A 72,089-nucleotide genomic window follows, 5' to 3' on the forward strand; every position below is an offset into this window, starting at 1 on the left:
GCATAATTGTAAATGGGAATGGGGTGTTTGCTCATGAAAGTAAACGCAGAAATTAAAGAGAATAGGTGAGATCAGAATTGGGGAGTTCATTGGGCGCAGGAGATGTTGCAATTCTCCGGATCAAGTTCATTTTCATCTATTCCTCAATCAATGCACTCATTGATCTCCTTGGCAATCTTAATTGATTGAATTACAATTTCTTGCAATTCAATCTCTCAAATCTTGATTAATAGCCAATTCCTTGGTCAATTGCTCATGAGAAGAGAGGAAGTGTGGTCACTGATTATACCACATGCATTTCCCAAATCAAGTATTGAGAGGATTATAGTCACATATCCATCCAAACCCAATTTGGTCCAGCATGAGAAAGCATTTCTAGCTTGATCTCTTCATTCCTCTTTCAAGGCTCAGAAGAGATCCAAGTTTGAATAGCTTCTTTACCAAGATAACTACCCAATGGGATGAAGATCGAAAGCTTTCAAGTAAAATCAAGAGAAAAGATAGAAGAAGAATAATGAAAACTAGTATTGATCCATCAACTTACAACAGAGCTCCCTAACCCAATGAAAGGGTTTTAGTTGTTCATAGATCTAGAAAATGAAAACAAAGATGGAGAATACATCATGGAACTAGAAGAGCAGAGTAAAATTCACTAACGTGGCCATTCTTAGCCATCCCTAACGTTAGTGACAATGTTGAGTGTCACTAACGTTGGCTTATCTTTCACTCATCAACATTAGCTTTCCATGTTAACTAAGTTAACGTGGAAGTTAACGTGGCTCATTGGGGTTTTGTGGTTGCTTCCAATGTTAGTGACAATGTTGGGTGTCACTAACGTTGTTGATCACCCTTGCCTCTTACATTACCTCCCACGTTAACCAAGTTAACGTGGGAGTTAACGTGGTACATTGCACCTTAGGCCAACGTTAGTGACAATGTTGAGTGTCACTAATGTTGGTTTCCTTCCCCCTTTTAACGTTAGAGGCCATGTTAACTAAGTTAACGTGGACTCTAACATAGCCACTTATGATCATTGGCCCACGTTAGTGATAATGTTAAGTGTCACTAACGTTGGCTCAAAGTCCCTTCTTCACGTTAGAGTTCACGTTAACTTAGTTAACGTGACTCTTAACGTGGGCAATGATGGCTTCGAGAGCGTTATTGACAATCACTTTTCTCATTAACTTTGCAAGTTACCTCCCATTCCACGTTAGTGGTAACGTTAATTAGATTAACGTGACTGCTAAGTGGTTCTTCCTTGCTTCCTTTGGTCCTGAAATCAAGCAATAGAGTGCATCAAAGTTCTAGTCCAAGTCATGGGTAATGCAACATACAATTTGTTATTAAACTCATGCAAAATCCTCATGAAATCATGTAAAATTCACAATGTTTGCTTGAATCAAGGTGTAAGTGAATATATACCCAAAACTAGCATATTTCCTAAGGAAATGCATGAAACTACCTTAAAAATAGTAAAGAAAAGGTCAGTGAAACTGGCCAAGATGCCCTGGCATCAGCAACCCAACAGACTTATTGAGTGTTCATGTATGCAATTATTGGTGACACCAAACTTAGTTTGTGAGCATGTAGTGTAGAAAGAGTTGATTAAGGCTCTAAGATTGATATGATATGAATTGTGTTCATGCCCTCTTAGTGTGCCTTGAACACCAAACTTGTTGTTCACTATATGTTGCGCACAGAGACTATTCTAAGTATTTGTCAAAGTTGATTTGGAATTCATGAACCTTGCTTTATTAACTACTATTAAGGGTCTAATGGAAAGGATACAAAACATGGGTTGCCTCCCATGAAGTGCTTCTTTAGCGTCATTAGCTTGACGTTTGGCCTTTGTCAGGGTGGTTGGTAATGCCTCAAATCTTCCCCTCTCGTAGTGAATCTATCTCCACTGGCTTTATTAATAATCTCCACATGTTCCAAGGAGAGAATTCTGCTGATGGTGTAAACATGAGGTAGATGAGATGGAATGGTGGGGAGATGAGGTGAGATAGATGGGAAATGAGCAGAGATTACTTCATCCCCTGGAGAGAAATCCTCTGTAGGGATCTTCTTGTTCCTCTATCCCTTTGGTGCCTTCTGATGAGCGGATATTTTATACGCCTTTTGGGGTTAATTTCATGTAGTTTTTAGTATGTTTTAGTTAGTTTTTAGTATAGTTTTATTAGTTTTTAGGCGAAATTCATATTTCTGGACTTTACTATGAGTTTGTGTATTTTTCTGTGATTTCAGGCATTTTCTGGCGAAAATTGAGGGAGCTGAGCAAAAATCTGATCCAAGCTGAAAAAGGACTACTGATGTTGTTGGATTCTGACCTCCCTGCACTCGGAATGGAATTTTTTGAGCTACAGAAGTCCAATTGGCGCGCTCTGAATTGGGTTGGAGAGTAGACATCCAGGGCTTTCCAGCAATATATAATAGTCCATACTTTGTTCGAAGATAAATGACATAAACTGGCGTTTAATGCCAGTTCCATGTTCTATTCTGGCGTTAAACGCCAGAAACAGGTTGCAAATTTGAGTTAAACGCCCAAAACAGGTTACAACCTGACGTTTAACTCTAGAAATAGCCCAGGCACGTGAAAAGCTCAAATCTCAGCCCCATCACACACCAAGTGGGCCCCAGAAGTGGATTTCTGCACTATCTATCTTAGTTTACTCATTTTCTATAAACCTAGGTTACTAGTTTAGTATTTAAACAATTTTTAGAGATTTATTCTGTACCGCATGACATTTTAGATCTGAACTTTGTACTCTTTGACGGCATGATTCTCTAAACTCCATTGTTGGGGTGAGGAGCTCTGCAGCGTCTCGATGAATTAATGCAATTATTTCTGTTTTCTATTCAAACACGCTTGTTTCTATCTAAGATGTTCATTCGCACTTCAATATGATGAATGTGATGATCCGTGACACTCATCACTATTCTCAATCTATGAACGCGTGCCTGACAACCACCTCCATTCTACCTTCGATTGAATGAGTATCTCTAAGATTCCTTAATCAGAATCTTCGTGGTATAAGCTAGAATCCATTGGCAGCATTCTTGAGAGTCCAGAAACTCTAAACCTTGTCTGTAGTATTCTGAGTAGGATTCAGGGATTGAATGATTGTGACGAGCTTCAAACTCACAAGGGTTGGGCGTAGTGACAGACGCAAAAGGATCAATAGATCCTATTCTAGCATGAGTGAGAATCGACAGATGATTAGCCATACGATGACAGTGCACCTGGACCATTTTCACTGAGAGGACCGATGGTAGCCATTGACAACAGTGATCCACCAACACACAGCTTGCCATAGAAGGAACCTTGCGTGCGTGAAGAAGAAGACAGGGGGAAAGCAGAGATTCAAAAGAAAAAGCATCTCCAAAACTCCAACATATTCTCCATTACTGCATAATAAGTATTATTTAATCCATGCTCTCTTGTTCATTTGCAAGTCAACTGATAATTATAATTGATATCCTGACTAAGAGTTACAAGATAACCATAGCTTGCTTCAAGCCAACAATCTCTGTGGGATCAACCCTTACTCACGTAAGGTATTACTTGGACGACCCAGTGCACTTGATGGTTAGTGGTATGAATTGTGAAAAGTGTGATTTATAATTTCGTGCACCACCTTCTTCCTTGTTTCTTTTAATGCTACCCTGCTCATTGTGGCCTCTTTATCCAGGGAAATTTTTTTACTGGTCTCATATGACTCCGGTGGATTTAGCTCCTCTTAGGTTTCCCTTAGCTGTTGTGCCTTCTGAATGTATTGTTTGTCAACCAAAAGGATTCTCAGGTGTATTGTGTGTGCTTCTGTGATTGTTTCTTCCACCAATGACTTATTGTGATCCTCCCTGAATTCCTTGTTTTCTTGATCTACTTCTTGTGAGGGTTTGTAGACATTGAAGGTAAGTTGTTCAACATGTATCCTCAGTATCAGCTCTCCTCGCTCCACATCTATAAGTGCTCTGGCTGTGGCTAGGAATGGTCTTCCCAATATGATCGGATGGAGGTGGCTCTCTTTCATCTCCAAGATAACACAATCTGTGGGAAGGAAGTAGTTCCCAACCTTCACCAACACGTTTTCAACCACTCCTATTGCTTGTTTTTGAGTTTTGTTCGCCAACTTGATGATTACATCCGTGGGCATTAGCTCATTGATTTGAAGCTTCTTGATGAGGGATAAAGGCATTAAGTTGATGCTTGCTCCCAGGTCACAAGGTCCCTTATCAATCCTTGTTTCTCCTATAGCACAAGGGATGTGAAAGCTCCTTGGATCCTTCTTTTTTGTAGGCAACTCTGTTTGAATGAGAGCACTGCACTCCTTATTCATCACTATTGTTTGCCCTCCCTTTAGTGAATTTTTCTTGGTTAGTAGCTCTTTCATACACTTAATGTATGAGGCATTTGTTGGAGAGCCTTGATGAATGGTATGTTTACATGGAAAGATGCAAACATGTCAAGAAACCTTGAATACATTCTCCTTTCTACACCCCCCTTGAGTCTTTGGGGAAAAGGTGCATATGGGTTCAGAATCTCCTTCTCCCTTAGCTCCTTTCTTTGTGTGGGGTTGGTTTCTTGGTCACTACCTTCTTGCTTCTCTGCTGGAATATCTTGAGAGTATTCTAATGGTTTGTTAAGTTCTTCCACACTCCCTTTATCACTTATAGTAACCATCTTGTATTCTTCCCATCTTACCTTCTTTCTTCACCTCTCGGGTTTTTCTCTATGTCACTTAGGAAGCTATCAGTAGGCTTGGGAATCTACTGAGAAAGATATCCCACTTGAGACTCCAGCCTCTTGATGGTGTCTCCCTGGTTTTTGATATTAGCTCGTACTTCATCCTTGAACACTCTGTTGTCTTGGACTTCCTTACATATACCTTCAAGTAGAGTCTCAATTATGGAGAGTCTATCTTCGGGTGGTGATGGTGAATTGAGGTAGGAGGGGTGAGAATGGCCATTTTAGTTTTGATGTGGATGTTGAGAGGTACTATTGGGTGGGTGTTGATATGATCTCTGTGTGGAATACTGGTGAGTTGCATTGTTGTTGGGGTTGTGACGTCTTTGATCCTGGCCTTGATTTTATTGATTTCCCCACCCAAAGTTTGGGTGGTTCTTCCAACCAGGATTATAAGTTTTGGAGTATGGGTCATGGGCTTGCCTAGGTGAGTTCCCAATATAGTTGGCTTGTTCCTAGTCACTCTCTTCCTCTGTATTTACTCCTTCTTGAGCTGATGATGAAGTGGTGACTGCTGCAACTTGGTTCCCTTCCATCTTCTTAGTAAGGTCAGCTAACTGCTTCATGTTATTTTGAGCCAGCAGTGAATCCATATGGTTTAGCTCTATCACTCCTCGAGTGTTGCTACTTTCAGAAGCATAGAAGTAGTCATTCTCAGCTACAGTCTCGATGACATCTATGGCTTCTTCAATGGTCTTTTTCTTGTTTAGAGATCCCCTAGATGAGTGGTCTACTTCCTTCTTTGATTCATAAGAAAGACCCTCATAAAAAATGTGTAGTTCCACCCATTCATTGAACATGTCTGGTGGGCACCTTCTTGTTAAGTCCTTAAACATCTCCAATGCCTCATAGAGAGTTTCACCATCTTGTTTCCTGAAGGTTTGTACCTCAGCTCTCAACCTGTTGATTCTTTGAGGAGGGTAGAATCTCACCAAGAATTTTTCACGACATCTTCCCACGTTGTTAAACTCTCCTTCGGGAAAGATTCCAGCCATTTAGATGCTTTATCCCTAAGTGAAAAGGGGAACAAAAGCAGTCTATAAGTGTCAGGATGAACACCATTAGACTTCACAGTATCACATATCCTTAGGAAGGTGGTTAGATGTTGATTGGGGTCTTCTTAGGCGCTTCCTCTGAATGCACAGTTGTTCTGAATGAGGGTGATGAGATGGGGCTTTAGTTCAAAATTATTGGCATGTATAGTTGGCTTTTGAATGCTACTTCCACAATTTTCTGGGTTTGGGTTGATATAAGAGCCTAGAACTCTTCTCTCTTGCCCAGCATGATTCACTGGGCCTTCTCTGGCATGGTTGTGAGCTTTTTCTTCCTGGTGGTTCTCTATATTCTCCTCCATGTCTGTTTCAAAATACTCATCCTCTTCCTCAGCACCAACGACTCTCTTCCTCTTGCTTCCCTCCTTAATCTAAGGAAGGTCCTCTCAGGTTCAGAATCAAAGGAAGTTGAAGCTCCACTTCTTCTACCTGTCATACAGCCAACAAAGCAAAAAGTAAGAAAGAAAATAAATGTAGAAATTACTCTCGTTAGAATGGCTGTTAGTGTGAGTGGTGCAATGTATCAAACAGTTAGTGGGTTAGTGAACTAAATTATAGATTGCAAGGAAAACAGATGAAGAAGAAAGAAAAAGGAAACGAGATAGCTAAACTGGAAGTAAATGACTAAGATGAAATAATCAAAACAAAGAAAATTCCTCAATCTATTTATCCTCCAACTTAATCATTGTTGATACAAAATCAATCCCCGGCAACGGCGCCATAAACTTGATGCACGAAAACTTGTCTCTCAACAAATTTCCCTTCGGCAAGTATATCGAATTGTCATCAAGTAAAAACTCACAATAGAGTGAGGTCGAATCCCACAGGGATTGATTGGTCAAGCAACTTTAATTGGAGGAATGTTCTAGTTGAGCTAAGTAGAAGTTGAGTTGGTAATTGCAGAAAATTAAGTGGCGGGAAAACAAATGACAGAAAATGTAAATGCTGGAAATAAATGGCAAAAAGTAAATTACAGAAAGTAAATTGCAGAATCTTAAATGGGAATTTGGGGAGATGAACATAAAAGTAAATGGCAGAAGGTAAAGAGAATGGGTAAGATCAGAAATGGGGGATTCATTGAGCTTAGGAGATGTTGTATTCTCCGGATCAAGTTCATTCTCATCTCTTCCTCAATCAATGCATTCATTGATCTCCTTGGCAATCTTAAGTGATTGGATCCCGATTCCTTGGCAACCCAATCTCTCTAAGCTTGAACAATTGCCTAATTCCTTGATTTAATTGCTCATGAGAAGAGATGAAGTATGGTCACTGATTATACCACATGTATTTCCAAATCAATGTGTTGGTAGGATTACATGTCACTATATCCATCCAAACCCCAACTTGGTCCAACATGAGAAAGAAATTCTAGCATGATCTCCTCATCCCTTTTCCAAGGCTTAGAGGAGATCTATTTATGGAGAGTTTCTTTTCCAAGACAACTAACCATTTGATTTAAGATCGAAAGCTTTCTAGTAAATCAAGAGAAAAGAAAGAGGAAGAAGAATGAAAACTATAATTGATCCATCAAATTACAACAGAGCTCCCTAACCCAATGAAAAGGGGTTTAGTTGTTCATAGCTCTAAAAATGGATGATGATAGAGAAGAGTGCACTCTGAAAGTAAACTAGAATTTACAGCAAAAGTAAATATACAGAATGTAGTTCCCAATAATGCCGAGCCTCTTTTCTAGTTTAAAACTACTTCCTATATATACTACTCTTCTGGTCTTCTAGTTAGCTCTTCAAGTCTTGGATATGTCCCCTTGATCTTTAGTTGAAGCAGTTACAATCTTCAGTTGGCTCAACTTTGCTTGCAGAAAGAATGTGAGTCAGGCATGGTAGGATGTTAGTTAGGACGTTAGTGGCATTAACGTTAGGTGTAAACTTGGGTTCAAAAGTATTAGTGATAATAACTTTGTCACTAACGTTCCAAACCAATTGATCCACGTTAACTCCAACGTTAGTGGTACTAACGTGACCACTAACGTAGCCTCTTGGCCCTTCGCAAACATTATTGGCACTCACTTTTACCAATAACGCTGCTCCTTGTCCCTCTTTCCCACGTTAATGATCCACGTTAGTTACACGTGGGCATGCCAAAGTTCGAGAGCGTTAGTGACACTTACCTTTGTCACTAATGCTTCAAAATGCCCCTTCTTCCCACGTTAGTGCTTCACGTTAATGGCATTAACGTGACTACTAAGGTGGGTGTGCTTGCCATCTCCAATGTTAATGATAAAGGTGAGTGTCATTAACGTTGGCCTATCATCCCTTGCTCCACGTTACCATTCACGTTAATGGTCTTCATGTGACCACTAACGTAGGCAATCTTGGCCTGATCCAGCGTTAGTGACAAAGGTGAGTGTCACTAACGTTGGTGATCTCTTCTTTACTCCACGTTAGAGTTCACGTTAATTGGACTTTTGAAACGTTAGTGGTGTTTACTTTTCGAAACGTTAACGTGACTCTTAACGTAGCTATGTATGGACTTTTGAAACGTTAGTGGTGTTTACTTTTACCACTAACGTTGGAGCTTCCCTTTTCTTCCACGTTAGTTCCCACGTTAATATAACTAACATGGCAACTAACGTGGGTTATGATGGCTTTCGAAGGCGTTATTGATGATAACTTTTCCACTAACGCTGCAAGCTTGCTCCCATTCCACGTTAGTGGTTATGTTAGTGAGGCTAACGTGGTGGCTAACGTGGCTCTTCTTTGCTTCCTTTTTCCTGAAATCAAACAAGCAAGGTGCATCAAAGCTCTGTTTCAAGTCATGAGATCATGCATCATCTATTTTATCATTCAATTCCTGCATAATTCTCATAAAATCATGTAAAGTTCATAATGTTTGCTTGAATCAAGATGTAAGTGTATTTTTACCCAAAAATTGCTTATTTATTTTGAAAATGCATGAAACTACCCTAAAATAGTAAAGAAAAGGTCAGTGAAACTGGCCAAGATGCCCTGGCATCAACAAGCATGAAATTCTCACTCAAACACTTACTTATTGCCTAAAAATGCATGAAAACCAAGTAAAAACTAATGAAATAGGCTTGTGAAACAAGCCTAAGATGACTTGTCATCACAACACCAAACTTAAATCTTGCTTGTCCCCAAGTAAGCAGTAAGGCAGAACAAGAATGAGTGAAAACAAAGAAAAGGATAGTCTTTATTTGGAAAACATTCAATACTGGTTAATGGGATTTTCATGCATGGTATCTTAGAAATTTTTATTTTGTGGTTGAGACATCAACACTCCTTTGGATCTTTACTTGAATTACACAAAAAATTAAGACTTGTTATTGCTTGGTCCTTGGTTTTTCTTGCTCTCTTTCTTTTGATTGAGATCTATTGCTTAGCTGAGGCTTAATGCTATGTGACAAGGGAGCTTTTTAGAGTAAGCTTTCAGCCAGCATTTCCGCCCCAGTTGGTTCAAGATGCTAGGTTTTAAAACACCCCTATGGGCTCACTTGCTCAAGCCTCTCCTTAGCACACACACATCACAGGCATTTAGCTTGTTTTGTTATTTGGAAATTGATGCCTAGCACCTCTTTGGGTCACTAAATGCTTTGTCTCAAAGTAGCTCTTGATGGTGGACTTTCAATTGGCAATCCCTGGTTAGTTAACCCAAGTTGCCGGGTGATGAGGTACCCCTTAAAACCTAGTTATCCAAGTTGATCTTTGTACAAGAACATCACAGGAATATATCCAAATCATAAGCCATGGGTGCCCAGCCTTGTTTATTTCTCTTTTGTTTCTTTTTTTCTTTTATTTTATTTCTTTTGTTATGGACCTCTTTCATTTGTCAAGTCTCATGAAATGTAACTCAAGTTCATATCACAAAGTCATGCCAACATTCAGCCTTATTTATAAATCAACTAATGAACCAGCACATACCACCACATAACCTTATTCTGTCTCATATCATACCAGACTTTTACCCTTTCTCTATTTCACAGTTATTTTTCTTTTATTCAAGCATGAGGAACAAAGCATATAATTCAAGTAAGATGAAAGTGAATCAAGCACTTAGACTAGCAAGCCACAACAGCATGGAAACAAATAAACTAACAGACAGTAAATAAATCTAAGAAGACACTAATCAACAGGGGACATTTGCACTTTCAATTAGCATGTTTAGGCTAAAGTCAGTCAGAGAACAATACAACCTCTTGGAGTCCATTTGTTTCCTCTGTGTTATCATCATTGATGGGTTCCATATCCTCCCTTTGTCCATGATGATGTATCTTTTCCTCCAAGAGATTGAATGACTTCCTACAAGAGATATTGAAAGTTGCTTGTTTCCCAAGCACTTGAGAAACAGTTAGCATGCATGTATGCTTATGATTCTCTAAACCTAAGTTGGTGTGGGAATACCAAACTTAGTTCCTTGCCTACTTCTATATGTAGCAGAATAAATACATGCATGAAACATCAAGTGCTTTTATTAAGAAAATAAACTATAAACTAGAAAACAAACTATGAACTAGAAAACAAACTAAAAACTAGAAACATGACAATTGTTAAGTAGTTTCTCTAATTGTTTGGAGCTGATACTAGTCATGTTGAGGGTGCAATGTGTTCTTAATGGAATTTTTGGTGGAACACCAAACTTAGCATCCAACATTCACCCCTTAATTATTTTGGTGTGCAACACCAAACTTAGCTCTTTGCAATACAGAGAAATCTACTTAACTCCTTTATTAAAATAACGAAGAAAGGAAAACTACTGACCGGTAGCTGATGACTTTCTTCCTCTTCTTCCATTTTGTTAAGAGGAATGACCTCAATGGTATAGAGGAGCTAGTCAGTGCCCCCTATCTTGGCCTCTTACCAACAAGCTTCCTTTTGTTAATTGCTTGATTGAGCTTTTTTGCTGGTGGTTGATGAGCGGATAATTTATACGCTTGTTGGCATTGTTTTTAGGTAGTTTTTAGTATGATCTAGCTACTTTTAGGGATGTTTTCATTAATTTTTATGAAAAATTCACATTTCTGGACTTTACTATGAGTTTGTGTATTTTTCTGTGATTTCAGGTATTTTCTGGCTGAAATTGAGGGACCTGAGCAAAAATCTGATTCAGGCTGACAAAGGACTACTGATGCTGTTGGATTCTGACCTCCCTGCACTCATAATGGATTTTTTGGAGCTACAGAACTTCAAATGGCGCGCTCTCAACGGCGTTGGAAATTACATATCTAGAGCTTTCCAGCAATATATAATAGTCCATACTTTGTTCGAGTTTATACGACGCAAACTGGCGTTCAACGCCAGTTCCATGCTGCATTCTGGATTAAAACGCCAGAAACACGTCACAAACCAGAGTTAAACGCCAAAAACACGTTACAACTTGGCATTTAACTCCAAAAGAAGCCTCTAGACGTGTAAAGCTCAAGCTCAGCCCAAGCACACACCAAAGTGGGCCCCGGAAGTGGATTTCTGCATTTAGACTTATTTCTGTAAACCCTAGTAACTAGTCTAGTATAAATAGGATATTTTACTATTGTATTAGGGACCGTGGCATCTATCTTTGGACGTTTAGTTCTTAGACTTTGGGGGCTGGCCATTCGGCCATGCCTGGACCACTATCACTTATGTATTTTCAACGGTGGAGTTTCTACACACCATAGATTAAGGTGTGGAGCTCTGTTGTACCTCGAGTATTAATGAAATTACTACTATTTTCTATTCAATTCAGCTTATTCTTATTCTAAGATATTCGTTGCACTTCACCATGATGAATGTGATGATCCATGAAACTCATCATCATTCTCACCTATGAGCGCGTGACTGACAACCACTTATGTTCTACCTTAGAACGAGCGAATATCTCTTGGATTCCTTAACCAGAATCTTCGTGGTATAAGCTAGAATTATTGGCGGCCATTCTTGAGAATCCGGAAAGTCTAAACCTTGTCTATGGTATTCGAGTATGATTCAAGGATTGAATGATTGTGATGATCTTCAAACTCGCGATTGTTGGGCGTAGTGACAGGCGCAAAAGAATCAATGAATTATATTCCGACATAATCGAGAACCGGCGTGCTGTGACAAGAGCATTTGGACCATTTTCACTGAGAGGATGGGAAGTAGCCATCGACAACGGTGATACCCTACATACAGCTTGCCATGGAAAGGAGTATGAAGGATTGAAGGAAGGTAGTAGGAAAGCAGAGATTCAACAGGGACAAAGCATCTCCATACACTTATCTGAAATTCCCACCAATGATTTACATAAGTATCTCTGTCTGTATTTTATGCTTTATTTATTATTAATTTCGAAAACCTTTATAACCATTATAATCTGCCTAACTGAGATTTACAAGATGACCATAGCTTGCTTCATACCAACAATCTCCGTGGGATCGACCCTTACTCACGTAAGGTTTATTACTTGGACAACCCAGTGCACTTGCTGGTTAGTTGTGCGAAGTTGTGACAAAGTGTGATTCACGTTGGAGAGCGCTACCAAGTTTTTGGCACCATTGTTGTTGATCACAATTTCGTGCACCAAGTTTTTGGGGCTGTTGCCGGGGATTGTTCGAGTTTGGACAACTGACAATTCATCTTGTTGCTCAGATTAGGTAATTTTCTTTTCAAAAAGTCTTCAAAAATATTTCAAAAATTTTTTTCTCTTTTTCGTTTTTCTAAAGATTATTTTTGAAAAAAATACAAAAAATTTTAATAAAATCATAAAAACCAAAAAAAAATTTATGCATTTTTCGAAAATTTCATGCATGGTGTTCTTCATGATCTTCAAGTTGTTCTTGGTAAGTCTTCTTGTTTGATCTTGATATTTTCTTGTTTTGTGTCTTTTGTTGTTTTTCATATGCATTCTTGAATTCTTAGTGTCTAAATATTAAAAATTTCTAAGTTTGGTGTCTTGCATGTTTTCTTTTCTTGAAAATTTTTCAAAAATATGTCTTGATGTTGATCTTGATCTTCAAAGTGTTCTTAGTGTTCATCTTGACATTCATAGTGTTCTTGCATGCATCATATGTTTTGATTTATAATTTTTATGCTGTGAGTCATTTTTGTTGTTTTTCTCTCTCCCCATTAAAAATTCAAAAATAAAAAAATATCTTTTTCTTATTTTGCTCATAATTTTCGAAAATTTGAGTTGACTTAGTCAAAAATTTTTAAAACCTAACTATTTCTTATAAGTCAAGTCAAATTTTCAATTTTAAAAATCTTATCTTTTCAAAATCTTTTTCAAAAATCAAATCTTTTTCTTTTTTTATTTTCGAAAATTTTTAAAATTTATTTTCAAAATCTTTTTCTTATCTTTATTTCAAAATTTTGAAAACTTTACTAACAATTAATGTGATTGATTCAAAAATTTGAAGTTTGTTACTTTCTTGTTAAGAAAGGTTCAATCTTTGAATTCTAAAATCATATCTTTTAGTTTCTTGTTAGTCAAGTAATCAAATTTTAATTTTAAAACATCAAATCTTTTTTAAAATATCTTTTCAATCATATCTTTTCAAAATATCTTTTTCAAATCATATCTTTTTCAAAATTTTGATTTCAAAATATCTTTTCTAACTTCTTATCTTTTCAAAATTGATTTTCAAATCTTTTTCAACTAACTAATTGACTTTTTGTTTGTTTCTTTTCTTTTTCAAGACCACCTAACTACTTTTCTCTCTCTAATTTCCAAAAATCATCTCCCTCTTTTTCAAAATTCTTTTAATTAACTAAGTATTTCAAATTCTAATTTTGATTTTATTCCTTCTCTTAGTTTTCAAATTTTAACTTTAATTTAAAATAAAAACAAAAATATTTTTCTTTTATTTTAAGTTAATTTTCGAAAACCCCTCTCTCTCATCTCTTTCTATTTATTCATTCATTTACTAACACTTCTCTTCATCTCAAGAATTCGAACTCACTCTTCCCCCTTGTGTTTGGATTCTTACTTTTTCCCTCTTCTATTCTTTTCTTCTTCTACTAACATAAAGGAATCTCTCTACTGTGGTAAAGAGGATCCCTATTATTATTATTTTATGTTCCCTTCTTTTTCATATGAGCAGGAGCAGGGACAAGAATATTCTTGTTGAAGCAGATCCTAAACCTGAAAGGACTCTGAAAAGGAAACTAAGAGAAGATAAATTACAATAATCCAGAGACAACCTTACAGAAATTTTTGAAAAGGAAGAGGAGATGACAGCTGAAAATAATAATGCAAGAATGATGCTTGGTGATTATACTACACCTACTTCCAAGTTTGATGGAAGAAGCATCTCAATCCCTACCATTGGAGCAAACAATTTTGAGCTGAAACCTCAACTAGTTGCTCTACTGCAACCGAACTGCAAGTTCCATGGACATCCATCAGAAGACTGTTAAGACTAATGGAGTAGATCCTGAAGTCTACAGGCTCATGCTTTTCCCTTTTATTGTTAAAGGCAGAGCTAGAACATGGTTGGACTCACAACCTAAAGATAGCCTGGACTCTTGGGATAAGCTGGTCACGGCCTTCTTGGCTAAGTTCTTTCCTCCTCAAAAGCTAAGCAAGCTTAGAGTGTATGTTTAGACCTTCAAACAAAAAGATGGTGAATTTCTCTATGAAGCTTGAGAAAGATACAAGCAGATGACCAAAAGATGTCCTTTTGACATGCTTTCAGAGTGGACCATTTTGGATATATTCTATTATAGTCTATCTGAGTTCTCTAAGATGTCACTGGACCATTCTGCAGGTGAATCCATTCACCTAAAGAAAACGCCTGCAGAAGCTCAAGAACTTATTGACATGGTTGCAAATAACCAATTCATGTACACTTCTAAGAGGAATTCTGTGAATAATGGGACGCCTCAGAGGAAGGGAGTTCTTGAGATTGATGCTCTGAATGCCATATTGGCTCAGAACAAAATGTTGACTTAGAAAGTCAACATGATTTCTCAAAGTCTGAATGGATGGCAAAATGCATCCAACAGTACTAAAGAGGCATCTTCTGAAGAAGAAGCTTATGATCCTGAGAACCTTGTAATGGCAGAGATGTATTATATGGGTGAACCCTATGCGAACGCCTATAATTGCTCATGGAGAAACCATCTAAATTTTTCATGGAAGGATCAACAAAGGCCTCAACAAGGCTTTAATAATGGCGGAAGAAACAGGCTTAGCAATAACAAGTCTTTTCTATCATCTTCTCAGCAACAGACAGAGAATTATGAGCAGAGCCCCTCTAGCTTAGCAAACATAGTCTCTGATCTGTCTAAGGCCACTTTAAGTTTCATGAGTGAAAAAGGTCATCGATCAGAAATTTGGAGGCACAAGTGGGCCAGTTGAGTAAGAAAATCACTGAAACTCCTCCTAGTACTCTCTCAAGCAATACTGAAGAGAATCCAAAAAGAGAGTGCAAGGCCATTGATATAATCAAAATGGCCGAACCTAGAGAGGAAGGGGAGGGCGTGAATCCCAATAAGGAATACCTCATGGGATGTCTCCCAGACAAGAAAGAGTTCCCTATTGAGGACCTAAAGGAATCTGAGGCTCATATATAGACCATAGAGATTCCTTTAAACCTCCTTCTGCCATTCATGAGCTTTGAAAACTATTCTTCCTCTGAAGAGGATGAAGACGTAACTGGAGAGCAAGTTGCTCAATATCTAGGAGCTATCATGAAGCTGAATGCCAAGTTGTTTGGTAATGAAACTTGGGAAGATGCACCTCCCTTGCTCATTAGTGAACTAGATACATGGGTTCAACAAACTTTACCTCAAAAGAAACAATATCCTGGTAAATTCCTAATACCCTATACCATAGGCACCATGATCTTTGAGAAGGCTCTGTGTGACCTGAGACCAGGTATAAATCTTATACCACTCTCTGTAATGGAGAAACTAGGGATCTTTGAGGTACAGGCTGCCACATTCTCATTACAGATGGCAGACAAGTCAGTAAGACAAGCTTATAGATTGGTAGAGGACGTGTTAGTAAAGGTTAAAGGCCCTTACATCCCTGCTAATTTTATAATCTTAGACACTAGGAAGGAGGAGGATGAATGCATCATCCTTGGAAGACCCTTCCTAGCCATAGCAGGAGCTGTGATTGATGTTGATAGAGGAGAGCTAGTCCTTCAATTAAATAGGGACTACCTTGTGTTTAAAGCTCAAGGATATTCCTCTTCAACCATGGAGAGGAAGCATGAAAAGCTTCTCTCAATACAGAGTCAAACAAAGTCCCCACAATCAAACTCTAAGTTTGGTATTGAACCCCCACATTCAAACTCTATGTTTGGTGTTGGGAGTCCACAACATTGACCTGATCACCTGTGAAGCTCCATGAGAGCATACTATCAAGATAGTGACATTAAAGAAGCACCTATTAGGAGGCAACCCAATTTTTATTTATCTAATTTTATTTTTATTTTATTTTTTTCTTTTATGTTTTATTAGGTTCATGATCATGTGGAGTCACAAAACAAATACTAAAATTAAAAATAGAATAAAAAATAGCAGAAGAAACAGCACACCTTGGAGGAAGAGCTTACTGGCATTTGAACGCCAGTAAGGAGCATCTGGCTGGCATTCAACGCCAGAACAGAGCATGAATCTGGCGTTGAACACCAGAAACAAGCAACAATCTGGCATTTAAATGCCAAGATTACACCCTGAGGAGAGATGGCGTTAAACGCCAGAAACCAGCATGGAACTGGCGTTCAACGCCAGAAACATGTTGCAGACTGGCGTTGAACGCCCAAAACAAGCATAGAACTAGCATTTAACGCCAGAAACAAGCATCAATCTGAAGTTTAAATGCCAGGATTGCATGCAGAGGGCATTTTACACACCTCATTGGTGCAGGGCTGATAATCCTTGACACCTCAGGATCTGTAGACCCCACAGGATCATCTCAGGATCTGTGGACCCCACAGGATCCCTACCTACCTCAATTTACCTTCACTCTCTTCACACAATCCAATAACACTCTTCCCCAAAAACCCTTTACCAATCACCTCAATCTCTTTTCCCCATCACCTCTTCACCACTCACATCCATCCACTCTTCCCCATAAACCCCACCTACCTTCAAATTCAAAATCCCTTTCCCACCCAAACCTACCCAATATAGCATGAAAATAAATGATAGAAAATAAAGAGAATGGGTAAGATCAAAAATCAAAAATTCATTGGGCTTAGGAGATGTTGTATTCTCCGGATCAAGTTCATTTTTATCTCTTCCTCAATCAATGCATCTATTGATCTCCTTGGCAATCTTAGGTGATTAGATTCCAATTCCTTGGTAATCTAATCTCTCTAAGCTTGAACAATTGCCCAATTCCTTGATTTAATTGCTCATGGGAAGAGATGAAGTATGGTCACGGATTATAATACATGTATTTCCAAATCAAAGTGTTGGGAGGATTACATGTCACTATATCCGCCCAGACCCCAATTTGGTCCAACATGAGAAAGTATTTCTAGCATGATCTCCTCATCCCTTTTCCAAGGCTCAGAGGAGATCCAATTAAGGAGAGTTTCTTTTCCAAGACAACTAACCAATTGAATTAAGATCGAAAGCTTTTTAGTAAATCAAAAGAGAAGAAAGAAGAAGAGAATGAAAACTAAAATTGATCCATCAAATTACAACAGAGCTCCCTAACCCATATTTAAGGGGTTTAGTTGTTCATAGCTCTAGAAATGAAAAATGGCAGAAAATAATACCTCCCAGCTAAAAGTGCAGAAAAGTAAATATACATAGAGTAGTTCTCCAAAGTGCCAAGCTCCTCTATAGTTCAAAACTACTCCTATATATACTACTCCTCTTGATCTTCTAGCGAGTTCTTCAAGTCTTGGATGTGGGCTTTGGATCTGGAGTTGAAGCAGTTCCAATCTTTAGTGGGCCCAGCTTGCAGAGAAGTATGAATTAGGCATGGGCGTTAGTGAAGTTAACGTTAAGTGACATTGTGGGTTCGAGAACGTTAGTGGCGATCACAATTTTCACTAACGTTCCAACCCCATATAGCCTATGTTAACTCCAACGTTAGTGGCACTAACGTAACCACTAACGTTGCCTTGTAAATCTTCGCTAGCGTTATTGGGACTCACATTTCCCAATAACGTTGGCTTATAACCCTTCGCAAGCATTATTGGGACTCACCTTTTCCATTAACGTTGCCTTATGCCCTTTGTCCCTATGATAGAGTTCACGTTAGTGTAACTAACGTGGCTCTTAACGTGGTTATGCCTCACCTTCGAGAGCGTTAGTGACACTTACCTTTGTCACTAATGCTCAAAGTGCCCCTACTCTCCATGTTAGAGCTCACGTTAACTAAGTTAACGTGGCCACTAACGTGGTAGTAATGTCATCTTCCAACGTTAGTGACAAAGGTGAGTGTCACTAACGTTGGCTCATCAATCTCAGCTCTACGTTAACTTTCACGTTAGTTGTCTTAACGTGACCACTAACGTGGACAATGCTAGTTGATCCAACGTTAGTGACAAAGGTGAGTGTCACTAACGTTGGCATTGTTCCTCTCTTTCACGTTAGAGTTCACGTTAACTAAGTTAACGTGACTCTTAACGTGGCTCATTGCCAATTCTTGGAATGTTAGTGGTGTTCACGTTTACCTCTAACGTTGGAGCTTTTTTTTGTCTCCACGTTAACTACCACGTTAACTTAGTTAATGTGGCAATTAACGTGGGCTTATGATGGCTTTGCGGGCGTTATTGGTGATCACTTTTCTCCTTAATATTGTAAGCTATTTACCATTCCACGTTAGTGGTCACGTTAACTAGATTAACGTGAGTACTAACGTGGTTCTTCCTTGCTTTCTTTGTTCTGAAATCAAGCAAATAATGTGCATCAAAGCTCTAACCAAAGTCATGATATTATGCATCATCAATTTATCATTCAATTCTAGCAAAATCCTCATGAAATCATGTGAAATTCACAATAGTTGCTTGAATCAAGGTGTAAGTGTATTTTCATCCAAAACTTGCCTTATTCACTAAGAAAATGCATGAAACTACCTTAAAATAGTAAAGAAAATGTCAGTGAAACCGGCCTAGATGCCCTGGCATCACAACACCAAACTTAAAGCTTGCTTGTCCCTAAGCAAGTACTGAAACATAGGTAGAATGAATGAAAGAGCAAGAAGATAATATAGAAGTAGAATTCCTGGTTTATGGGGTTTCATGCATAGCAACTTAGGTTCTTTCCTTTTCTAGGTTTCAGGCCTTTATCAAGTCCTTGGTCACTCTCTTGATTACATCCTTTGAGACTTCTTAATTGTTGATCCTTCCTTCTTTCCAAGGTTTATTACATTCTTCTTTTGGCTAAGTGCTCTGTAAGAGGGCGACTCTTTATGATAAGCTTTCAGTCAACACTCCCAAACCAGTTGGCTCAAGGTGCTAGGTGTTAAGACACCACTACGGACTTACTCCCCCAAGTCTCTTTCCCTCATACATACACACCACAGGCACATGGTTTGTTATTTTTATTTCTTGAGACCTTGGTGTCCAGCACCTCTTTGGGTTACTAAGTGTTCTGTAGCGAAGGTCACTCTTGATAGTGGACTTTTAGCTGATAATCCCAGATCAATTAATCCAAGTTACCAAGTGATGAGGCACCCCTAAGTGCTTATTCATCCAACATATCCCTTGCACATGAACACCACAGACACATGCCTCAATCTTAAAACCCTTGGTGCCTAGCATTGTTTCTTATTGTGTTTCTTTCCTTTTCACTTTTATTGCTCTTTCTCTTTTCTTATTGGGATCTTATTATTTAGTTAGTCTCATAGGATATGTTTCAAGCATAGGATTCAGGGTAGATAGTTGCCTTCTTTCCTTGTTTGGTGAACCAACTTATCTTACTAATCATCCTACCACAAACATTCAGAACCTACTTCATGAAATAACTCCACTATTGTTCTTTTCGTAGCATTTTCTTTTTTATTAACTTAATGGACAAGCATACAAGTAAGAAAGGTGGAAGTGAACACTAGAGACATTAAGCTCAATAAACATAGACCTACGCAATGAAAAGCTTAAATGCAGAATTGAAAATCCTAAGCTACTCATGGAAGCATGTTCTATTCATACATGATTTTCCTTATTTAAAGCTGTGAATTAGATAGAACTAAGAAGGAACTTCACCACCTTTCACTTATTGGCATGCTCATGTTCTTCTGCTTTCTTTCCCTCTTTAAGTTCACTTTGTCCGCTTGTGCTTCCTCTCATCCGATTCATTCTAGCTATTTTCCAATCTTCTAGTGCCTTTCTTACTGACTCATGACTTTGTTCGGCCCTTTCGCGCTCCACTCGTGCTAATTCATCCTTTACATCCTTATATTTTGTGATCCCAGGATGCAATACAGGTAGTTGTCCGACTAGGTACCCAAGCCTGGCTTGGGTATTCACATGATATCCAGTCTCACTCATGTAGACTCCTTTCGAGAATGCTCTGTATTCATTGAAAAGATCTGCTTGTTCTCTTTATTTCCTATGCATCTCATGAATGTGTGCACCTTGATGTGCTTGGATGTTGATTAGCCTTTGGATGGCTTCTTGTTGTTGATCTTGCTTCTGGTTCAGGTTATGGAAGGATTCACTCTATTGTCTCCCTTGTTCCAATTGCTGGTCCATCAATTATTTTTGCCATTTCCCTTGCTGATTCATCCATCTAGAGACTGATTCTTCTTGGCGGTCCATTAATTGCATTTGAAATTCCTTCTGTGCCCCCTGATTTTCCATGCATTGCATAGATAGAGTATCAATAGTCTCTTGTAATTGGTGCATGCTTAAGGTGGCTGGGGTTTGCTCCTGTGGATGTTGTCCTTCTTTAGCTTGATGGGCTGGCCTCTTTCTTACCCTTCGTTGAGGTAGTGGAGTTGCAGCAGCATGCATCCAATGATAAGTGATGGGAAGGCCAACCTTTATCCACTCGGGGTTTTCATCCTCGAATATCACCCTAGCCTGATGCAAAGACGGAGAATAGTGCTGGGATAACCCAACTTTCCTCCAGAATCGCTCTTCTCAGTAAACTTCCGAATGCCTTGGGCTATGAGTTCATGAACCTTGATTTCTCCTCCCTTCATTAGGCATTGCACCATTGTTTCTCTCTTAAGGTTTACCTCTGAGTTATTTCCGGCTGGGAGGATGGATCTCCTTACGATTTCAAACCAACATTTAGCCCCAGGGAGGAGATCTCCTCTTTTTATAAATCTGGGTTTCCTATTGGGGTCTCTGTCCCAATCTGCTCCTTGCACACAGATATCCTGTATAATCTGGTCGTGGTTGGGTTTGTTGTCCATTCTTGAGTGGTAGCTCTCCTCTGCAAAGGGTATGCTTCGCAACTTCAGCACTCTCATGATGCTCATGGGACTAAAATCCACCATGACCCCTCTCACGAAACTTATATAGGATTCATCCGCCTTATCCTGTCTAACTTCATTTGCATAGAACTCTCTCACCAGAGTTGCGTTCACCCTTGTAATCAGATCGGTAAGGAGTTGCCATCGACATTTTTCCACCTTTTCTGTGATTTCTAGGCACTCAGTTCGTGTGACTTGAAAGCCTAATTCATATATGATTTCTTTATCAGCCATCCACCCAAATTGTAGTGCATGGTAAAAGGTTCTAAATCGCTTTTCATCAAAAGGAGGCTGCTCTATGGGTCCCTTCTCTTTTTGTCTTTTCGAGCTTGATGATGCCACGTAAGATGGTTGATATGTTTGTTACTCACAAGATGGCTAGGGAGGTATGTATGGAACTTTCGGTGGATGATACAGTGTGTGTGTCTGAGAGAAGGAAGGGAGAGGAATGATAGTATGAAGTGTGTACGGAGAGGTTGTTTGAAGGGGTTTATGTAGGAAGATGGAAAATGATTGAAGGGTGTGGATTGATGGTGTTATTTGATAGTGGACGGTTGGGGTTTGGTATTGAATGAGCACAAGGATCACCTCTTTTATGAGGGTCTTGGTTCGGTCTCCAAAGCTATCCAACTCCTAATGTTGCATGGCAACACTTCCAAAGATATTCCCCTTGAAGACAAGTGTGAGATTTTCTTGGTATAGTGGCCGAATCTCCCTTCCTTAATTGTCCTATCAAGTACCATCAATGTCCCTTTTGATTCCCTATACACGAAAAAAAGGAATGCAAATGGTTAATTAAAATTTTTGGTGGGAAAACTTAAGGTGTGAGCTAGCTAAAAAAATTATCTTTTTCTTTTGTTTTTAAATGACTAAATGCTTTCCATGAATGCAAATCAATCAACCACTAAATTTTCCATGCATGCAACGTTGGTACACCAAACCTGTTTGTGATCATATGGTGCAACTTAATTTTACCTCATAAAGTGTGTTCAAGCCCACTTGGTGTGCCTTGAACACCAAACTTATCATGTACTATACGCTCCATGTAAAGGGGTCTTATATTGGTCGTCAAAATTGATTTAAAAATCCATGAAATTTGCCTTATTACTACTATTAGAAATTAAAGGAATAGGGCATAGAACATGGGTTGCCTCCCATGAAGTGCTTCTTTAGCGTCATTAGCTTGACATTTGGTCCTTGTCAAGGTGGCTGATAGTGCTTGAAATCTTCCCCCCTTGCAGTGAACCTACGTCCATTGGCCTTGTTGATAAGCTCCATATGCTCTAGGGACAAGATTTTGTTGATGGTGTACACTGGAGGAAGCTGGGATGGAATAGTGGGGATGTGAGGTGGTATAGATGGGAAGTATGTAGAGACCACTTCATCTCCTGGCGAGAAATCTTCTGTAGGGATTTTCTTCTTTTTCCATCCCCTTGGGACCTTTTTTCTTGTGTCTGTTGATGCCAACTTGTTCCTTGTGGTTTCTTTTTTGAGAATGGTTTATTGTCTATTTCATGTGATTCTGGTGGGTCTGGTTCCTTTTAGATTACACTTGGCTGTTGCTCCTTCTGATCACATTGGTTGTTAACCATAGGAGTCCTTATGTGTGGTGCTTGTGCTTCCTTGTTTGGCTCCTCCATCAGCTCTTTGTTATCATGATCTACTTCTTGTGAGAGGTTGAAAACATTGAATGTGAGCTGATCATCATGTATTCTCAACACTAGCTCTCCTCGTTCCACATCTATGAGTGCTCTGGCTGTGGCTAAGAATGGCCTTCCCAGAATGATGGGGTAAATAGGGTTCTCATCCATTTTCATGACAACAAAGTCTATGGGGAGGAAGTAGTTTCCAACCTTCACTAGCACATTCTCAACCACTCCTTTTGCCTATTTTTTAGTTTTGTCAGCCAACTTAATGATTACATCTGTGGGTGTTAGCTCATTGATTTGAAGCTTTTTCATGAGGGATAGAGGCATTAAGTTGATGCTCGCTCCCAGGTCACAGAGTCCTTTATCAATCATTGTTTCTCCTATGGCACAGGGAATATGGAAACTCCCTGGACCATTCTTCTTTCTGGGTGGTCCTAGTTGAATGAGAGCACTGCAATCCCTATTCATCTTTATTATTTGTCCACCCTTCAATGAACTCTTTCTGGCTAACAGCTCCTTTATGTACTTTATGTAGGAAGGCATTTGCTGGAGGGCTTTAATAAATGGTATATTTACATCAAGAGATGCAAACATGTTGAGGAACCTTGAATACATTCTCCCTGCTACACCACCTTTAAGCCTTTGGGGAAAGGGTGCATTGACGTTGGAATTTTTGCTAGTAAAGAATTTTATAAAAATATTCGCGTTGTAGATATAGTTTCTAAACCAACAAAAATCCTTTTGTGCAAACGTTTTGGTTGTCACAAGTAACAAACCCTTTTGAAATTGATAACCGAGTATTCAAACCTCGGGTCGTCTTCTCAAGGAATTGCAGGGAGGTATGTTCTTATTATTGGCTATGAAAAAGGTAAAATTGGGGTTTTTGGAATTTGGGCAATGGGCACAGGTATATTTTCAAAACAATAAAAAAATAAATAAATAACTGTAAAATAAACTCTTGGCAAGGTATAAGAACTGGAAGTCCTATTCTTATCAATTGCGATGAGAATTGGATTTTTCTCCCACTTTGTTAACCTCTAACTATGAAGGTACGTTAAGTGGATGAATTAATTTTGATTCCTCAGATCCTAGTCTTTTCTTGGGAAAAGTCAGAGTTATTGGAACTTGAATTAATGAAATGAAGAAATCCAATTTTCAATCAACAATGAGTTTGATAACTCAAGAGTCACCAATTACTCAACCAAAGCCAAAAGGGTAACAGGAAAATCCAAATTATTTATATAAATAAAAGACAACAATCATCAATCTGAAATACCTTGATGCAATTGCATATTTGATATATTAGCTAGTTAGTTTAGTTGATTTTAGCTTGATTTCACTCATTTTCTCTAAATAAACAAGTCCTTTTATGAGTTTGTATTCATGCATGAGAATACTAAGGAACATGTTGATTCTAGCCAAATTCATGCAAATGATTTAAGGAATACATACATGAATGAGTATGAATGAATCTCATGAAATTTATTGCATGAATTGGTAAGACTTTGAAGCTATTTCCTTTGTTGATGATAGGTGATGAAACAAGGAAGCATGGAAGCAAGAAGGATGCAAGGAAATCTTGGAGCAAGAAGGAGATGTATGTTGCCAACTTGATCCTCAAGTTGGCAACGCCCAATTGATGCAACCAGGATGAGAGAGCACGTTGGCAACTTGGTTTCCAAGTTGCCAACGCCCAAAGTGGTGCTGCCAGGAGGTGTAGCACGTTGGCAACTTGGAAACCAAGTTGGCAACGTGCTAGTGCACAATCAGCGGAAATTGCAGCCTGACCCTCCCCTCTTCAAGGATGAATATCTTGAACCACAAGGATCCAATTGGCATGATTCCAATTGCGTTGAGAAGCTGACATCAAGATCTTTCCAACGATATACAATAGTCCATAATGTGGCAAGGAATGGAAGCTCAAATCAGAGGGAAACTTAAGCCCCAAATGCAAGGAAATGAAGCATTGCAAGTTGCCAACTTGAAGACCAAGTTGGCAACGCCAGAGCCACCAGGGAGAGGCACCATTCAAGTTACCAACGCCAGGAAAGGCACCATGCACGTTGCCAACGCCAGGGAGAGGCACCATTCAAGTTGCCAACGCCCGGAGTTGCACCAAGCACGTTGCCAACGCCCATTAGCCTTGCTATGCACGTTGCCAACGCTAGGAAGCAAACTTGGAGCCTTGAGAAGGCTCGAGCACGTTGCCAACATGCTAAAGGGAAGGAGTGTTTGGCAACAACGCCAGAATGGTGAAGAAATTGTGGTGCACGTTGCCAACTTGAAAATGAATGGGCGTTATTCACAACAACTCCAACAAGGCAGCCTGACAATGTCCTCTTCAATGGAAGATATCTTGAGCTACAGAGATCCAAATTGAGTGCTTCCAGTTGCATTGGAAAGCTGACATTCAGAGCTTTCCAACCATATATAATAGTCTATAGTGGAGCACAAAATTGAAGCCAAACCAGAGTCATCTTTAGGCCCTAAAAACAAGAACATGAAGTGAAATTCAAGAAGGCTAGAGATTAGCCTTGGAGTGTGGCTCGAGCACGTTGCCAACGTGCTAGATAGGGGGCGTGTTTTGCAACAACGCCAGCCCCAAGCCCTTGCCTTGGGAGAGTAAGGCACGAGCACGTTGCCAACTTGGGGTTTAAGGTGCGTTATTGGCAACAACTTGGCAACAACTTGGCAGCTTGACCTTACCTTCTTTGAGGAACCATAACTTGAGCTAGGAAAGTCCAATTGAGGTGATTCTAGTGGCATTAGAAAATAGACATCAAGAGCTTTCCAATGATGTATAATAGTCCATATTGAGGCTGGAGGTTGACACTCAAATTCTGGGCTACATTTAGCATGAAAGTAGAGCCAAGAAGAGGAAAAGCAAGTTGTTGGCAACAACTTGGGCTAGCAACGCCCAAGTCTCATACTTCACTACCAGGAAATTGGCATGCACGTTGCCAACGTGCATTATGCCTAGAGTTAGTGCCAATAACGCCAAGCCAATGGGCCAGAAACATGATGAATGAACTCTTCCTTTCCAAGTCTAGCAACACTTCCAATTGAGCCAAGAATTCAACAATGAGAAAGCCCACATTGCTAACCCAAATTGGAGATCTCTGAAGAAGTTTTGGGAGTAGTATAAATAGAAGAGATTGATGTACTTGTAGAGGACTTTTACACTTTTGAATACTTTTTAACACTTAGAATTTTTAGACACTTTTAGCACTTTTATTTGGCTTTTGGTTAGAACTTCCGGGTACTCTCCCGGAAAGCTCATCTTTGGTTTTCTATTGGAATTTTTCTTCTTCATCTTCAAGTTTTAAGCACTTCATTCTTCTTCTTCTTCTTCCTTTACACTTAGTTTAATTTTTGTTCATGGCAATTGTTGTTGAACTTGGAGCAATGACTCACTAAACCCCACTTTCATTAGGGGGAAGAGCTCTGCTAGTTGAAATGTATTGGTGAACTCCTCTTTTCTTCCTCAATTCATGTGGTTGATCCAAAGAGGAAGCTCTTGTTCTTCAAAGATTCAACCACCATCGAGAGAGGGGTTAATCTATGAGAATTATGTGGTGAATTTGAGGAATGAGCCACATGATTCAGTTTAGAGTTCATCCTTTCATGATTCCCTCAATCAATATACCTTGGTTAGTATGTGAGATGTAACTTTCCTTGGTTGAGATTTTGGTAATTGTGTGGCTGGATTAGAATTGATCTTCAACTCTTCTCATGAACAATTAGATCACGAGAGTGGCAATTGGTTATGTTGAGAGAAATTGAATCATCAAGAGATTGGGATTCAATTACCCACTTGCCATGGATCTATACCCATGATTGAGAAGGATTTTGACTAACATCAATTCATGAAAACTAGCATCTCTGATCCCTAATGATCCTCTCTATCATTAATTCTTATTTCTTTTGTTCTTAGTGTTTGAAAACCCATTACCCAATTCCCTTTTATATTCTTGTAATTTATTATTCTTATCTTCTACATTCTGTTCATTTACCTCTTGCCATTTACTTTTATGTTCTTTAAATTTATGCAACCTTTAATTCCTTGCAATTTATCTTTGATGTCATTTAAGTTTCTTGCACTTTAAGTTTCCGTCATTTACTTGCACTTTATTTCTGTATTCTTGTTCTTAATTGCCATTTAAATTCCTGTAATTATGCTCAAAAGTCACATTGCTCATAAAATCAAAATCATGTTTGCTTGACTAAACTTACCATTTAACTAAAGTTGCTTAGTCTACCAATCCTCGTGGGATCGACCTCACTCTTAGTGAGTCTTACTACTTGATACGATCCGGTATACTTGCCGGTTGTACGTAGAATTCTCAAATTTTACGTATCAAGTTTTTGGCGCCGTTGCCGGGGATTGGAAAGATTGACAATGATTAAGTGAAAGGTGGTTTAGATTAAACATTTTTCTTTGTGTTTTCATTAAGCCCACTAACTGTTTGATACTTTGTTTCACTAACTCCAATTTCACTCTAATTCTAGCGTGTTGCACTTGTGATTTTGGTTCTGTTTGTGTATGTCAGGAACAAGTAGACGTGATATTGAGGACGAGAGAACCCGCCGAAGGTTAAGGAGAGCAGAAAGAGGAAAGTTCATAGTTGGTGAAGAAGGGTCAGAGGAATCAGAGGGAGAAGATCAAGTCATGGATGATGAGATGCAAAACCCTCCTGGAGGGGTCAACAATAATGGTGGACAAGCTAGAAGGGTGTTATCCTCATTTACTATCCCTGATCCAAGACATTGTGGGAGCAGTATTGCTACACCAAATGTTCAGGCCAATAACTTTGAGCTAAAACCTCAACTCATCACTTTGGTACAGAACAATTGCTCTTATGGAGGGGGACCTCTTGAAGACCCAAATCAACATCTCTCTATTTTTCTGAGGATATGCAATACAGTGAAGACAAATGGAGTGCATCCAGATGTCTACAAGTTGTTGCTATTTCCATTCTCTTTGAGGGATAAAGCCACTCAATGGCTAGAATCATTCCCCAAGGAAAGCCTCAATGATTGGAATGAAGTGATGGGCAAATTTCTAGCAAAGTTCTACCCACCTCAAAAGATCATCAAGTTGAAGACAGAGGTCCAGACCTTTAGGCAAATGGAAGGGGAGTCATTGTATGAAGCCTGGGAAAGGTATAAAGCACTAATGAGAAGATGCCCCCTGACATGTTTAGTGATTGGGTTAAGCTCCAAAACTTCTATGAAGGCTTAAGCTTCGAAGCAAGGAAGGGACTAGATTACTCATCAGGAGGATCACTCAACATGATGAAAACTGCCGAGGAGGCCCAAGACCTCATTGAGATTGTGGCAAACAATCAATATTATTACTCATCAGAGAGGCAGCATAATCCACCCCCAAAGAAAGGTGTAATGGAGCTTGAAGGTGTTGATGCTATCTTGGCACAAAATAAGTTAATGCACCAACAAATCCAACAACAAATGGAGATGATAACAAAGAGAATGGATGGTTTGCAACTTGCAGCAGTGAACACAACAAATCAACCATCACTTGAATGGAGCCAAGGTGAAGGGATCACGGTTGAACAACCACAAGAACAAGTTCAATACATGCAGAACACTTCAAATTCTCAGGATGAATTTCATGGTGATACATACAATTCATCTTGGAGAAATCATCCCAATCTAAAGTGGGGTGAAAACCATTGGCAAAAGAACAACAACCACAACCACAACCGTAACACAAATAACCAAAGCCACCATGCCAACAACACTAACCAATATAGAAAAACACAAAACACATATCAACACCCTCATAATAACTCACAAACTCACCAAAACAACTTCCCTGCACCAACATCCAACACACAGAATTACCACACTAACCCACCCAACAACTTTCAACAACAATCCACCCCCATCATATCCCCAATTGACCATTATGAGACTAGAATTTCAAGTCTTGAAGCAACCTTACAAGCACTTGCTCAAACCACTCAAGCCTTAGCTAAGGGACACAAGGAACATGAGGTCATCATGAAGAACATTGAGAGACAAGTGGGACAATTAGCCAAACAAGCCGAGCGACCAACCAATGTTCTTCCAAGTGATACAATACCCAACCCAAGAGACACAGAAAAAGCCATAAAATGGGAGGAGTGTAAAGCAATCACCCTGAGAAATGGGAAGAAAGTGGAGACAGAAGCCATTACTCAGGAAGAGCACATCAAAGAAGGCTTAAAAGAAGAGGTGAAGGAACAAAAGCAGGAGCAAGAAACCTATACACAAAGTGCTAAATTAGCTAAAAAGGAGGCAGTGAAAGCATACCAACCAATGCTCCCATACCCTCAAAGGTTTAAAGAAGAGAACAAAGAGACGCAATATTCCAAATTCTTGGAAATATTCAAGACACTACACATCAACATCCCCTTCATTGAAGCACTTGAACAGATGCCCCTATATGCTAAGTTCATGAAGGAATTATTGACAAAGAAAAGATCCTTGAAAGAGGGACAAACGGTTATGATGACCAGGGAGTGTAGTGCCATCATCCAGAAAAAGTTGCCAAAGAAGATGAAAGACCCAGGGAGCTTTCACATCCCCTGCACAATAGGAAACATGATGATTGAGAGAGCATTTTGTGATCTTGGTGCAAGCATAAATCTGATGCCTCTATCTCTGATGAGAAAGCTTCAGATTCATGAATTGAAACCTACAAAGATAGCCCTTCAAATGGCGGATAAATCTATTCAACAAGCACTCGGGGTTGTAGAGAATGTATTAGTAAAGGTGGACAAATTTTTCCTCCCAGTTGACTTTGTCATCCTAGACATAAAGGAAGATGACAACACTCCCATTATTCTAGGGAGGCCCTTTTTAGCTACTGCCAGGGCATTGATAGATGTCGAAAAAGGAGAATTAATGCTAAGGGTGCATGATGAGCATATAGTGTTCCATGTCTTCAAGAATTTGCAAGACTCTACCCAAGAGGAAGAGTGTATGAAGATTTATTCCATAAATCCCAACTTGAAAGAGGCACCTGATGAGGCACTTCCAAGCTCATGCAGGAAAGAAAATGAAGAGGTGGAGGTGCTGCAACAAGCTCAAAGAATAGAGGAGAAGCTGCAATCAAAGTCAGCATTTAAGATTCATAGCAAGGACTGTCCAAAAATTGAGATTCCAAAACCTGAACTATCTCCTGGAAAAGAAGAGAGTCCCAAGAAGAAAATGCCAAGAGGATGGAGAAACAAGAAAATCTCCACTGAAGACTTCTCACCAGGGGATAAAGTGATGCTAACTTACCAACCAAAAGAGACATCTCCACACTTTTCTGGATACTACACAGTGAACAAAATCCTCTCACTTGAACATGTGGAAATCATCAAGAATGATACTGGAAGGAAGCTCACGGTGAGAGGGGAAGGATTAAGGCACTATGATCATCATCCGCCCTAAAGAAGGACAAATGTCAAGCTAGTGACAATAAAAGAGCGCTTGTTGGGAGGCAACCCAACCAGAGGTAACCATCTTTTCATATCTAATTCAATAAAACTGTTAATTAGTTTCATCTAGATTGCAAGAAGCTAAGTTTGGTGTTGCACACCAAAACAATCTAAGGGAGAATGAAGGATTCTAAGTTTAGTGTTCCACCAAAAATCCCATCATAAAACACATTCTCACTTTCTGCCATAAGGCTAGCTTCATGCATTTAGACGGACTAGTTAATTATCTTGCTGTTTTCTAGTTTTTAGTCTATTACCTTAGAAAAAGAAGAAAGAGTTTCACACATGGTTAATTTGATGCATTGGCAAGGTACTAAGTTTGGTGTTCCCACACCAAAGTAAGTTCAAAAAGCCCACAAATAAATCATGCAGACTAACCACTGTTTCTAAGTGCTTGGGGAACAAGCAACTTTTAATATCATTGTAGAATGTCATACAAGCCTTTGGAGGGATTAAGCATCATCAATCAAAGAAGCAAAAGATGAACATAAAGGCTAGCAATGATGATGATGAGAAGAAAAGCAAGTGAACTCCAACAGGTTGTATTGTTAAGTGATATTTTACATCAAATGTTGCTGTGATTGAAAGTTGGATTGTATCCTTATTTGCTCTGTTTGTCGGCATCATATAATTTTTCTTTTTATATTCCCGCCTGCCTTCATAGCATAGTCTTTCTTTATAATAAGCAAGATGCTTGATTATTCACAACATTCTTATCTTCAAAACCTGTTTGCACTCAATTTTCAAGAATGCATCACATGAAAGTTCTTTGAAAAGAAGGATTGAGGAATAAAATCAGTTTTTGAGGCAAGCAAAAGATTAGGAGAAGTGGTGGTTCTAGTAGTATGATCATGTATTGAGGTTGCATGCTTGTGAAAACTTGCATGGGAGCTCATAGGCAGGACATAAAGTTCAAAGAAGTATTGTAGAGATTCTCAAAAATCTATTGATCCAAGAAGCAGCAAACAAAGCAAAAGGAAGAAAAGAAAGTGCAAAAACAAAAAGAACATGGCCCAAGGCTCTGAGCATCAATTACTAGGCAGAAAAAGAAAGAAAGAAACAAAAACTCAAAAGAGTTGCTATCCTAGTAAATGCTTGTGGTTGAAGTGTGTCAAGGAAAGAGGCTTGAGCAAGTAAATCCTTGGGGGTGCTTTAACACCTAATACCTTAAAACCAACTGGTTTAGGAGTATTGATTGAAAGCTTATCTAAAGAGCCGCCTTGAGACATGACACTTAGAGTCGAGGTCAAAGCACAAAAATTATAAGCTGCTTCAAGGTGATTACATATAAAGAGATCTCCATGATATCATTTGAATGAAAGTCCTAAGATCTAAGACTTCCAAAATGTAAGGACTGATAAGCACTGGGACCCTTGCATGAACACATAATTCAGAGTTCACCCCACTATCACTTAATCACTTCACTCACCAAGGTATTATAAGCTATTCCTCAACTCATTCCAATTAAAAGAAATCTTTGTGCATAGTTCTTTTGTTGCTTGAGGACAAGCAAGGTTTAAGTTTGGTGTTGTGATGCAATTGCATATTTGATATATTAGCTAGTTAGTTTAGTTGATTTTAGCTTGATTTCACTCATTTTCTCTAAATAAACAAGTCCTTTTATGAGTTTGTATTCATGCATGAGAATACTAAGGAACATGTTGATTCTAGCCAAATTCATGCAAATGATTTAAGGAATACATACATGAATGAGTATGAATGAATCTCATGAAATTTATTGCATGAATTGGTAAGACTTTGAAGCTATTTCCTTTGTTGATGATAGGTGATGAAACAAGGAAGCATGGAAGCAAGAAGGATGCAAGGAAATCTTGGAGCAAGAAGGAGATGTATGTTGCCAACTTGATCCTCAAGTTGGCAACGCCCAATTGATGCAACCAGGATGAGAGAGCACGTTGGCAACTTGGTTTCCAAGTTGCCAACGCCCAAAGTGGTGCTGCCAGGAGGTGTAGCACGTTGGCAACTTGGAAACCAAGTTGGCAACGTGCTAGTGCACAATCAGCGGAAATTGCAGCCTGACCCTCCCCTCTTCAAGGATGAATATCTTGAACCACAAGGATCCAATTGGCATGATTCCAATTGCGTTGAGAAGCTGACATCAAGATCTTTCCAACGATATACAATAGTCCATAATGTGGCAAGGAATGGAAGCTCAAATCAGAGGGAAACTTAAGCCCCAAATGCAAGGAAATGAAGCATTGCAAGTTGCCAACTTGAAGACCAAGTTGGCAACGCCAGAGCCACCAGGGAGAGGCACCATTCAAGTTACCAACTCCAGGAAAGGCACCATGCACGTTGCCAACGCCAGGGAGAGGCACCATTCAAGTTGCCAACGCCCGGAGTTGCACCAAGCACGTTGCCAACGCCCATTAGCCTTGCTATGCACGTTGCCAACGCTAGGAAGCAAACTTGGAGCCTTGAGAAGGCTCGAGCACGTTGCCAACGTGCTAAAGGGAAGGAGTGTTTGGCAACAACGCCAGAATGGTGAAGAAATTGTGGTGCACGTTGCCAACTTGAAAATGAATGGGCGTTATTCACAACAACTCCAACAAGGCAGCCTGACCATGTCCTCTTCAATGGAAGATATCTTGAGCTACAGAGATCCAAATTGAGTGCTTCCAGTTGCATTGGAAAGCTGACATTCAGAGCTTTCCAACCATATATAATAGTCTATAGTGGAGCACAAAATTGAAGCCAAACCAGAGTCATCTTTAGGCCCTAAAAACAAGAACATGAAGTGAAATTCAAGAAGGCTAGAGATTAGCCTTGGAGTGTGGCTCGAGCACGTTGCCAACGTGCTAGATAGGGGGCGTGTTTTGCAACAACGCCAGCCCCAAGCCCTTGCCTTGGGAGAGTAAGGCACGAGCACGTTGCCAACTTGGGGTTTAAGGTGCGTTATTGGCAACAACTTGGCAACAACTTGGCAGCTTGACCTTACCTTCTTTGAGGAACCATAACTTGAGCTAGGAAAGTCCAATTGAGGTGATTCTAGTGGCATTAGAAAATAGACATCAAGAGATTTCCAATGATGTATAATAGTCCATATTGAGGCTGGAGGTTGACACTCAAATTCTGGGCTACATTTAGCATGAAAGTAGAGCCAAGAAGAGGAAACGCAAGTTGTTGGCAACAACTTGGGCTAGCAACGCCCAAGTCTCATACTTCACTACCAGGAAATTGGCATGCACGTTGCCAACGTGCATTATGCCTAGAGTTAGTGCCAATAACGCCAAGCCAATGGGCCAGAAACATGATGAATGAACTCTTCCTTTCCAAGTCTAGCAACACTTCCAATTGAGCCAAGAATTCAACAATGAGAAAGCCCACATTGCTAACCCAAATTGGAGATCTCTGAAGAAGTTTTGGGAGTAGTATAAATAGAAGAGATTGATGTACTTGTAGAGGACTTTTACACTTTTGAATACTTTTTAACACTTAGAATTTTTAGACACTTTTAGCACTTTTATTTGGCTTTTGGTTAGAACTTCCGGGTACTCTCCCGGAAAGCTCATCTTTGGTTTTCTATTGGAATTTTTCTTCTTCATCTTCAAGTTTTAAGCACTTCATTCTTCTTCTTCTTCTTCCTTTACACTTAGTTTAATTTTTGTTCATGGCAATTGTTGTTGAACTTGGAGCAATGACTCACTAAACCCCACTTTCATTAGGGGGAAGAGCTCTGCTAGTTGAAATGTATTGGTGAACTCCTCTTTTCTTCCTCAATTCATGTGGTTGATCCAAAGAGGAAGCTCTTGTTCTTCAAAGATTCAACCACCATCGAGAGAGGGGTTAATCTATGAGAATTATGTGGTGAATTTGAGGAATGAGCCACATGATTCAGTTTAGAGTTCATCCTTTCATGATTCCCTCAATCAATATACCTTGGTTAGTATGTGAGATGTAACTTTCCTTGGTTGAGATTTTGGTAATTGTGTGGCTGGATTAGAATTGATCTTCAACTCTTCTCATGAACAATTAGATCACGAGAGTGGCAATTGGTTATGTTGAGAGAAATTGAATCATCAAGAGATTGGGATTCAATTACCCACTTGCCATGGATCTATACCCATGATTGAGAAGGATTTTGACTAACATCAATTCATGAAAACTAGCATCTCTGATCCCTAATGATCCTCTCTATCATTAATTCTTATTTCTTTTGTTCTTAGTGTTTGAAAACCCATTACCCAATTCCCTTTTACATTCTTGTAATTTATTATTCTTATCTTCTACATTCTGTTCATTTACTTCTTGCCATTTACTTTTATGTTCTTTAAATTTATGCAACCTTTAATTCCTTGCAATTTATCTTTGATGTCATTTAAGTTTCTTGCACTTTAAGTTTCCGTCATTTACTTGCACTTTATTTCTGTATTCTTGTTCTTAATTGCCATTTAAATTCCTGTAATTATGCTCAAAAGTCACATTGCTCATAAAATCAAAATCATGTTTGCTTGACTAAACTTACCATTTAACTAAAGTTGCTTAGTCTACCAATCCTCGTGGGATCGACCTCACTCTTAGTGAGTCTTACTACTTGATACGATCCGGTATACTTGCCGGTTGTACGTAGAATTCTCAAATTTTACGTATCATACCTCAAATAACATTAATTCAAATAATAATCTGTATCATGGAAACATTAAATAGCAAAAGTAAATAATCAATCCAAAGTAAAATAAAATAAAAGGGAGCTTAAAACAAGGAAACATTAAACCTGGGATTGAGAGTCACTCCTAAAACTAAGAGAAGTCCTAAATCCTAATTTCTAAAAACTCTACCTAAATCCTAAGAGAGAGGAGAGAACCTCTCTCTCTAAAAACTACATCTAAAACATGAAAAGTGAATTATGAAAAGCATGATGAGTTTCTGCAAGTTCCCTGACTTTAATCTGTGTTTCTGGGCCAAAAACTGGGTTGAAATGCGGCCCAAAATCTCTGCCAGTGACTTTTGTAATTCTGCAGATCGCGCTCGCCACGCGATCGCGTCATCCATGCGGACGCGTCATTCGCGTTTTTTCCTGCCACGCGTTCGCGTCGTCCACGCTTCCGCGTCACTTGTGCTTTTCCAATCCGCGCGGTCACATGAGCCATGCGGCCGCGTCACTCTGATTTCTTCTATTTCACGCGGTCGCGTGAGCCATGCGACCGCGTGACTTTTCGCTGGTCATCTCCTCAATTCCTTGTATTCCTTCCATCTTTGCACACTTCTTCTTCATTCTCTAAGCCATTCCTGCCCTATGAAGCCTAAAACACTTAACACACAGATCAAGGCATCGACTGGTAATAAGAGAGGATTAAGATTAGCTAAATTAAGACCAAAGAAGCATGTTTTCAATCATGTAATAATTTTAGGAAGGAAATATAAATACATGCTAATTATATGAATAAGTGGGTAAAGATCATGATAAAACCACACAATTAAACACATTGTAAACCATAAAATAGTGGTTTACCATGCATATGGGTCCAGTATCTCCCTTCTCTTCAGTTCTTCCTTGAGTGTAGGTTGGGGTGCATGGTCTCTTTCTTCCTAGTTTCCCTCTTGACTGTCTTGGATGTGTTCTACTTCCTTCATACTCCTCTCATCACTTGTGGTGATCATCTTACATTCTTCCCACCTTACTTTCTTTGTTTTTCCCCTTGGGTTCTTCTCCGTGTCACTCGGAAATCCATCAGTGGGTTTGGGAATTTGTTGGGATAAATACCCTACTTGGGACTCCAATCTCTTGATGTTTTCTCCTTGGTTTTTGATATTAGCTCGCACTTCTTCCTTAAACACCTTGTTGTCTTGGACTTCTCTACATAAATTTTCAAGTAGAGTCTCAATTTTTGAAAGTCTATCATCCGTTAGTGATGGTGGATTGGGGTTAGGTGGTTGAGAATGGTGGTTAGGTGGGTGTTGATAGGATCTCTGTGAGGTATGTTGGTGAGTTGTATTATTGTTGGAGTTGAAGTTATGGCGTCTCTAGTCTTGACCTTGGTCTTGTTTATTTCCCCAACTAAAGTTGGGGTGATTTCTCCATCCAGAGTTGTAAGTTTTGGAGTATGGGTCATGAATTTGTCTAGGTGAGTTTCCAACATAGTTGGCTTGTTCCCAATCACCTTCTTCTCCTATATTCACTCCTTCTTGAGCTGGTGATGAAGTGATGACTGCTGCAACTTGGTTTTCCTCCACCTTCTTGGTGAGATCTGCTAGCTGCTTAGTGATCATCTTATTTTGAGCTAGCAATGCATCCATATGGTTCAGCTCCATTACTCCTTGAGTGTTACTTCTTTCAGAGGCATAGAAGTAGTCATTCTCAGCTACTGTTTCAATGACATCTATGGCTTCTTCAATGGTTTTTTTCTGGTTTAGAGAGCCTCCTGATGAATGATCTACAGCCTTCTTTGACCATAGGAAAGACCTTCATAGAAAATGTGAAGTTGAACCCATTTGTTGAACATATCCGGTGGGCATCTTCTTGTTAAGTCCTTGAACCTCTCCCATGCCTCATAGATAGTCTCACCATCTTGTTGCCTGAAAGTCTGTACCTCAGCTCTCAGCCTATTAATTCTTTGAGGAGGGTAGAATCTTGTCAAAAATTTGTTCACCACATCTTCCCAATTTGTTAAGCTCTCCTTTGGAAAGGATTCGAGCCACTTGGATGCCTTGTCCCTGAGTGAAAAAGGGAACAACAATAGCCTATAGACATCCGGGTGGACTCCATCAGACTTCACAGTGTCACAAATTCTCAAGAAGGTGGTTAGATGTTGATTGGGGTCTTCTTGAGCACTTCCTCCAAATAAGCAGTTGTTCTGAACAAGGGTGATGAGCTGGGGTTTTAGTTCAAAAATGTTGGCATGTATGGTGGGCTTCTGTATGCTACTTCCACAGTTTCCTAGATTTGGATTGATGTAGGAGCCTAGAACTCTCCTTTCTTGCCCAACATGGTTTGCAGGGCCTTCTCTAGCATGGTTGTGAGCTTCTTCTTCATGATTATTTTCCAAGTTCTCTTCCATGTTGGGTTCAAAGTACTCTTCCTCTTCCTCAGCACCAACAACTAAATTCCCTCTTGCTTCCCTCCTTAATCTCTAGAGGGTTCTCTCAGGTTCTGGATCGAAGGAAGTTGAGGTCCCCCCTCTTCTCCCTGTCATACAACTAACAAAACATGCATCAAGAGATAAAATGAAGAGGTTATTCTTGTTAGAGTGATTGTTAGTGTGAGTGATGCAAATTATCAAACAGGCAGTGGGTTAGTGAGCAGAATTATAGATAATAACAAAGAAAGAAAGAAAAATAGAGAGTGTATAGAGGATGAGGAAGAAGTTAAACAAAGTGAAAATAAATGACTGAATAAAGTAAACAAACAAAGAAAAAATGCCCAATCTAGTGAGCTTTCAACTTAATCATTGTTGATACAAAATCAATCCCTGGCAACGGCGCCATAAATTTGATGCGTGAAAACTTGTCTCTCAACAAATTTCCTTCGGCAAGTATACCAAATTTATCGTCAAGTAAACACTCACAATAGAGTGAGGTCGAATCCCATAGGGATTGATTGGTCAAGCAACTTTAGTTGGAAGAGTATGCTAGTTGAGCTAAACAGAGTGTAGTTTGAGAATTGTAGAAAATTAAATGACGGAAAAGTAAATAGCAGAAAATAAAGTGCATAATCTTAAATGGGGATTTGGGATAATGAGCATGAAAATAAATGACAGAAAATAAAGAGAATGGGTAAGATCAGAAATGGGAAATTCATTGGGCTCAGGAGATGTTGTATTCTCCGGATCAAGTTCATTTTCATCTCTTCCTCAATCAATGCATCTATTGATCTCCTTGGCAATCTTAGGTGATTAGATTCCAATTCCTTGGTAATCCAATCTCTCTAAGCTTGAACAATTGCCTAATTCCTTGATTTAATTGCTCATGGGAAGAGATGAAGTATGGTCACTGATTATACCACATGTATTTCCAAATCAAAGTGTTGGGAGGATTACATGTCACTATATCCGCCCAGACCCCAATTTGGTCCAACATGAGAAAGCATTTCTAGCATGATCTCCTCATCCCTTTTCCACGGCTAAAAAGAGATCCAATTATAGAGAGTTTCTTTTTCAAGACAACTAACTAATTGAATTAAGATCGAAAGCTTTCTAGTAAATCAAAAGAGAATAAAGAAAAAGAGAATGAAAACTATAATTGATCCATCAAATTACAACAGAGCTCCCTAACCCAATGAAAGGGGTTTAGTTGTTCATAGCTCTAGAAATGAAAAATGGCAGAAAATAATACATCCCAGCTAAAAGTGCAGAAACGTAAATATACAGACAGTAGTTCTCCAAAGTGCCAAGCTCCTCTATAGTTCAAAACTACTCCTATATATACTAATCCTCTTGATCTTCTAGTGAGTTCTTCAAGTCTTGGATGTGGGCTTTGGATCTGGAGTTGAAGCAGTTCCAATCTTTAGTGGGCCCAGCTTGCAGAGAAGTATGAATTAGGCATGGGCGTTAGTGAAGTTAACGTTACGTGACATTGTGGGTTCGAGAACGTTAGTGGCAATCACAATTTTCACTAACGTTCCAACCTCATATAGCCTACGTTAACTCCAACGTTAGTGGCACTAACGTGACCACTAACGCTGCCTTGTAAATCTTCGCTAGCGTTATTGGGACTCACATTTCCCAATAACATTGGCTTATAACCCTTCGCAAGCATTATTGGGACTCACCTTTTCCATTAACGTTGTGCCCTTTGTCCCTACGATAGAGTTCACGTTAGTGTAACTAACGTGGCTCTTAACGTGGCTATGCCTCACCTTCGAGAGCGTTAGTGACACTTACCTTTGTCACTAATGCTCAAAGTGCCCCTACTCTCCATGTTAGAGCTCACGTTAACTAAGTTAACGTGGCCACTAACGTGGTAGTAATGCCATCTTCCAACGTTAGTGACAAAGGTGAGTGTCACTAACGTTGGCTCATCAATCTCAGCTCTACGTTAACTTTCATGTTAGTTGTCTTAACGTGACCACTAACGTGGGCAATGCTAGTTGATCCAACGTTAGTGACAAAGGTGAGTGTCACTAACGTTGGCATTGTTCCTCTCTTTCACGTTAGAGTTCACGTTAACTAAGTTAACGTGATTCTTAACGTGGCTCATTGCCAATTCTTGGAATGTTAGTGGTGTTCACGTTTACCACTAACGTTGGAGCTTTTTTTTGTCTCCACGTTAACTACCACGTTAACTTAGTTAACGTGGCAATTAACGTGGGCTTATGATGGCTTTGCGGGCGTTATTGGTGATCACTTTTCTCCTTAACGTTGCAAGCTATTTACCATTCCACGTTAGTGGTCACGTTAACTAGATTAACGTGAGTACTAACGTGGTTCTTCCTTGCTTTCTTTGTCCTGAAATCAAGAAAATTAAGTGCATTAAAGCTCTAGCCAAAGTCATGAGATTATGCATCATCAATTTATCATTCAATTCTAGCAAAATCCTCATGAAATCATGTGAAATTCACAATAGTTGCTTGAATCAAGGTGTAAGTGTATTTTCATTCAAAACTTGCCTTATTCACTAAGAAAATGCATGAAACTACCTTAAAACAGTAAAGAAATGGTCAGTGAAACTGGGCTAGATGCCCTGGCATCACTGAGTCACAATCTGAAAAGGTTCACCCAGTCATGTGTCTGTGGCATTTATGTATCCGGTGGTAATACTGGAAAACAAAGTGCTTAGGGCCACGGCCAAGACTCATAAAAGTAGCTGTGTTCAAGAATCAACATACTTAACTAGGAGAATTAATAACACTATCTAAACTCTGAGTTCCTATAGATGCCAATCATTCTAAACTTCAAGGGATAAAGTGAGATGCCAAAACTGTTCAGAAGCAAAAAGCTACAAGTCCTGCTCATCTAGTTAGAGCTAATATTCATTGATATTTTGGGACTTATAGTATATTCTCTTCTTTTTATCCTATTTGATTTTCAGTTGCTTGGGAACAAGCAGCAATTTAAGTTTGGTGTTGTGATGAGCGGATAATTTATACGCTTTTTGCCATTGTTTTTAGGTCGTTTTTAGTAGGATCTAGCTACTTTTAGGGATGTTTTCATTAGTTTTTATGCAAAATTCACATTTCTGGACTTTACAATGAGTTTGTGTGTTTTTCTGTGAATTCAGGTATTTTCTGGCTGAAATTGAGGGACCTGAGCAAAAATCTTATTCAGGCTAACAAAGGACTACTGATGTTGTTGGATTCTGACCTCCCTACACTCGAAATGGATTTTCTGGAGCTACAGAAATCCAAATAGTGCGCTCTCAACGACGTTGGAAATTAGACATCCAGAGATTTCCAGCAATATATAACAGTCCATACTTTGTTCGAGTTTAGATGATGCAAACTGGCGTTCAACGCCAGTTCCATGCTGCATTCTGGAGTAAAACGCCAGAAACACGTCACAAGCCAGAGTTAAACGCCAAAAACACGTTACAACTTGGCGTTTAACTCCAAAAGAAGCCTCTGCACGTCTAAAGCTCAAGCTCAGCCCAAGCACACACCATAGATTAAGGTATAGAGCTCTGCTGTACCTCGAGTATTAATGCAATTACTACTATTTTCTATTCAATTCAGCTTATTCTTATTCTAAGATATTCGTTGCACTTCAACATGATGTATGTGATGATCCGTGACACTCATCATCATTCTCACCTATGAGCGCGTGACTAACAACCACTTCCGTTCTACCTTAGAACGAGCGAATATCTCCTGGATTCCTTAACAAGAATCTTTGTGGTATAAGCTAGAATTATTGGCGGCCATTCTTGAGAATCCGGAAAGTCTAAACCTTGTCTATGGTATTCCGAGTAGGATTCATGAATGACTGTGACGAGCTTCAAACTCGTGATTTTTGGGCGTAGTGACAGACGCAAAAGAATCAATGGATTCTATTCCGACATGATCGAGAACCGATAGATGATTAGCCGTGCTGTGACAAGAGCATTTGGACCATTTTCACTGAGAGGATGGGAAGTAGCCATTGACAATGGTGATGCCCTACATACAGCTTGCCATGGAAAGGAGTATGAAGGATTGAAGGAAGGTAGTAGGAAAGCAGAGATTCAACAGGGACAAAGCATCTCCAAACACTTATCTGAAATTCCTACCAATGATTTACATAAGTATCTCTATCTTTATTTTATGCTTTATTTATTATTAATTTTGAAAACCTTTATAACCATTATAATCTGCCTAACTCAGATTTACAAGTTGACCATAGCTTGCTGATGAGCGGATAATTTATACGCATTTTGGCATTGTATTTAGTATGTTTTTAGTATGTTTTAGTTAGTTTTTGTTATATTTTTATTAGTTTTTATTTAAAATTCACTTTTCTGGACTTTATTATGAGTTTGTGTGTTTTTCTGTGATTTCAGGTATTTTCTGGCTGAAATTGAGGGACCTGAGCAAAAATCTGATTCAGAGGCTGAAAAGGACTGCAGATGCTGTTGGATTCTGACCTCCCTGCACTCGAAGTAGATTTTTTGGAGCTACAGAAGACCACTTGGCGCGCTCTCAATTGCGTTGGAAATTAGACATCCAGGGCTTTCCAGCAATATATAATAGTTCATACTTTGCCCAAGATTTGATGGCCCAAACCGGCGTTCCAAATCAGCTTCAGAATTCCCGGCGTTTAACGCCGGAACTGGCACAAAAGTGGGAGTTAAACGCCCAAACTGGCACAAAAGCTGGCGTTTAACTCCAAGAAAAGTCTCTACACATGAAATCTTCAATGCTCAGCCCAAGAACACACCAAGTGGGCCCGAAAGTGGATTTTTACGTCATTTACTCATTTTTGTAAACCCTAAGCTACTAGTTCTCTATAAATAGGAACTTTTGCTATTGTATTTTCATCTTTGGATCACTTTAGATCTTCGGATCATCTTTGGACGTCTAGTTCTTAGATCATGGGGGCTGGACTCTCGGCCATGCCTAGACCTTGTTCTTATGTATTTTCAACGGTGGAGTTTCTACATACCATAGATTAAGGTGTAGAGCTTTGCTGTACCTCGAGTATCAATGCAATTACTACAATTTTCCATTCAATTCAGCTTATTCTTGTTCTAAGATATTCATTCGCACCCAAGAACTTGATGAATGTGATGATTATGTGACGCTCATCATCATTCTCACTTATGAACGCGTGCCTGACAACCACTTCCGTTCTACATGCAAACAAGGCTTGAGTGGATATCTCTTGGATTCCTTAATCAGAATCTTCGTGGTATAAGCTAGAATCCATTGGCGGCCATTCTTGAGAATCCGGAAGGTCTAAACCTTGTCTGTGGTATTCTGAGTACGATTCAGGGATTGACTAACTGTGACAAGCTTCAAACTCGCGATTGTGGGGCGTTAGTGACAGACGCAAAAGAATCATTGGATTCTATTCCGACATGATCGATAACCGACAGATGAATAGCCGTGCTGTGACAGAGCGTGTTGAACATTTTCACTGAGAGGACGGGACTGTAGCCATTGACAACGGTGATGCCCAACATACAGCTTGCAATGGAAAGGAGTAAGAAGGATTGGATGAAGACAGTAGGAAAGCAGAGAGACGGAAGGGACAAAGCATCTCCACACGCTTATCTGAAATTCTCACCAATGAATTACATAAGTATCTCTATCTTTATTTTATGTTTTATTCATCTTTTAATTATCAATCTTCCATAACCATTTGAATCCGCCTGACTGAGATTTACAAGATGACCATAGCTTGCTTCATACCAACAATCTCCGTGGGATCGACCCTTACTCGCGTAAGGTTTATTACTTGGACGACCCAGTGCACTTGCTGGTTAGTTGTGCGAAGTTGTGATAAAGAGTTGAGATTGCAATTAAGCGTACCATGTTGATGGCGCCATTGATGATCATAATTTCGTGCACCAAGTTTTTGGCGCCGTTGTCGGGGATTGTTCGAGTTTTGACAACTGATGGTTCATCTTGTTGCTTAGATTAGGTTATTTTATTTTATTTTGTTCTTCAGAGTTCTTAAGAATGAATTCTAGAGTTTCAAGGTGATGTTCTTATCATCACAAAAGCTTATTGATTCTCATCAATTTAGCTGTTGAATGTAATGTCCTGCTGAAGCTTGGCTAGCCATGTCTAATCTCTTTAGACTAAAGCTTTAGACTAACATTGCATGATTCCTGGAATTCTTATTAAAAATTTTGAATCTCTTTATTTTATTTTCCATATAATTGTCGAAAAATCACAAAAAAAAATTTATAAAATCATAGAAATCAAAAATATTTTATGTTTCTTGTTTGAGTCTGGTGTCTAATTTTAAGTTTGGTGTCAATTGCATATCTTTATTCTTCTAATTTTCGAAAATTACATGCATTATGTTCTTCATTGATCTTCAAGTTGTTCTTGATAATTTCCTTGCTCTGATCTTTAAATTCTCTTGTCTTGAGTGTTTTGTTGTTTCTCATATGCATTCTCAATTTGTTAGTGTCAATAGTATACAAACTTCTAAGTTTGGTGTCTTGCATGCATTGTTTATTTGATTTTAGTTTCATTTTGATTATTCCTCATCATTAAAAATTAAAAAAAATTTTAATTTGTGTCTTTTCAAGTCAATAATACAGAGAATTGAAGATTCAGAACATGCAACAGAGGAATTACACAGAAAAAGCTAGGTGTTCAAAACGCCCAGTGAAGAAGGAAAACTGGCGTTTAAATGCCAGCCAGGGAACCTGGCTAGGCGTTTAACGCCCAAAAGGGTAGCATTTTGGGCGTTAAACGCCAAAATTGATACCATTCTAGGCATTTCGCCAGGATGATACAAGAGAGAAGATTTTGTTTTTAATTCAAATTTTTTTTCATGTTTTCATAATTTTTCAAAGTCAAATCTTTTTCAAACCATATATTTTCAATCATATATTTTCAAAATCAATTTCTTTCCATTCTCAAAAATACTTGCCTACAATTAATGATTTGATTCAACATTTCAAGTATGTTGCCTTTTCTGTTAAGAAAGGTTTAATGTTTGAATCATATCCTTTAAATTTCTTGTTAGCCAAGTCATTAATTTTAAAAATCAAATCTTTTTAAATTGTTTCTCAATTATATCTTTTCAATCATGTCTTTTTAAAACCATAACTCTTCAATCATATCTTCTTAATCACTTTTTTTTCCAAATAATTTTCAATCTTTTTTATTTCTAATTTCAAAATCTTTTTCAAAAATCACTTTATTTCTTTCCCAACTTTAATTTTCGAAATTCATTCTTCAATTTTTCAAAATTTCTTCAAAATCTTTTAATTTATTTTCGAAAATTCTTCCCCTCTTCTCACATCCTTCTATTTAAGGACTAACACTCCTTCACTATCAACAATTCGAACTCTATCTCTCTTGATAAGTTCGAATTCTTCTTCTTCTACCTCCTCCTTCTATTCTTCTTTTCCTCTGACATTTCAAGGAATCTCTATACTGTGACATAGAGGATTCCATATTTTCTTGTTCTATTCTCTTTCATATGAGCAGGAGGAAGGACAAAAGTATTCTTGTTGAGTCTGACCCTGAACCTGAAAGGACCTTGAAGTGAAAGCTAAGAGAAGCTAAAGCACTACTCTCTGTAGAGGACCTAACAGAAATCTTCAAACAAGAAGAAGACATGGCAGCCGAAAACAACAACAATGCCAACAATGCAAGGAAGGTGTTGGGTGACTTTACTGCACCTACTCCCGACTTCTATGGGAGAAGCATCTCTATCCCTGCCATTGGAGCAAACAACTTTGAGCTTAAGCCTCAATTAGTTTCTCTAATGCAATAGAATTGCAAGTTCCATGGACTTCCATTGGAAGATCTCATCAGTTTTTAGCTGAATTCTTGCAAATCTGTGACACAATCAAGACCAATGGGGTTGACCCTGAGGTCTACAGACTTATGCTATTCTCTTTTGCTGTAAGAGACAGAGCTAAGATATGGTTGGACTCACAACCTAAAGAAAGCCTGAACTCTTGGGAAAAGCTAGTCAATGCCTTCTTGGCAAAGTTCTTTCCACCTCAAAAATTGAGTAAGCTTAGAGTGGAAATCCAAACCTTCAGACAGAAGGAAGGTGAATCCTTCTATGAAGCTTGGGAAAGATACAAACAATTGATCAGAAAATGTCCTTCTGACATGCTTTCTGAATGGAGCATCATAGGTATCTTCTATGATGGTCTGTTTGAATTGTCCAAGATGTCATTGGACAACTCTGCTGGAGGATCTCTTCATCTGAAGAAGACACCTGCAGAAGCTCAAGAACTCATTGAAATGGTTGCAAATTACCAATTCATGTACACTTCTGAAAGGAATCCTATGAATAATGGGACAAATCAGAAGAAAGGAGTTCTTGAGATTGATACTCTGAATGCCATATTGGCTCAGAATAAAATATTAACGCAGCAAGTCAATATGATTTCTCAAAGTCTGTCTGGAATGCAAGCTGCACCAGGCAGTACTAAGGACACTTTATCTGAAGAAGAAGCTTATGATCCTGAGAATCCATCAATGGAAGAGGTGAATTACATGGGAAAACCCTATGGAAACACCTATAATCCTTCATGGAGAAATCATCCAAATCTCTCATGGAAGGATCAACAGAGACCTCAACAAGGTTTCAATAACAATAATGGTGGAAGAAACAGGTTTAGCAATGGCAAGCCTTTTCCATCATCTTCTCAGCAACAGACAGAGAATTCTAAGCAGAGCCACTCTGACTTAGCAACCATGGTCTCTGATCTAATCAAAACCACTCAAAGTTTCATGACTGAAACAAGGTCCTCTATTAGAAACTTGGAGGCACAAGTGGGTCAGCTGAGTAAGAAAGTTACTGAACTCCCTCATAGTACTCTTCCAAGAAATACAGAAGAGAATCCAAAAGGAGAGTGCAAGGCCATCAACATGGCCGAATTTGGAAAGGAGGAAGAGGCAGTGATTGCCACTGAGGAAGACCTCAATGGACGTCCACTGGCCTCCAATGAGTTCCCTAATGAGGAACCATGGGAATCTGAGGCTCACACTGAGACCATAGAGATTCCATTGGATTTACTTCTGCCATTCATGAGCTCTAATGAGTATTCTTCCCCTGAAGAGGACGAAGATGTCACTGAAGAGCAAGTTGCTAAGTATCTTGGAGCAATCATGAAGCTAAATGACAAGTTATTTGGTAATGAGACTTGGGAGGACGAACCCCTTTTGCTCACCAAAGAACTAGATGACTTGACTAGGCAGAGATTACCTCAAAAGATACAGGACCCTGGGAAGTTCTCAATACCTTGTACAGTAGGCACCATGACCTTCAAGAAGGCTTTGTGTGACCTAGGGTCAAGCATAAACCTCATGCCTCTCTCTGTAATGGAGAAGCTAGGGATCTTTGAGGTGTAAAGCCGAAAGAATCTCACTAGAGATGGCAGACAATTCAAGAAAACAAGCTTATGGACTTGTAGAGGATGTTCTGGTAAAAATTGAAGACCATTACATCCCTGCTGATTTTATAGTCCTAGAGACTGGGAAGTGCATGGATGAATCCATCATCCTTGGCAGACCCTTCCTAACCACAGCAAAGGCTGTGATTGATGTTGACAGAGGAGAATTGATCATTCAAGTGAATGAAGAATCCGTTGTGTTTAAGGCTGAAGGATATCCCTCTGTAACCATAGAGAGGAAGCATGAAGAACTTCTCTCAAAACAGAGTCAAACAGAGCCCCCACAGTCAAACTCTAAGTTTGGTGTTGGGAGGCCAAAACCAAATTCTAAGTTTGGTGTTGAACCCCCACAATCAAACTCTAAGTTTGGTGTTGGGAGGTTCCAACATTGCTCTGAGTATCTGTGAGGCTCCATGAGAGCCCACTGTCAAGCTACTGACATTAAAGAAGCGCTTGTTGGGAGGCAACCCAATGTTATATTTATCTATTTTTCATTATTATTTTATGTTTTCTATAGGATGATGATCATGTGAAGTCACAAAAACAATTGAAAAAGCAAAAATAGAATGAAAAACAGAAAGAAAAACAGCACACCCTGGAGGAAAAGCTTGCTGGCGTTTTAACGCCAGAAAGGGGCACCAGACTGGCGTTTAACGCCAGAAAGGGGCAAGAAGCTGGCGTTAAACACCAAAAAAGGGCAGCAGTCCAGCGTTTAACGCCAGGGTTAGCAGAAGGGGCGTTTTTACATGCCACTTGGTGCAGGGATGAGCTATCCTTGACACCTCAGGATCTGTGGACCCCACAGGATCCCCACCTACCCCACCACTCTCTCTCTTCTTCACCCATTCACCAATCACCTCAATACCTCTTCCCCAAAAAACCCCTCACCTATCAAATCCCAGCATTCTCTTCACCACTCACATCCATCCTTCATAAAACCCCACCTACCTCACCATTCAATTCAAACCACTTTTCCTCCCAAACCCACCCATAATGGCCGAACCCTACCCCTCTCTCCACCCCTATATAAACCCATCTTCACTCTTTCATTTTCACACAACCTAAACACTACTTCTCCCCCATGGCCGAACCTCAAAGCCCCCTCTATCTCCTCAATTTTCTTCTTCTTCTACTCCCTTCTTTCTTCTTTTGCTCGAGGATGAGCAAACCTTCTAAGTTTGGTGTGGTAAAAGCTAAAGCTTTTTGTTTTTCCATAACCATTTATGGCACCTAAGGCCAGAGAAACCTCTAGAAAGAGGAAAGGGAAGGCAAAAGCTTCCACCTCCGAGTCATGGAAGATGGAGAGATTCATCTCAAGGGTGCATCAAGACCACTTCTATGAAGTTGCGGCCATGAAGAAGGTGATCCCCGAGGTCCCTTTCAAACTCAAAAAGAGTGAATATCCAGAGATCCAACATGAGATCCAAAGAAGAGGTTGGGAAGTTCTTACCAACCCCATTCAACAAGTCGTAATCTTAATGGTTCAAGAGTTCTATGCCAATGCATGGATCACCAAGAACCATGATCAAAGTGTGAACCCGGACCCAAAGAATTGGTTTACAATGGTTCGGGGGAAATGCTTAGATTTTAGTCCGGAAAATGTAAGGTTGGCATTCAACTTGCCCATGATGCAAGGAGATGAACACCCCTACACTAGAAGGGTCAACTTTGATCAAAGGTTAAAGCAAGTCCTCATAGACATTTGTGAAGAGGGCGCTCAATGGAAGAGAGATTCAAGAGGGAAGCTGGTTCAACTGAGAAGGCATGACCTCAAGCCCGTGGCTAGGGGATGGTTGGAGTTTATCCAACGCTCAATCATTCCCACTAGCAACCAGTGTGAAGCTACTATAGACCGGGCTATCATGATTCATAGCATCATGATTGGAGAGGAAGTAGAAGTTCATGAGGTTATATCCCAAGAACTTTATAAGGTGGCGGACAAGTCCTCTACCTTGGCAAGGTTAGCCTTCCCTCATCTCATTTGTTACCTCTGTAATTCAGTTTGAATTAACATAGAGGGAGACATCCTCATTGATGTGGACAAGCCCATCACTAAGAAGAGGATGGAGCAAACAAGAGATCCCACTCATGGACATGAGGAAATTCCTTATCATGAAATCCCTAAGATGCCTCAAGGTATGCACTTTCCTCCACAAAACTATTGGGAGCAAATTAACACCTCCCTAGGAGAATTGAGTTCCAACATGGGACAACTAAGGGTGGAGCACCAAGAACATTCCATCCTCCTCCATGAAATTAGAGAAGACCAAAGAGTCATGAGAGAGGAGCAACAAAGGCAAGGAAGAGACATTGAGGATCTCAAGCACTCCATAAGATCTTCAAGAGGAAGAACAAGCCGCCATCACTAAGGTGGACCCGTTCTTTAATCTCTTTGTTCTTTATTTTTCTGTTTTTCGAATTTTTATTCTTTATGTTTTATTTATGTTTGTGTCTTCTGATCATTAGTGTCTTAGTGTCTATGCCTTAAAGTTATGAATGTCCTATGAATCCATCACCTTTCTTAAATGAAAAATGTTTTCATTACAAAAGAACAAGAGGTACATGATTTCGAAGTCATCCTTAAAACTAGCTTAATTATTTTGATGTGGTGACAATACTTTTTGTTTTCTGAATGTATGCTTCAACAGTGCATATGTCTTTTGAATTTTTTGTTCAAGAATGTTAAAATTGTTGGCTCTTGAAAGAATGATGAAATAGGAGAAATGTTACTGAGGATCTGAAAAATCATAAAAATAATTCTTGAAGCAAGAAAAAGTAGTGAATTCAAAAAAAAAAGCCAATAGCCCTTTAAACCAAAAGGCAAGGGTAAAAATAAGAAGGATCCAAGGCTTTGAGCATCAATGGATAGGAGGGCCCACAGGAATAAAATCCTGGCCTAAGCGGCTAAACCAAGCTGTCCCAAACCATGTGCTTGTGGCATGAAGGTGTCAAGTGAAAACTTGAGACTGAGCAGTTAAAGTCATGATCCAAATCAAAAAGAGTGTGCTTAAGAATCTTGGACACCTCTAATTGGGGACTCTAGCAAAGCTGAGTCACAATCTGAAAAGGTTCACCCAGTTATGTGTCTGTGGCATAAATGTATCCGGTAGGTAATACTGGAAAATAGAGTGCTTTGGGACACGGCCAAGACTCATAAAGTAGCTGTGTTCAGGAATCAACATACTTAACTAGGATAATCAATAACACTATCTGAATTCTGAGTTCCTATAAATGCCAATCATTCTGAACTTCAAAGGATAAAGTGAGATGCCAAAACTGTTCAGAGGCAAAAAGCTACTAGTCCCGCTCATCTAATTGGAGCTAAATTTCATTGATAATTTGGAGTCTATAGTATATTCTCTTCTTTTTATCCTATTTGATTTTCAGTTGCTTGGGGACAAGCAACAATTTAAGTTTGGTGTTGTGATGAGCGGATAATTTATACGCTTTTTGGCATTGTTTTTAGTATGTTTTTAGTATGTTTTAGTTAGTTTTTATTATATTTTTATTAGTTTTTATTTAAAATTCACTTTTCTGGACTTTACTATGAGTTTGTGTGTTTTTCTATGATTTCATCTATTTTCTGGCTGAAATTGAGGGACCTGAGCAAAAATCTGATTCAGAGGCTGAAAAAGGACTGCAGATGCTGTTGGATTCTGACCTCCCTGCACTCGAAGTGGATTTTCTGGAGCTACAGAAGCCCAATTGGTGCGCTCTCAATTGCGTTATAAAGTAGACATCCTGGGATTTCCAGCAATATATAATAGTCCATACTTTGCCCGAGATTTGATAGCCCAAACCGGTGTTCCAAATCAGCTCAAGACTGCCTGGCGTTTAACGCCAGAAATGGCACAGAAGTGGGAGTTAAATGCCCAAACTGGCACAAAAGCTGGCGTTCAACTCCAAGAAAAGTCTCTACACATAGAAGCTTCAATGCTCAGCCCAAGCACACATCAAGTGGGCCCGAAAGTGGATTTTTACGTCATTTACTCATATTTGTAAACCCTAAGCTACTAGTTCTCTATAAATAGGACCTTTTGCTATTGTATTTCTATCTTTGGATGTCTAGTTCTTAGATCATGGGGGCTGGCCTCTCAGCCATGCCTAGACCTTGTTCTTATGTATTTTCAACGGTAGAGTTTCTACACACCATAGATTAAGGTGTGGAGCTCTGTTGTACCTCGAGTATTAATGCAATTACTATTGTTCTTCTATTCAATTCAGCCTATTCTTGTTCTAAGATATCACTTGTTCTTCAACTTGATGAATGTGATGATCCGTGACACTCATCATCATTCTCACCTATGAACGTGTGCCTGACAACCACCTCCGTTCTACCTTAGATTGAGTGGATATCTCTTGGATTCCTTAATCAGAATCTTCGTGGTATAAGCTAGAATCCATTGGCGGCCATTCTTGAGAATCCGGAAGGTCTAAACCTTGTCTGTGGTATTCTGAGTAGGATTCAGGGATTGACTAACTGTGACAAGCTTCAAACTCGCGATTGTGGGGCGTTAGTGACAGACGCAAAAGAATCATTGGATTCTATTCCGACATGATCGAGAACCGACAGATGAATAGCCGTGCTGTGACAGAGCGTGTTGAACATTTTCACTGAGAGGACGGGACTGTAGCCATTGACAACGGTGATGCCCAACATACAGCTTGCCATGGAAAGGAGTAAGAAGGATTGGATGAAGAGAGTAGGAAAGCAGAGAGACAGAAGGGACAAAGCATCTCCATACGCTTATTTGAAATTCTCACCAATGAATTACATAAGTATCTCTATCTTTACTTCATATTTTATTTTTCCTCCATAACCATTTGAATCTGCCTAACTGAGATTTACAAGATGACCATAGCTTGCTTCATACCAACAATCTCCGTGGGATCAACCCTTACTCGCGTAAGGTTTATTACTTGGACGACCCAGTGCACTTGCTGGTTAGTTGTGCGAAGTTGTGATAAAGAGTTGAGATTGCAATTGAGCGTACCAAGTTTTTGGCGCCATTGATGATCACAATTTTGTGTACCAGTCACCATGAGGATAATGACCTAAATCATCTTGTGGTGTGATGAGCTGGTAATTTATACGCTTTTTGGCATTATTTTTAGGTAGTTTTTAGTATGTTTTAGTTACTTTTTATTTTATTTTTATTATTTGTTATGCAAAAATCACATTTCTGGACTTTATTATGAGTTTGAGTATTGTTCTGTAATTTCAGGTATTTTCTTGCTGAAATTGAGGGACCTGAGCAAAACTCTAATAAGAAGGCTGACAAAGGACTGCTGATGCTGTTAGATTCTGACCTCCCTGCACTCGGAATAGATTTTCTGGAGCTACAGAACTCCAAATAGTTCACTCTCAACGGCATTGGAAAGTAAACATCCAGAGCTTTCCGGATTCTCATGAATGCCTCGGATTGGAGCTTTAGGCTAACATTGAAAGATTCCTGGATTTCTTATTAAAAATTTTGAGTTTCTTATTTTCTTTTTCCTATATGTTTTTCGAAAAAAATAAAAGAAAATACAAAAAAATTAATAAAATCATAAAAAATCAAAAAATATTTTGTGTTTCTTGTTTGAGTCTAGTGTCATGTTTTAAGTTTGGTGTCAATTGCATATTCATCTTATTCTTGCATTTTTTTAAAATTCATGCATTCATAGTGTTCTTTATGATCTTCAAGTTGTTCTTAATAAGTCTTCTTGTTTGATCTTTAAATTTTCTTATTTTGTGTTGTATGATGTTTTTCATGTGCATTTTTGCATTCATAGTGTCTAAGCATAAAAGATCTCTAAGTTTGGTGTCTTGCATGTTTTCTTTGCATAAAAAATTTTTCAAAAATATATTCTTGATGTTCATCAAGATCTTCAAAGTGTTCTTGGTGTTCATCTTGACATTCATAGTGTTCTTGCATGCATCATGTGTTTTGATTCATAATTTTCATGTTGTGAATCATTTTCATGTTTTTATCTCTCATCATTAAAAATTCAAGAAAAAAATATATCTTTTCCTTTTTTCTCTAAAAATTTCGAAAATTTTAGTTGACTTAGTTAAAAAAAAATTTAAAAATTAGTTGTTTCTTGTAAGTCAAGTCAAATTTTCAATTTTGAAAAAATTCTATCTTTTCAAAATCTTTTTCAAAAATCAAATCTTTTTCATTTTTTTTATTATCTTCGAAAATTCTTAAAATTTATTTCCAAAATATTTTTCTTGTCTTTATTTCAAAATTTTGAAAACTTTACTAACAATTAATGTGATTGATTCAAAAATTTGAAATTTGTTACTTTCTTGTTAAGAAAGGTTCAATCTTTAAATTCTAGAATCATATCTTTTAGTTTCTTGTTAGTCAAGTAATCAAATTTTAATTTTAAAAAATCAATTCTTTTTCAAAATATCTTTTCTATCATATCCTTTTCAAAATTTTATCTTTTTCAAAAATTTAACTTCAATATATCTTTTCTAACTTCTTATCTTTTCAAAATTAAATTTCAAATCTTTTTCAACTAACTAACTGACTTTTTGTTTGTTGTAACTATATCTTATCTTTTTCAAAACCACCTAACTAATTTCCTCTCCCTAATTTTCAAAAATTACCTGCCTCATTTTCAAAATTCTTTTAATTAACTAATTGTTTTAAATTTTAATTTTAATTTTATTTCTTTTCTTAATTTTCGAAAATCACTAACTCTTTTTAAAAAATTTATTTTCGAATTTCTCCTTCTCTCATCCTATTCTATTTATTTATTTATTCACCAACACTTCTCTTCATCTCAAGAATCTGAACCTATCTTCAACCTTGTGTTTGGATTCTTACCTTTTCCTTCTTCTATTCCCTTCTTCTTCTACTAACATAAAGGAATCTCTCTACTGTGGTAAAGAGGATCCCTATTGTTATTTTTTGTTCCCTTCTTTTTTATATGAGCAGAAGCAAGGACAAGAACATTCTTGTTGAAGCAGATCCTGAACCTGAAAGGATTCTGAAGAGGAAACTAAGAGAAGCTAAATTACAACAATCCAGAGACAACCTTACAGAAATTTTCGAAAAGGAAGAGGAGATGGCAGCCGAAAATAATAATGCAAGGAGGATGCTTGGTGACTATACTACACCTACTTCCAAATTTGATGGAAGAAGCATCTCAATCCCTGTCATTGGAGCAAACAGTTTTGAGCTGAAACATCAACTAGTTGCCCTACTGCAACAGAACTGCAAGTTCCAAGACTTCCATCAGAAGATCCCTACCATTTTTTAACTGAGTTCTTACAGATCTGTGAGACTGTTAAGACTAATGGAGTAGATCCTGAAGTCTACAGGCTCATGCTTTTCCCCTTTGCTGTAAGAGACAGATCTAGAATATGGTTGGATTCACAACCTAAAGATATCCTGGACTCCTGGGATAAGCTGGTCGCGGCTTTCTTGGCTAAGTTCTTTCCTCCTCAAAAGCTGAGCAAGCTTAGAGTGGATGTTCAGACTTTCAAACAAAAAGATGGTGAATCCTTCAATGAATCTTGGAAAAGATACAAGCAGATGACCAAAGGGTGTCCTTCTGACATGCTTTCAGAGTGGACCATTCTGGATATATTCTATTATGGTCTATCTGAGTTTTCCAAAATGTCATTGGACCATTCTGCAGGTGGATCCATTCACCTAAAGAAAACACCTGTAGAAGCTCAAGAACTTATTGACATGGTTGCAAATAACCAGTTCATGTACACTTCTGAGAGAAATTTCGTGAATAATGGGACGCCTCAAAAGAAGGGAGTTCTTGAAATTGATGCTCTGAATACCATATTGGCTCAGAACAAAATGTTGACTCAACAAGTCAACATGATTTCTCAAAGTCTGAATGGATGGCAAAATGCATCCAATAGTACTAAAGAGGCATCTTCTGAAGAAGAAGCTTATGATCCTGAGAACCCTGCAATAGCAGATGTAAATTACATGGGTGAACCTTATGGAAAACCCATAATTCATCATGGAGAAATCATCCAAATTTCTCATGGAAAGATCAACAAAAGCCTCAACAAGGCTTAATAATGGTGGAAGAAATAGGCTCAACAATAGCAAGCCTTATCCATCATCTTCTCAGCAACAGACAGAGAATTCTGAGCAGAGCACCTTGATAAATGAAATTTAGCATGCCGATTTAGAATTTAATAATGGATATGATCGTGAGTATAGTCTAATCGACATTCAAACATCGCATCAAACAATCCTACAATCTATAACCGAGAGTACTAGTCTCCCGAGTCGTCCTTCCTTGGAATTGCTAGAGAATGCATATTATTGATTAGGAAGCTTTGTTATGGTTCTTTTAGAGTTTGGTGAAAATAAATGACAAACTATCAATATTAGAAGACTTGGCCTAGGGTTGGCATTAGAAATTCTATCATTATAGTTTCCTCAATGATGATATCAATTAGGCTTTGCTTCATTTAGTTAACCCCTAGGTATAGAGGAAAGTCAAATGAGATTAACTAACTTGAGTCACAAGTCCTAGTTTTACCCTAGGGAAATCTAGCTTTAGTGCACTCCAAGTCAATTAGCAATTCCTAATTCCCAATCAACAATTGACATAAACTATTCAACTCTCTCTAATGGTCCAAACCCTATGCCAAGTAAGAAACTTTTACTCCATAACTAGTGTTGGCATTTTATCAAACAATTGATGAGCAAGGATGAAAGACATAGTAAGAAATGAGAAGAAATTAGAATTAAAAATACTTCAACACAAGAAATTAACAACAATCAACAAAGAACAACAACAGAAATGAACTTCTCAAGAAATTGATAGAATCCAAAATTACAAAGTTGAATCTAAGATCTATGAGAATTGATCAATTACAAGCACTAATTGAGATTAGAGAAGAAGATCTATAACATGGACCAAGTAAATTGAGAATTGCAATAGATCTCACCAAAGAGTGATTGAAAATTCAGAAATTGAAGAAGATGGACCCTAATGAGAGCTTGGAATCTCTCTCTCTACCCAAGAGTGTAACTACCACAGGAGAAAATCTAGAGAAAATGTAGAATGAGCTAAAAGTCCCCTAACCCTTCAACCCCTGGTCTTTTTAAGCTTTTCCCGCCAAGGCACTTCCCCAAAATGGGATCTCCAACTGTCTCCACGCCCAGGTCACGTGACCCCTTTTAAAAAATCATGTTCAAGCATCGGCGCGCTCGCGCAAAGCACGCGTGTGCGCCACTGGGGCATCTTGTGATTCGAGCGGACGCATGACGTACGCGTGCGCGTCCATGGTGGTCATGGCTTAGCCGCTACACGTGCCGGCTCATAGCTTGGCTTCTGACTTTGGCTTCTGGCTGCGCAATCCACGCGGGCGTGCCAAGTACGTGCACGCGCCCTTGCTGAAGTTCCCAAGGCTCAATTTCTCATGCTCCCCTCTTTTGCACCCACTTTCCTTCTCTCCTCCGGGTCATCCATGCCCTATATTCTAAAACCACTTAACACACAGGTCACGGCATCGAATGGCACCAATAGAAGAATAGAAATATATCTAGTTTAGTGCAAAATAAGCATGTTTTCATCCATGAAGCAAAAATAAGGGAAGAAACACAAAACCGTGTATTTTCATATGAAAAGCATGTGGAATCGTCGATAAAACCCCTGAAATTGATATAAGATAAACCCTAAAATTGGGGTTTATCAACCTCCCCACACTTAGATTCTAGCATGTCCTCATGCTTAGAGAAATGTAAAAGACCAAAGGATCATAAAGGTATAAGACTCATGAGGTGCAACCTACTTACATGAATGCAACTATGACTAGTGCTACTATCTACTTGGTTAGGAACAAATCAACCTTCCTAAGATACATTCAAGCATATAGGGTGAGATCGTGGGCAATACATGGGACTTACCAATTTTTAGTCATCAAGTGCAATATACGCAACTTTGCATGAAGAACGCTCGTGAGAGTCGGGAACAAGAATTAGAGCCTTCGAACCCTCACCGGAAGTGTTTACACTCTATTCGCTCAAGTGTTTAGGGTTGATTCTCTCAATTTTCTCCTAATCATGCTTTCCAAGATTTGTTCTCCATCTACCAATCAACATTTATCCCATGCATGTGTACAAATATCATGAGGTCTTGTCTTTAGGTTGTAATGGGGCTAGGGTCAAGGTAGGATACATATTTGGTTAAGTGAGCTTGAATTTTGAATCCTTGATAAGCTTAAGCTTCCCACCTAGCCTATGACGTCCTATGCAATTTCAAGGCTAACCTAACTACCCATTCTTCGCTTTTCACATACTCATGTATCCTTTTTCATTTCACAACACTCATGCATTGATTTTATTGAGCTACACTTTGCTTTGGGCATTTTGTCCCCTTTTATGCCTTTCTTTTTCTCCCTTTTTTTCTTTCTTTTTCTATTTTTTTTCATATTGTTTTTCTCTTTTCTTTCTTTTGTTTTTCTCAAAATTTTTTTTTCTTTTTTCCTATATACACGAGCATCGATGCATAAGGTCTATACATTCGATCAATACATGAGCATGTACCAAATTCCCAATATTTTCAATAAAAATATAAATCTACTCTTCTATTCACCCATTGTCCCAAGATTCCCACACTTGAATGATACTCACACACACTCGCCTAAGCTAATCAAGGATCCAAAGAGGGACATTTATTGTTTTCCACTTTAGGCTTGTAATGTGCTAATTTAAAGAACAATTGGGTTAAGCGTAGGCTCAATTTTACTAACAAGGGAGGGATAAAGGGTAAGGCTATTTGGTAAGTGAGCTAATGAAGTGATGGCCTCAATCATATAAATGCAAATGGACATATAGACTCAAACAAAGCAAGGATCACACTTATAGAGAGAAAACAATTGCACACAAGAAGGAGAATAAGTGACTATAAGATGTAGCCACAAAACAAGGCTCAAAGCTCACTAGCTTGTGTTCTTAGCTCAGAATCCATGTTCCAAGGTACAATCTTCAAGCAAGTTTAGTATCAAATTGGCAATGTCAAGGTTGGCCCAAAATCTTGATTTTGCCCTAAAGGATTAGTTTCCTAAGAGAAAGTTCATTGTTCCAACCAAGCAAATTTATCATGCAAATGGTGTCGAAGAAAACCTACTCATGCAACCTATCTTAACTATAACGGAGTTCAAAAATTTATTTGGGTGTTACCTACGGAGATCGGTCAGCCGACCTCCCCACACTTAAAATGTAGCACGGTCCTCCGTGCTATAGGTGATGCGCAATGGGTGGCCGAGTCCCGAGTGTCCTTCATCTCTATTGTCATCACTATGTCCGCTTGAAGTATCGATAGATGTAGAGATATCTGGTTCCTCCATAGGCGGGGTGACAATGCTTAGAAGCTTCTTCACGTGAGCATATCGGCGCTGGTTACGCCTCTCATAACGGTCCAACTTCTTGTGAAGGTCTTCAAGGCGTTGGGTGGCTGATTTTTGTGGTGCGGATGAAGTAGTGGTGTTGCGAGTTGGGGTGCTCAGTCCAAGGTCCTTGGTGACTTCCGGCAGCTTGAGGCACCTCTTGGTCGGAATAACATCGCCCTCGACTGGGATTAAGGTCCTCCTATCCTTAGCCTCTCGGTGGACACCGGCTACCGCTACTAATTTGGTCACCATAGCGGGGAAGGGTAAGTTTCCCTTAATATGAATGCGCCCCATGGATTGACGAATGGCATGCGGAATGTCGACCGGTTTCTCGGTTAGGATGCACCATACCAATAAGGCAAGCTCAGCGGTAATAGATGACCCATGGGTGCTCGGGAGCACGTAGTGAGCTAGGATTTGGGCCCATGCCGCGGCTTCTTGAGTGAGGAAACGTGCATCTAAACCCTTTGGTCTTCGCTTTATGGTCCCCCGAATCCAACATGCTTCGGGTAAAGCTATTACGCGGAGGACCGCGCTCCAATTGAACTCACGTTCGTTGCATGCTGACAAGACTTCTTGATAGGCATCATATCCATCCGCCAATGGCCCAATTTTAAGTACTCCTTGGATGGCTTCCACCGTGACTGACACTTGCTTTCGGTGCACAAAGATTGATGTGAGAAGGGGCGAGTGGTAGTTGGAGTAGAACTCCACCACCCATGATAAATTGACCTCCTTTGGTTGCCTCAAGAGGAACCTCCATTGCCTCCGGTCAATGTGTGGCATCACTATCGGAGTGAGGTGGGCCGGTAGGACTAGAAGGGGCTCCGGGTGATAATTCCGCTCAATCATCCTTGAGTAAACAAGTTTGCAGTAGCGGTTAGGGAACTTGTTTGAGTCCTTTGGAGGGTTGTCCTTTTCTAAAACATCAACGGGGCCCTTAGCCCTCTTGAGGAGGGGCTTGGCTGTTGGTTCTTGGTGCGCTCTGTTGGTGGTTGGCTTCTTCGGGGCTTTCCCCTTGTTCTTTTTGATGACCATCCTGCGATAGTAAAGAAAGGAGATGACCTCAAACCCAAGGAAGTGTAATTAAATGGGATCATGCAAGTGAGAAATTGTGCCATAAGAATATGGGTATCGTCATTACATGACAGCTGCAACATGTAACTAAGATAATATTTGATAAGCAAGGCAAATCACTGGCATGTAGTATAAGGTAGTGTAAGCATGCAAGTAAAAGGCATGAGAAGCATACACCCACAAATACCAAGAGTGGAAAGCAAATTATGATAAGGTGAGTGGGTAGATTGTAGAATGTGAGGGTGCACCAAAGAGTGACTAAGGTATTGGGAGAAAGCACATAGTTAAGAAGCAATGAGTTACAATGAGCTCAAAAAAATCATGTATGCTTTTCCTCAAACACTTGGCGTGCATCCTTTTTGTAGTATGCAAATAGGTGAGGAGGGAGCAATGTAACATTTTACAAACCAATATTAATCACTACAATGCACAATGATTGTAAGAAAATCATGCAACACATCTCATCCACCAATGCAAAAGAAGTTATAACAGAAACGCCCATAAAGAACTAATTAGAAAAGAAGCAAAAACACCCCAAAGAAGTGAGGGGCTCAAAAGAGGAAGGAAAAAAAGAAAAAGACTACCTAAAAGAGAATGAAATCAACTAACTAAGAAGCAAAAGAGAGAAGTAGAGCAAGAGGGAAGCATAGTATAGTACCTTGAGAGAGATGGAAAGGGGGGTATGGGAGAGGAAGTTATAGAGTGGAATGATGGAGAATGGAGGGAGCAATGTAGGGACCACCGGAGGTGGGTGGTCGCCGGAGGTGATGGTGGGAGGTGGGTTTTTGAAAGGAAAAATGGTAGTGGATAGTAGAGGAGGCAAGAAGAAAAGGGAAGAGAAGAATGATGGGAGCAAGTGTGCTCCCCTGTTATTTTCACGTCGAACATCCACGCGTGCGCGCACGGTGCGCGCCCGCGCAGGAAAGCGGGATAGGGTAATGGCGCGCGCGCACACAATGTGCAGAGGCGCCCATGTGTTTGTGCCGGTAGCACAAGGTTGGCTCAGAGGTGGCACAACTTTCTGGGAGAAGTACCAGAAGTTGGCTGCAGGGATGTTGGCGTGAGTGCCGCAGGTGCGCGCACGCGGCAATGATGTTATGCCTCAGGCATGAGATGGGCCTGGGTTTGGCTCAGGTCTCTAGAAAATGGCCCAGAGGTTGTTGCAAGACTAGGGACGCGTGCACAGCATGGGCGCGGGCGCGTTATTTGCGTCTCGAGCGTACAGACGCGTCGGTGCCTAGTGTGCGCACACGGCAGAGGTGGTGTGCTGGTGGCTCAGTGCAGTTGCGAGAGTGGCCTAACTCTCTGGGAAATGTACCAGGAGTGCACAGGGGCGATCGGTGCGTGCGCGCAAGGTACGCTAGCGCATCGATCCGCGAATTGCCAAGAGGGTGCGTACGCGCCATGTGCGCGCACGCGTGATTGGCCTGTGCCTCAGGCATGGTGCCGGTGTAGTGTGGGCGCAACTTTCTGGAAAATGTATGGAGGGGTAATTCTTGCAATCCACGCTTTCACGTACGTGGCGCGCTCACGTGGATGGTCGAAAATGCCTCATATGCACGTACGCGCCAAGCGCGCGCACGCGTGGAATGGTGCTTTTTCAAAGTTTTCATGTTCTTGCACCAATTCAAGCATTCCAACCCTCCAAACAGCCACTCAAGCACTATAGAAGCCTTATTTAACATGATAAAGTACCAAACGAACTCAACAAATGAAACAAAACCTGAAATCAAATCTAGCTATAACTTCATCAAATACCTAGCTACCAAACATGAAGTCAAGTATTGAGCAAGTATCAATCAAAGAAGAATTCAATGGCTATGTACAAATGGTAGATCTTACCATGGTGGGGTGTCTCCCACCTAGCACTTTTGTTTACCATCCTTATGTTGGACTTCCACTAGCTCATAGTTCTTGTTCAAGAGGTGCATCCCTCAAGAGGAATACTTCAAATCCCTTGGAGTTCTTTCTTTGCTCACCATGGTACAATTTGAGACGGTGCCCATTTACCTTGAAAATGTTCGGACTTGATGGGTGGCGCAAGTGTTAGACCCCGTAAGGTTCTACTTTCTCTACTTGGTAAGGTCCATCCCATCTTGATCTAAGCTTTCCGGGTAGCAATCTTAACCTTGAGTTGTAAAGGAGGACTAGCTCACCGGGTCTAAATTCCCTTCTCCTAATGTTCTTGTCATGAATGGCTTTCATCTTTTCCTTGTAGAGTCTAGAATTGTCAAAGGCTTCTAATCTCAAGCATTCTAATTCCTCCAATTGAAGCTTTCTCTCTACTCCGGCTCCATCCAAACTCAGATTGCATTCCTTTATGGCCCAATAAGCTTTGTGTTCGATTTCTACTGGTAAATGGCATGCTTTACCATATACAAGCCTAAAAGGGCTCATGCCAATGGGTGTTTTGTAAGCCGTTCGATATGCCCAAAGTGCATCGGAGAGCTTAACGCTCCAATCTTTCCTATTCGGCTTCACAATTCTTTCCAACACATGTTTAATTTCCCGGTTAGAAACCTCAGCTTGGCCATTTGTTTGAGGGTGGTAGGCCGTGGCAATTTTGTGTGTGATGCCATACTTTCTCATGAGGCCGTCCATTTTTTTGTTGCAAAAATGGGATCCTTGGTCACTTATGATTGCTCTTGGGGAGCCAAAACGACAAATGATATTGTTCCTCACAAAAGAAAAAACAACATGAGCATCATCCGTCCGGGTGGGGATTGCCTCCACCCATTTTGACACATAGTCGACGGCTAACAAAATGTAGAGAAAGCCATTGGAATTTGGAAATGGTCCCATGAAGTCGATTCCCCATACATAAAAAATTTCACAAAAAAGCATATTTTGTTGGGGGATTTCATCCTTCTTAGAAATATTTCCAAATCGAATACATTGGGGACAAGATTTGCAATAGAGGGAAGAATCTTTGAGAAGGGTTGGCCACCAAAATCCGCAATCAAAGACCTTTCTTGCCGTTCTTTGGGGGCCGTAGTGGCCACCGCCTTCGGAAGAATGGCAAGCATCCAAGATTGCTTGGAATTCGGGTTGAGGTATGCACCGTCGCACTATTTGGTCCGCTCCACACCTCCACAAATAAGGATCATCCCAAACATAGTATTTGGATTCGCTTTTCAGCTTATCCTTTTGATGTTTGTTGAGGTTGGGAGGGAAGGTGTGTGAGACCAAGTAGTTTGCTATTGGAGCATACCAAGGAACTACTTCCGAGATTGAGTGCAAACCATCTAGAGGAAAGGAGTCATTGATAGGAGTGGTGTCGCCTTTTGTGTGTTCGATGCGACTTAAATGGTCCGCCACTAAGTTTTGGGAACCACTTCTATCCTTGATCTCCAAGTCAAATTCCTGTAACAAAAGCACCCATCGAATTAATCTCGGTTTTGATTCCTTTATGGCCAACAAGTACTTTAATGCCGCGTGATCCGAGTACACTACTACCTTGGAGCCAAGAAGATAGGATCGGAACTTGTCCAAAGCAAAAACGATAGCTAGGAGTTCCTTTTCGGTAGTAGTGTAGTTGGATTGGGCCCCATCTAGTGTTTTGGAAGCATAAGCTATAACATAGGGAATCTTACCCTCGCGTTATGCTAACGCGACTCCTATCGCATAATTCGAAGCATCGCACATGATTTCAAATGGTTGAGTCCAATTCGGCCCTCGCACAATAGGAGCTTGTGTCAATGCCACTTTAAGCTTGTCATATGCTTCCATACATTCTTTGCTCAGCTCAAATTCAGTGTCCTTTTGTAGTAGTCGAGAGAGAGGTAAGGCTACCTTGCTAAAGTCTTTGATGAACCACCGGTAGAATCCTGCATGTCCAAGAAAGGAGCGGACTTCCCTCTCGGAGGAGGGGTAAGGCAAACTAGATATGAAATTTATTTTTTCCGGATCTATGGAGATGCCTTCTTTTGAAACAATGTGTCCCAGAACAATGCCTTGTTTAACCATGAAATGACATTTTTCAAAATTTAAGACAAGGTTTGTTTTGGTGCATCTCTCTAAGACTTTTTCAAGGTTGCCTAAGCAATGATCAAATGAGTCACCATACACGCTAAAATCGTCCATGAAAACTTCCATACATTGCTCTAGGAAGTCCACAAATAAGCTCATCATGCATCTTTGAAACGTTGCCGGTGCGTTGCATAGGCCAAATGGCATACGCTTGTAAGCATACGTTCCAAAGGGGCAAGTAAATGTGGGTTTTTTTTGGTCCTCTAGAGCAATGTGTATTTGGAAGTATCCGGAGTAACCATCAAGAAAGCAATAATATGATTTACCGGCTAGTCGATCAAGCATTTGATCAATGAACGGTAGTGGAAAGTGATCTTTTCTTGTGGCCGCATTCAATCTTTGGTAGTCTATGCATACCCTCCAAGAATTTTGCACCCTTGTTGCTATAAGTTCACCGCTTTCATTTTTGATTGTGGTCACCCCGGATTTCTTTGGCACCACTTGGACTGGGCTTACCCACTCGCTATCCGAGATGGGATAGATGATGTCCGCTTCAAGTAGCCGAGTGACCTCCTTTTTCACAACCTCAAGAATGGTTGGATTAAGTCTCCTTTGAGGTTGTCGGACCGGACTTGCTCCTTCTTCAAGAAATATCCGGTGCTCGCATACTTGGGGGCTTATTCCCATTAGATCCGCCAAACTCCACCCGATTGCCCTTTTATTTTTCCTCAAGACATTTAGCAACTTTTCTTCTTGTTGAGGGGTTAGCTCTTTTGCAATTATCACGGGGAGCTTGTGGGCTTCATTAAGATATGAGTACTTTAGGTGGGGTGGTAGTGGCTTCAATTCCATCTTTTTGTCATGATTTGAAGTTTGGATTTTCGGATGGTTTGTATGGTGTGTGGTGTTTAGTTTGCTTGGATCTTCATTTGCTTCTTCAATCATGTACTTCTCATCCAACTTTGCAAGGTTCACTTCGGCAACATTGTTGTCGATTGGGTCACACCTAAATAGAGAGTGATTCTCCGGTGGATGCTTCATTGCTTCTTCTAGGCTAAAACTCACAACTCTCCCATCTATCTCAAATGAGTAGGTTCCCGAGTAGGCATCTAGCTTAAATCTAGAAGTTCTCAAAAATGGTCTTCCAAGTAAGATAGATGATGCTCTCTCGGGTTCATTTGATGGCATCTCAAGGACATAGAAGTCAATCAGAAACACCAACCCTGTTATATTCACCAGTACATCTTCCGCAACACCCGCCACGGTTATTATGCTTTTATCCACTAGGACAAATCTCGCCGCCGACCTTTTCAGTGGTGGTAACTTCAATACCTGGTAGACGGAGAGCGGCATAATGCTAACACATGCACCGAGATCACACATACAATCTAGGGATTGAACTCTATTGACGGTGCAAGTGACTATACTAGGGCCCGGGTCATCACACTTCTCGGGCAATGCTCCCGTTAAAGCGGAAATAGAACTCCCCAATGGGATGGTTTCCAATTCAAGAATTCTATCATTGTTCATGCATGGATCTTTAAGGAATTTTGCATATCTAGGAACTTGATGGATAGCATCAAAGAGGGGGATGGTTACCTCAACTTTCTTGAACATTTCTATCATTTTGGGGTCGAGTTCTATGCGCTTCCTAGCTTTCTTTGCAAGTGTTGGAAATGGGAGTGGTTGAGCAATTTCTTCTTCCAAGGTTCTCTTAGTCTTGGGGGTCTCTTTTGTTGGTTGAGCTTCTTCATCCTCAACTATGACTTGTGGTGTCTCCTCTTCCACTACCTCTTCTATATCTATTCCCTCCTCCCCTTGAGCGGTTGGGATGGGATTTGAATCCTTTGCTCCCTTCTCTTTTAATTGTGTTCCGGATCTTAGGGTGATGGCATTGATGCCTCCCTTAGGATTGGGTTGAGGTTGAGAGGGGATGACGCTTTGGATTGGGGGTTGAGGAGTGGGATTTGATGGTGGGTCCATGTGTGCAAGAAGAGCTTGTAGTGTAGAGGTGAGGCCGGTGAGACCGGAAGCAAGTGTGTTTTGTAGTTCCTTTTGGCCTTGGATGATGGTCCGGAGTGTATCATCTTGGTTAGGGGGGTGGACGGGTATGTGAGTTGAGGGGCTTGTGATTGGTTGGGTGGTGGTCTTTGATGTGGTGGTTGGTATGTTTGGTAGTTTCTTTGTTGGTTTTGTTGGTTTTATGGTTGGTTTTGTTGGTTGTATGGTGGCCGATTTTGTGAGTTGTTGTTGTTCCATCTTTGACCTCCTCCGTTATTGTTGTTGTCCCTATTTCCTTGTTGATGATTGTCCCTCCAATTTTGATTCTGATTGCCACTCTCTTGATTGTAGCTTCCTCCTTGATAAGGGTACCCTTGATTTGGGCGGTCATAGAAATTGTGAGTAGCCGCCAATGTGTTGTCTTCTTGAAGGCTTGGGCACTCATCCGTGTAGTGGGAATAGCATGAACAAATGCCACACACTTTCTGAGGGACCAATTGTTGATTGTATTGTTGAGGGGGTGTAGGTTGTTGTTGGTATGGTTGAGCTTGTTGTGGTTGTTGTTGGCTCAATTGGAGTTGCCTCAAGATGGATGTCATTTCGCTCAAGGATTTGGTTAGAGCGGTGGTTTCGCTACTAGTTGATACCTCATTCACGGTTTTTGGGCGGTTGACTCTTCGTCTCATATGTTGATTGGATTCGGCTAAGTCAATGATAAGTTGACATGCCTCCTCCGCTGTTTTATATTTAGACAAAGAACCATTGCTAGAGGTGTCCAAGAGAGTTCTATCTTGTTCTCGCATCCCTTGACATATGTATCCAAGCAACACTTGAGTGTCAATCATGTGATTAGGTGATGCGTCTAGTAGCTTACGAAACCGTTCCCAATATTCATATAGTGGTTCCGTTTCGCCTTGTACAATACATGACATTTCCTTCCTTAGCCTATCCATCTTTTTCGGGGGCAAGAATTTATCCAAGAATCCTCTTCTAAGCAAGTCCCAATCGGAAGTGACTTCACTAGATAGAGTGTAGAACCATTCTTTAGCCTTGTCCTCAAGAGAGAAAGGGAAGGCAAACAACCATATAGCAACCTCATCGGATCCTTCCCATCTAGTTGTTGAGCATTGATGAGCGGATAATTTGTACGCTTTTTGGCATTGCTTTTAGTATGTTTTTGGTATGATATAGTTAGTTTTTAGTATATTTTTATTAGTTTTTAGTTAAAATTCACTTTTCTGGACTTTACTATGAGTTTGTGTGTTTTTCTGTGATTTCAGGTATTTTCTGGCTGAAATTGAGGGACCTGAGCAAAAATCTGATTCAGAGACTAAAAAGGACTGCAGATGCTGTTGGATTCTGACCTCCCTGCACTAGAAGTGGATTTTCTGGAGCTACAGAAGCCCAATTGGCGCGCTCTCAACGGCGTTGGAAAGTAGACATCCTGGGCTTTCCAGCAATATATGATAGTCCATACTTTGCCCAAGATTTGATGGCCCAAACCGGCGTTCAAAGTCACCCTCAGGAATTCCAGCGTTAAACGCTGGAACTGGCACCAAAATGGGAGTTAAACGCCCAAACTGGCATAAAAGCTGGCGTTTAACTCCAAGAAGAGTCTCTACACGAAAATGCTTCATTGCTCAGCCCAAGCACACACCAAGTGGGCCCGGAAGTGGATTTTTATGTCATTTACTCATTTCTGTAAACCTTAGGCTACTAGTTTTCTATAAGTAGGACCTTTTACTATTGTATTTTCATCTTTTTGATCACTCTAGACCTCTAGATCATCTTTGGACACCTAGTTCTTAGATCATTGGGAGGCTGGCCTCACGGCCATGCCTAGACCTTATACTTATGTATTTTCAACGGTGGAGTTTCTACACACCATAGATTAAGGTGTGGAGCTCTGCTGTACCTCGAGTATTAATGCAATTACTATTGTTCTTCCATTCAATTCCGCTTGTTCTTGTTCTAAGATATCACTTCTTCTTCAACTTGATGAATGTGATGATCCGTGACACTCATCATCATTCTCACCTATGAACGTGTGACTGACAACCACCTCCGTTCTACCTTCGATTGGGTGAATATCTCGTGGATTCCTGATTGCACGATGCATGGTTGATCGCCTGACAACCGAGTGCTCGCCTGACAACCGAGCCAACCATTCCGTGAGATCAGAGTCTTTGTGGTATAGGCTAGAACTGATGGCGGCATTCAAGAGAATCCGGAAGGTCTAACCTTGTCTGTGGTATTCTGAGTAGGATTCAATGATTGAATGACTGTGACGTGGTTCAAACTCCTAGCAGGCGGGGCGTTAGTGACAGACGCAAAAGAATCGCTGGATTCTATTCCGGCCTGACCAAGAACTGACAGATGATTAGCCATGCTGTGACAGAGCATAGGAACGTTTTCACTGAGAGGATGGGAGGTAGCCACTGACAACGGTGAAACCCTACATAAGCTTGCCATGGAAAGGAGTAAGAAGGATTGGATGAAGACAGTAGGAAAGCAGAGAGACGGAAGGGAAGGCATCTTCATACGCTTGTCTGAAGTTCCTACCAATGAATTACATAAGTATCTCTATCTCTATCTTTATGTTTTTATGCGTTCATCACCATATCCATTTGAGTTTGCCTGACTAAGATTTACAAGATGACCATAGCTTGCTTCATACTAACAATCTCCGTGGGATCGACCCTTACTCACGTAAGGTTTATTACTTGGACGACCCAGTGCACTTGCTGGTTAGTTGTGCGAAGTTGTGTAATGCCATGGTATTGAACACCAAGTTTTTGGGGTTCATGACCGGGGATTATGAGAGTTGTGAAAAGTATTGTTCACAATTTCGCGCACCAAGTTTTTGGCGCCGTTGCCGGGGATTGTTGAGTTTGGACAACTGACGGTTCATCTTGTTGCTTAGATTAGGTATTTTTCTTCAGAATTCTTAAGAATGAATTCTAGTGTTTCAAGGTGATGTTCTTATCATCACCAAAGCTGATTGATCTTCATCAATTTAGCTCTTGAATGCAATGTTCTGCTGAAGCTTGGCTAGCCATGTCTAATTCCTTTAGACTGAAGCTTTAGACTAACATTGCATGATTCCTGGAATTCTCATTAAGAATTTTGATACCTTTATTTTCTTTTTCCACTTAATTTTCGAAAATCCAAAAAAAATTACAAAATCATAAAATCCAAAAATATTTCTTGTTTGAGTCTAGTGTTTCATTTTAAGTTTGGTGTCAATTGCATGTTTCTGTTCTTCTTGCATTCATTCATATGTCTTAAGTAATCTTCAAGTTGTTCTTGATGATTTCCTTGTTTTGATCTTTGAATTCTCTTGACTTGAGTGTTTTGTGTGTCTCATATGCAGTCTCATTAGTGTCAGCAGTATACAAACTGCTAAGTTTGGTGTCTTGCATGCATTGTTATTTGATTTTAGTTGCATTTTGATTATTAAAAAAATCCAAAAATATTTTTAATTTGTGTCTTCTCAAGTCAATAATACAGAGAATTGAAGATTCAGAACATACAGTAGAGGAATGGTACAGAAAAAGCTGGGCGTTCAAAACGCCCAGTGAAGAAGGACAGACTGGCGTTTAAACGCCAGCCAGGGTGCCTGGTTGGGCGTTTAACGCCCAAAAGGGTATAGTTTTGGGCGTTAAACGCCAGAATGTGCACCATTCTGGGCGTTTAACGCCAGGATGGCTAAAAGGGAAGATTTTGTTTTCAAATCAAATTTTTTTTAAGTTTTCAAAATCTTTTTAAAATCAAATCTTTTTCAAATCAATTTTTCAATCAAATCTTTTTCAAAATCAATTTCTTTCCATTTTCAAAGATACTTGCTATCAATTAATGATTTGATTCAACATTTCAAGTATGTTGCCTTTTCTGTTGAGGAAGGTTTAATGTTTGAATCATATCTTTTCTTGTTAGCCAAGTTTTTAATTTTCAAAATCAAATCTTTTTAAAATGTTTTTCAAATCATATCTTCTCAATCACATATTTTTAAAACCAATCATATCTTCTTAACCTCATCTTTTTCAAAACAGTTTTCAATCAAATCTTTTTTATTTCTAATTTCAAAATCTTTTTCAAAAATCACTTGATTTCTTTTCTACTCTTAATTTTCGAAAATCAATCAATGTTTTTCAAAATGTTTTTAAATTTTTGACTTGATTTTCGAAAATTTCTTCCCTTCTTCTCACATCTTTCTATTTATGGACTAACACTATCCCTTAATGCAAAATTCGAACTCCATCTTCTTTGATAAGTTCGAATTTTCTACTTCTGTCTTCTACTTTTCTTTTCCTCTGACACTTCAAGGAATCTCTATACTGTGACATAGAGGATTCCACCTTTTCTTGTTCTCTTCTCTTTCTTATGAGCAGGAGCAAAGACAAAAGCATTCTTGTTGAGGCAGACCCTGAACCTGAAAGGACCTTGAAGAGAAAGCTAAGAGAAGCCAAAGCACAACTCTCTTTAGAGGACCTGACCGAATTCTTCAAAGAAGAAGAACCTATGGCAGCCGAAAACAACAACAATGCCAACAATGCAAGGAAGGTGCTGGGTGACTTTACTGCACCTACTCCCGATTTCTATGGGAGAAGCATCTCTATCCCTGCCATTGGAGCAAACAACTTTGAGCTTAAGCCTCAATTAGTTTCTCTAATGCAACAGAATTGCAAGTTCCATGGACTTCCATTGGAAGATCATCATCAGTTTTTGGCTGAATTCTTGCAAATCTGTGACACTGTCAATACTAATGGGGTTGACCCTGAGGTCTACAGACTTATGCTATTCCCTTTTGCTGTAAGAGACAGAGCTAGGACATGGTTGGACTCACAACCTAAAGAAAGCCTGGACTCTTGGGAAAAGCTAGTCAATGCCTTCTTGGCAAAGTTCTTTCCACCTCAAAAATTGAGTAAGCTTAGAGTGGAAGTCCAAACCTTCACACAGAAGGAAGGAGAATCCCTCTATGAAGCTTGGGAAAGATACAAACAATTAATCAGAAAGTGTCCTTCTGATATGCTTTCTGAATGGAGCATCATAGGTATTTTCTATGATGGTCTCTCTGAACTATCCAAGATGTCTTTGGATAGCTCTGCAGGAGGATCTCTTCATCTGAAGAAGACGCCTACTGAAGCTCAAGAACTGATTGAAATGGTTGCAAATAACCAATTCATGTACACTTCTGAAAGAAATCCTGTGAACAATGGGACTAGTCAGAAGAAAGGAGTTCTTGAGATTGACACTCTGAATGCCATATTGGCTCAGAATAAAATATTGACTCAACAAGTCAATATGATTTCTCAAAGTCTGTCTGGAATGCAAAATGCACCAAGCAGTACTAAGGAGGCTTCATCTGAGGAAGAAGCCTATGATCCTGAGAACCCTTCAATGGAAGAGGTGAATTACATGGGAGAACCCTATGGAAACACCTATAATCCTTCATGGAGAAATCATCCAAATTTCTCATGGAAGGATCAACAGAGACCTCAACAAGGTTTCAACAACAATAATGGTGGAAGAAACAGGTTTAGCAATAGCAAGCCTTTTCCATCATCTTCTCAGCAACAGACAGAGAGTTCTAAGCAGAATAACTCTGACTTAGCAACCATGGTCTCTGATCTGATCAAAACCACTCAAAGTTTCATGACTGAAACAAGGTCCTCCATTAGAAATTTGGAGGGACAAGTGGGTCAGCTGAGCAAGAAAATTACTGAACTCCCTCCTAGTACTCTTCCAAGCAATACAGAAGAAAATCCAAAAGGAGAGTGCAAGGCCATCAACATGGCCGAATTTTGGGAGCAAGAAGAGGCAGTGAACGCCACTGAGGAAGGCCTCACTAGGCGTCCACTGGCCTCCAATGAGTTCCCCAATGAGGAACCATGGGAATCTGAGGCTCAAACTGAGACCATAGAGATTCCATTGGACTTACTTCTGCCGTTCATGAGCTCTGATGAGTATTCTTCCTCTGAAGAGAATGAGTATGTCACTGAGGAGCAAGTTGCTAAATACCTTGGAGCAATCATGAAGTTGAATGACAAGTTATTTGGAAATGAGACTTGGGAGGATGAACCCCCTTTGCTCACCAAAGAACTGGATGACTTGTCTAGGCAGAAACTGCCCCAAAAGAGGCAGGATCCTGGGAAGTTTTCAATACCTTGTACCATAGGCACCATGACCTTCAAGAAGGCCCTGTGTGACTTAGGGTCAAGTGTAAACCTCATGCCTCTCTCTGTAATGGAGAAGTTAGGGATCTCTGAGGTGTATGCTGCAAAAATCTCACTAGAGATGGCAGACAACTCAAGAAAACAAGCCCATGGACTTGTAGAGGATGTTCTGGTTAAAGTTGAAAACCATTACATCCCTACTGATTTCATAGTCCTAGAGACTGGGAAGTGCATGGATGAATCCATCATCCTTGGCAGACCCTTCCTAGCCACAGCAAAGGCTGTGATTGATGTTGATAGAGGAGAGTTGATCATTCAAGTGAATGAAGAATCTTTGGTGTTTAAGGCCCAAGGATATCCCTCTGTCATCATGGAGAGGAAGCATGAAGAGCTTCCCTCAAAACAGAGCCAAACAGAGCCCCCACAGTCAAACTCTAAGTTTGGTGTTGGGAGGCCACAACCAAACTCTAAGTTTAGTGTTGAACCCCCACATTCAAACTCTAAGTCTGGTGTTGGGAGGTTCCAACATGGCTCTGAGTATCTGTGAGGCTCCATGAGAGTCCTCTGTCAAGCTACTGACATTAAAGAAGCGCTTGTTGGGAGGCAACCCAATGTTTTATGATTAACTATTTTTCTTTTGTTATTTTATCTTTTTTTTGTAGGTTGATGATCATGAGAAGTCACAAAATTAATGAAAAAAGCAAAAACAGAATGAAAAACAGGAAGAAAAATAGCACACCCTGGAGGACGCACCCACTGGCGTTTAAACGCCAGT

General features: G+C 39.7%; 3 non-coding genes and 1 pseudogene across 3 annotated transcripts; 1 reads left to right on the forward strand and 3 right to left on the reverse strand.

Annotated features, from left to right (window-relative positions):
• Positions 1-14,313: 14,313 nt before the first annotated feature.
• Positions 14,314-14,421, reverse strand: LOC112712218 (small nucleolar RNA R71). The gene has a single exon (XR_003157725.1). It is a non-coding gene; the product is annotated as a small nucleolar RNA R71 (small nucleolar RNA).
• A 22,302-nt stretch (positions 14,422-36,723) lies between these two features.
• LOC112714763 (small nucleolar RNA R71) lies at positions 36,724-36,825 on the forward strand (annotated as a pseudogene).
• An 8,510-nt stretch (positions 36,826-45,335) lies between these two features.
• Positions 45,336-45,443, reverse strand: LOC112711619 (small nucleolar RNA R71). Its single transcript, XR_003157557.1, has one exon. It is a non-coding gene; the product is annotated as a small nucleolar RNA R71 (small nucleolar RNA).
• A 24,621-nt stretch (positions 45,444-70,064) lies between these two features.
• Positions 70,065-70,172, reverse strand: LOC112715528 (small nucleolar RNA R71). The gene has a single exon (XR_003159773.1). It is a non-coding gene; the product is annotated as a small nucleolar RNA R71 (small nucleolar RNA).
• Between the last annotated feature and the right edge of the window lie 1,917 nt (positions 70,173-72,089).

This window comes from Arachis hypogaea, chromosome 1, assembly GCF_003086295.3.
Source record: "Arachis hypogaea cultivar Tifrunner chromosome 1, arahy.Tifrunner.gnm2.J5K5, whole genome shotgun sequence".
Classification (NCBI taxonomy): domain Eukaryota; kingdom Viridiplantae; phylum Streptophyta; class Magnoliopsida; order Fabales; family Fabaceae; genus Arachis; species Arachis hypogaea.